This window comes from Ranitomeya variabilis, chromosome 2 (genome assembly GCF_051348905.1).
Source record: "Ranitomeya variabilis isolate aRanVar5 chromosome 2, aRanVar5.hap1, whole genome shotgun sequence".
In the NCBI taxonomy this organism is placed as follows: Eukaryota; Metazoa; Chordata; class Amphibia; order Anura; family Dendrobatidae; genus Ranitomeya; species Ranitomeya variabilis.
Window position 1 is genome coordinate 1,021,440,943 of NC_135233.1, and position 72,089 is coordinate 1,021,513,031.

The 72,089-nt window shown below is 45.7% G+C and overlaps 1 protein-coding gene across 4 annotated transcripts; it reads right to left on the reverse strand.

The window, feature by feature from the left end:
• Positions 1-21,370: 21,370 nt before the first annotated feature.
• On the reverse strand, positions 21,371-49,519 carry FBXO25 (F-box protein 25). Of its 4 annotated transcripts, none has more exons than XM_077291328.1 (11): positions 49,389-49,519; positions 47,207-47,335; positions 43,085-43,185; positions 41,677-41,726; positions 39,985-40,077; positions 37,837-37,930; positions 33,129-33,313; positions 32,860-33,042; positions 31,153-31,296; positions 26,770-26,796; positions 21,371-24,115 (listed from the first exon to the last, which is right to left on the reverse strand). In XM_077291328.1, the coding sequence occupies exons 2-11, from the start codon at positions 47,326-47,328 to the stop codon at positions 24,026-24,028; spliced, it is 1,089 nt and encodes a 362-aa protein (XP_077147443.1). In that variant the 5' UTR covers positions 47,329-47,335; positions 49,389-49,519; the 3' UTR covers positions 21,371-24,025. The 4 variants fall into 4 exon arrangements, with proteins under 4 accessions (XP_077147443.1, XP_077147444.1, XP_077147445.1 ...); XM_077291329.1 differs by having other exon boundaries at positions 22,482-24,115; positions 47,207-47,338; positions 49,389-49,487; XM_077291330.1 differs by lacking the exon at positions 26,770-26,796 and having other exon boundaries at positions 22,482-24,115.
• Positions 49,520-72,089: the final 22,570 nt, after the last annotated feature.

Below are 72,089 nucleotides of genomic sequence, written 5' to 3' on the forward strand. Positions count from 1 at the left end.
GCTTTGTATTGTATTTTTTATTTGGGGGTTTGCGTGCTAAGAATCTGCTGTGTATCACATTGTTAGGAAAGAGTCAGATGGCCGTATAACTCGGACGGGGTTACAACGCAATACTCGGACTGGCTGTCGGCGCTCCCGACCCGAGTGTGACAGCTCTACTGATATGAGTGTAGTTCTATGTAGCTTTCACGTTTGGGTCGGGAGAACCAACGGGCAGTCCGAGCATTGCGATGCGATCCCCATCCAAGCCATACAACTGTTTGACTCTTCCCTTAATGGCAGGGCAAGAAATTTGATTCAGACGCCGCAGAGAAAATTTGCACTGTAAGGCCATGTTCTCCCATATGTAACCACTACATTTTTGGGAAGCGGGAAATGTGGTACGGTTAACAATTCAGCCAAAGTGGATGTGATTTCACTCATGTCCACTGTCCGTTTAATGGCATTGCAGGTCTGTGTGTTCTTTGATGCACTTTTTGCACATAGTCTTCAAATTGGGATCCTGAAAAAAGCTAGTAAAATCAGAATTGCAGCTTTAAGGGTGGAATTGCAGCGTTTCTGCACTTAAAAAAATGAATTATAAACGCTGACAAATCAGTACCAAAAATAAAGTAAAAAAAACCAACAATTAAAAAAGTATAAAAAATGCAATAATTAGAGCAAATTTTATTTTTTCAACAGGTTTCTGCACCAAAATACGCAATAGCAATGATTCAAAATGTTGGAAGAAAGCCTAAATTGGCCATCACTTTGAACCTTAAATGTGCCGATTTATGCTGTGGATTTTGCCTTTTGTAATTTAGGTGAAATGTGCAAAAACGCACCAAAATTCACAGTATTTTTTGCAACTGAAAATTTCTTGCTGATGGAGATCAGCATCAGAAAGGTCCTGTAGGAACGTATCTTCAGAGCACTAATTAGTCCAATAGGAAATAAAAGCACCACCGGGAGGTATCTGTGTGCAGGCAATAATATCCACCAATATTAGGTAATAAAGAAAATAGGGGCACTAGTAACTGAAGATCAAATGGGATCAAGAATTTTAATACCAAGAAAATTGTTGGATTAGGGAAAGACAAACTTTTTATCCCCAATCACAGTGAATATTTTGAGAAGCTTCTGCTCTCTGGCAGCAGTAAAAAAAGACATTTAGTTCTGACGCATTCACCCATATTTCTGTATTTCTGCTGTTTATTGACGTGTTTATAAAGGATACGGAATTTATTGAGAGATTTATGTGTCTACTGCTGGCAGTACAATGTGCCGCGCATTCTCTAATAATTCTCTCTAAAGCATCCAGCCAAAAAAACACAATTTAATACATGCGAGTGTCAGCGAGACATTTTTCCAGGATGAAAGTCACTTAATTTACTTAATACGCAGGTTGCTTTGTTCTGTTCCGCATGTCCCCAGGACAATACACATCTGTTGCTGATAATATCTTGTTTCTTTTTACCAGGCAATCAAAGGCTTCAAGTCGCTGGCATATTACAAGTTCATGCCAAAATAGTGCAGCAGGGACTCATAGCAAAACTTGGAATGATGCCTCATTTTCCCCATGCACAATATAGGAAACATTCAGAAGGACTGGGAGAACACAAACTTCATGCATATGTCGCCCTATTAAGGCTTCCATCCATGGCTTTCATCCCACCCATTTTCTCTTGTGGGAGTGTATCTCCCAGTAATATAGGCTGGATGTGATTCCTATGTTTATCCAAAGCAAAGTGCTGAGATTTTCCTTAGCTACGATATCATTTAGTTTCTAAACGGCTTCTCTCCTTCAATTTCTTCTCCTATGACTTGATCTCTGTCATAAATGGGAAACTCAGGGAATAAACCCAAAAGTGGACCCTCTGGGTCGCGGCTCCAGAGCCCCCGAGGACGAGCGAACCAGATGGATCCACCCCCCATACAGGGAGTGTTAGGAGCAGACCCAAGGGGGATGGAACCACAACTGCCGGAGCCAAAGGGACGACTGGAGCAAAAAACGAAGATAGGCGGTAACGGGAAACAAGGAGGAATCGGGAACTGAGGGTGGCTGGAAGCTGGGAGCTGGAAAGGAAGAAACAAATAGTAAACGGCGGGTATGCTAATGGGCTACAGAGTCACAGGGAAGACAAAAAGGACAGGGCAAGGATGAGGCAAGGGAGTGGAAGGGACAAGATAAGCAGGCTAGGGAAAAAGGAAAAGGCACAGGGCTAGCGAGGGAAAGTAGCACAGGCACGGGACCTGAGGACGTAGAGGAAAACCTGGGATAAGCAGGCGCCGCTACGAAGAAGATACACAGGCGTCTTACCTGGGTAAACGCCGAACAGAAATACCCGGTGGGCGCCGCCATATTGGGGCGGAGCCACCGGGTCACGACCTCCCAGAGCCCCTGGCGGCAGAAGAGGCGCTACAGCCGAAGCGCAGTGAGCCCGAGAAGCCGGGTGGAATGCAGCGAGGAACCACGTCGGGAGCGCGCCGGCCGGACAGGTAAGTATCGGAGGGCGTGACAATCTCTTTGCTCTCCTTGTGATACTTTCTTTCTCTCTCTGGGTTGTGGAGATGTATGTACAACCCTTTCTTCCACCTTGCTGCTATCTCTAAGGGTGCATTAAAATGGTCTGAGATCGGACCGCAATTCACTGACTGGCCGCGGGTCTACCAACCCGAGCATGAGAGATTCATATATTTCTATGAAGCGATCACACTTCAATCAGGAGACCCGCTACCGGATGTCTGAATGTGTCCTAACACAGAGAAGGGAGGGGGAGAGAAGAACATCAAAACCGGAGCTCTGAAGGATTTGTAACATTTTTGAAGAGCACTTAGCTAAAGAACTTACTAGTTACTGACCCTCTGCAGCAGCAAACAATTTTAATGAAGACAGTTTAGAAAGTTGCATATTAGTCATGAGCGAACGTGTTCGGATTAGCTGTTATCCGAGCATGCTTGTGTGTTAACCGAGGGTCTGCAGCGTGCTCGAATAATATGTTCAAATCCCCATACCTGAATGTCTCGCGACAATATTGACACCCACAACGCATGCAGGGATTGCTTAACAAACAGTTAATCCCTGCATGTGTTTCATCAGCCAAACAGCCATGAGACATGCAGCTGCGGGGACTTAAACATATTATTCGAGCACGCTGAAGACCCTCGGTTAGCACACGAGCATGATAACACCTTATCCAAGCACACTCCCTGCCTAGCTTTAGCAAGCAAAATATCTCTGAAAAAGCAAAAATCTAAACAGCCTTTAAAGTAAATCTCAGACACAGATGAAGTTTAAATAGGGTGTCGTATAAAATCCGTATGACCCTGTCCACCAATGACTGTGGGACTAGACCTCTTTATTACCTTAATAACCGCCAAGACGTCTTTTTACTGACCTGAGATATAAGAATTAACAATTAACATTGGCACCGTCCATAACTATTTAACCCCTTAGATGCTGCTGTCAAAAGTGACTACATCATATAAATGGTTAACAGAATGTGGGGGCTTCTCCCTCTTTATCCACATCAGCACCCTGAGATCATGACTGTGTGGTCCTGATGTTTGCCATGGCAATTCTTGACCAAATAGCGGCCTTAGAGTCTGCCGGCTACAATGGCCCGTTCAGAAGTTAGCGACATTTAGGTGGTAAAAATACACTTTTTCATTCCTATGATGCCACTTTACATTAAAGGGACACTGTCACCTGAATTTGGAGGGAACAATCTTTAGCCATAGGGGCGGGGTTTTCGGGTGTGTGATTCACCCTTTCCTTACCCGCTGGCTGCATGCTGGCTGCAATATGGGATTGAAGTTCATTCTCTGTCCTCCATAGTACACGCCTGCGTAAGGCAAGATTTACCCCTATGGCTAAAGATTGTTCCCTCCAAATTCAGGTGACAATGTCCCTTTAATTCCTGAATATCATTTGAAAGGTTAATAAACTAGTTGACAGCAGTTTTCATTATGTCAAAGGGTGCAGTTTTTTAAATTTTGGGGGTATTCCAATAATAGGACCCTCAAAGTCACTTTAAACCTGGATAGGTCCCTAAAAAACTAAATGTAAGATTCCTTGAAAAAATAAAAAATTACTGCTACATTTTTAAACCAAAGAAAAGCTGGTTTACAGCCATGTACCCCAGTAACAGCTATGTAACAGATCTACAGTGGGTACGGAAAGTATTCAGACTCCTTTAAATTTTTCACTATTTCATTGAGCCATTTGGTAAATTTAAAAAAAGTTCTTTTTTTTCTCATTAATGTACACTCTGCACCCCATCTGGACTGAAAAAAAAGAAATATAGTAATTTTTGCAAATTTATTAAAAAAGAAAAACTGAAATCTCACATGGTCATAAGTATTCAGACCCTTTGCTCAGTATTGAGTTGAACCCCCTTTTGAGCTAGTACAGCCATGAGTCTTCTTGGGAATGATGCAACAAGTTTTTCACCCCTGGATTTGGGGAGCCTCTGCCATTCTTCCTTGCAGATCGGCTCCAGTTCCATCAGGTTGGGTGGTGAATGTTGGTGGACGCCATTTTCAGGTCTCCAGAGATGCTCAATTGGGCCTAGGTCAGGGCTCTGGCTGGGCCAGTCAAGAATGGTCACAGAGTTGTTCTGAAGCCACTCCTTTGTTATTTTAGCTGTGTGCTTAGGGTCATTGTCTTGTTGGAAGGTGTATCTTCGGCCAAGTCTGCGGGCCAGAGCACTCTGCAAGAATTTTTCACCCAGGATATCTCTGTACTTCAATGGCAACCAGTCATCCTGTCCCTGCAGCTCAAAAACACCCCCATAGCATGATGCTGCCACCACCATGTTTCACTGTTGGGATTGTGTTGGGAAGGTGATGAGCACTGCCTGGTTTTCTCCACACATACCGCTTAGAATTATCACCAAAAAGGTCTGTCTTCATCTCATCAGACCAGAGAATCTTATTTCTCATAGTCTGGGAGTCCTTCATGTGTTTTTTAGCAAACTCTGTGCAGGCTTTCATATGTCATGCACTGAGAAGAGGCTTCCGTCAGGCCACGCTGCCATTAAGGGCCGACTTGTGGAGAGCTGCAGTGATAGTTGACTTTGTGGAATTTTCTTCCATCTCCCTACTGCATCTCTGGAGCTCAGCCACAGTGATCTTGGGGTTCTTCTTTACCTCTCTCACCAAGGCTCTTCTCCCACGATTACTCAGTTTGGCTGGACGGCCAGGTCTAGGAAGACTTCTGGTGGTCCCAAACTTCTTCCATATAAGGATTATGGAGGCCACTGTGCTCTTAGGAACCTTGAGTACTGCAGAAATTCTGTTGTAGCCTTGGCCAGATCTGTGCCTTGTCTGTCTCTTGGCCAGTTCCTTTGACCTCATGATTCTCATTTGGTCTGACATGCACTGTGAGCTGTGAGGCCTTATATACACAGGTGTCTGCCTTTCCAAATCAAGTCCTATCAGTTTCATTAAATACAGCTGGATTCCAATGAAGGAGTAGAACCATCTCAAGGAAAATCACAAGGAAATGGACAGCATGTGACTTAAATATGAGTGTCTGAGCAAAGGGTCTGGATACTTATGGCCATGTGATATTTCAGTTTTTCGTTTTAATAAATTTACAAAAATTACTACATTTTTGTTTTTTTTTCAGTCAAGATGGGGTGCAGAGTGTACATTAATGTGAAAAAAATGAATTTTTTTGAATTTACCAAATGGCTGCAATGAAACGGAGTGAAAAATTTTGAGGTCTGAATACTTTCCGTACCCACTGTATACCTAACAGATTTACTAATTGATAAAAAGTAGGCTAAGAAAAAGACTACAGCATTAGTATAGAACGTGCTGCTGAGTCTAATGTTGGGCTGTGATGTGACATTTTTCTTACCGATTTTATAAACAAAAAAAGTATCATGGGATGTAAATGGCTCTAATCCACTGCAATTTGTGAGAGGGGATTGCCCCCTGCTGGTCTCATTTGGCAGTACACCACAAATATGTAATGTGCTGTAATGATGATTTTGTTGTTTTTATATTATGCAAGAGATTAAAATAATTTCTATGAAAAGTAAAAAAAAAAAAAAAAAAAAATCTGCTATATTTTATGCAATAGAGGAAGAAAGGCGATTAAGACAGCAGTTAATCTGAGATTGCAAATTACTTTCATATATTCGTTTATATTAAACACATTTTTCCTTTAAAAGCTTATTCCCATCTTCATATGTACTATTGCCATTTAATGCTTATTAAAATTTTTAACTGTTTGAGACATCACTTTTCTTTTGCTTACCGCTTGTTACCTAGGAAACTGACCACCGCTGCGGTCCAACTTGTAAGCACTGTGCTGAAGTTGGCCCTGGATTAAGAGGCTGCAACCTCAAAACAGTACTTACAAGCACAATAGAAAAGAGTATATGCTCTCGTCAAGCAGAGGTGGTCAGTTTCCAAGGTAACGAGCTGTAAACAAAAGTGCTAATGGTTCAAGAACGATTGAACATTTTAATATGCAGTAAACTAAAATTGCTTGTTTATACAGGTAGGTGCTATCTGACAATACTCATTTTACAAAGATGGGAGTAACCTTTACAGCTACAGCTCACTACGAGGGTCTTTCATTAAAGATTTCCCCTGACCCACTTCCTGTGGACTGAGAGCAATGAAACTTGGCCCAGTTATTAGTCCTCTACATAGGTGCCAGCCATGGGGACACACTTCTCCCATCTCTCCCTTCTCGCTTGTAGAAGTCGACTGGTTGCTCCAAAAGCCACGTTGTGACTTCGGAAATCAGAGTCTCATCATCTGGAAAATACTTGCCCTTCAAAAATAGCTTCATTGTTGGAAAGAGGTGGAAGTCCGATGGTGCGAGGTTGGGTGAATAAGGGGATGCGGTAGAATTTCAAAGCCACAGGAGCATGCTTCCATTTGGGCAACATGTGAGTTGTGAACTGGTGCATTGTCTTGCAGAAGGCGGATACCTTTGGTGAGCATGCCACGTGTCTCGGTTTTCATGGCCTCCTGCAATTTCTGCAGCAGTGAAGCATAGTAAGCCCCAGTGATCATGGTGCCCTTTGCTAGGAAATCCATCAATACTACTCTGTGCTGGTCCAAAAATACTGGGAGCATGACCTTGCCTGCCGAGGGTTGGGCACATGCCTCCTTTGGAGGTGGTGATTCACGATGCTTCCATTGCATAGACTGGACTTTAGTCTTAGGATCATAGTGATGGACCCGGCTTTCATCCTGTGTGATCAGTCAGTTGAAAAAGTCCTCCTGGTTTCCATGGCACATCGTCAAAGCCTGAGAGCATTCGACTCGTTCCTGCTTCTGGAAAAGTGGGAGCAGCCGGGGGACCCAGTGAGTTGATACCTGTGAAGATGGTCTTGGTTGATTTTTTCCATGGACTCCACACTAATCTTGACATTTTGGGCTAGGTGGCGAATGGTTACACGGCAATTTTCCAAAATCGCGACCTCCACTTGCTGGATGGTGTGTTCATCAATAGCAGAGTGGGGTCGCCCTGGAATTGGAGCTGTTTGCACCAACGTCCGACTACATTTGAATTGACAATGCCAGTTCTTGACTTCATCATATGATGAGGAATCATCACCATAAATCTCTTTCCTCTCATCGAACGTCTTCTTTGGTTTGTGGTCTTTCAAGTAAAGGAACTTGATGACTACTCTGTATTCCACTTGGTCCATTGCCAAACCTCACACCACTTCAGCACCTGTAAGATCAAGACCGTTATCAGTTCTGTGTTGAAAATTGGCAAATAACCTATAGAGACTTATATCATTACACATGCGCAGTTTCAGCGTCCTGTGATAAATAGAAGTGGGTCAGGGGAAATCTTTAACTCCCCTCGTATGTACTGAGAGGTGACTGAAAGCCAGAGGCTGCCGGGAGGAATAAAATTCATTTCCTCCTGGCAGAGGGACTCTCAGTGTGGCCGCAAGGCTTTAGAATGCTATCAACCTGCTGATTAGCCCCATAGCTACAGATTAATAATGTTGGTTTTGTCAGGTTCCCTTTAAATCACAAACTGACAGGAGGACATTCTCTAAGATTTTCTAATAATGAGCAAGATTCCGGGATCAATTAAAGGGAATCTGTCAGCAGGTTTTTACTATGACAGCAGACTGATGTAGGGAAAGAGGCAGATTCCAGTGATGTGTCACTTAGGGTACCGTCTCACAGTGGCACTTTTGTCGCTACGACGGTACGATCCGTGACGTTCCAGCGATATCCATACGATATCGCTGTGTCTGACACGCAGCAGCGATCAGGGACCCTGCTGAGAATCGTACGTCGTAGCAGATCGTTTGGAACTTTATTTCGTCGCTGGATCTCCCACTGTCATCGCTGGATCGGTGTTTGTGACACCGATCCAGCGATGCGTTCGCTTGTAACCAGGGTAAACATCGGGTTACTAAGCGCAGGGCCGCGCTTAGTAACCCGATGTTTACCCTGGTTACCATCATAAATGTGAAAAAAACAAACCGTACATACTCACATTCCGGTGTCCGTCAGGTCCCTAGCCGTCTGCTTCCCGCACTGACTGCCGGCCGGAAAGTAAAAGCAGAGCACAGCGGTGACGTCACCGCTGTGCTCTGCTTTTACTTTCCGGCCGGCACTCAGTCAGTGCGGGAAGCAGACGGCAAGGGACCTGACGGACACCGGAATGTGAGTATGTACGGTTTGTTTTTTTCACATTTACGATGGTAACCAGGGTAAACATCGGGTTACTAAGCGCGGCCCTGCGTTTAGTAACCCGATGTTTACCCTGGTTACCCGGGGACTTCGGCATCGTTGGTCGCTGGAGAGATGTCTGTGTGACAGCTCCCCAGCGACCACACAACGACTTACCAACGATCACGGCCAGGTCGTATCGCTGGTCGTGATCGTTGGTAAATCGTTTTGTCTAACGGTACCCTTAGAATTGTAGTTATCTCTGCTGCAGATCTAGCAGAGCTCAGCATGGTAAGTCCTGTATAACCCACCCCCACCACTAATTGCCACTATATAGTGTACACAATGCTGACAGCTGGTAATCAGTGATGGGGGTGTGATTGCACAAGGCCAGTTGTCCTGTAGTGATAATCTCCTGCTATAACAATGCACTCTGAGTGATCTATTTTAGATCTGTCTGTGCACATAGGCTGCCATTATTCTCTGCAGTGTGAGTATTCTTTATAAAGGATGATGCACTGCTGAGAATGATGATCTTTAAAGGGGGAACCGTCAAGAACCTCCTTAGACATGGGGTAAAGAGAAAAATTGACAAGAGATGTGTTTGAAGGTTGGTGCGAATGGTGGCCTGAAGGCCAACCTGGAACAGTCTGGGGTCATTCTTTCAACAAGTACTTTATGACACACACTAAACCAAGCAGAGCTTTATGGGTGAAGGCCAAGGAAGGAACCATTGCTGAAGAAAATACATAAAAAGGAATGACTGATCTTTACCAAAGAATACCTTAACAAACCACAATCCTTCTGGGAAAATGTGCTGTGGACAGATAAAGCTTTTTGGCAATGCAAAGCAACAGTTTGTTTACAAATAAAACAAAGAAGAGTATAAGGAAAAGAACACCCTACCAACAGTTAAGCATGGTGGAGGATCCATAATGCTGTAGGGTTGCTTTGCTGCATCTGATACTGGAGGTCTTGACCGTATTAGAGGAATTATGAAATCAGAATTATAAAGAGATTTTAAAGCGAAATGTCCTACTCAGTGTAAGAAAACTTGGTTTGAGTCAAAGATCATGGGTCCTCCAGCAAGACAATGACCCAAAGCACAAATCCAAAAGTGCACAGGAATGGTTGAAAAACAAAAAAAATGGAATGCTTTAAAATGGCCAGCAATGACTCCTGACATCAATCCCATTGAAAATCTTTTGGGTGAGCTGAAATCCGCCATTGGGAAAAAGAACCCTGCAAGATTCAAGAGCTTGAACAAACTGCACAGGACGAGTGGGAGAAAATATCAGCTGAGGAGTGCAAGAAGCTTATAGATGGTTACAAGAAACATTTGGAGGCTGTCATCAATGCTAAGGGGTAAGCAACCAAGAATTAATGAGGGGGCCTTTATTGCTGCACATGATGTTTATCCTGTTTCTTCTTTGAAACTGCAACATGTAAGATGAAAAACAATGTTTTATTTTTGTATTACATTGGACCACTAATTAACAAATCCTGAAGATACAGGTGGATTTCCATTTATTTCTGAAGATATTGTACAGTCTATAAAAAAATGCCAATAATGGTGAGCAGCACTGTATACTACATTTCTAACTGGGATAGAGTCTTGGAGATGGAAATACCCCTTTAATTCTGCATAATAGATTATTTCACCCGATGAACAAATGTTTGGCTTGTTCGTTTGGTGGCCTGTTTACATGGCAAAATAGATAAACCAGGAGTTTTTAACAAGTGCCCCTTTGCATCTCACTGGAATCAGGGTCTATCCCCCTGCATTATGCTGCTCTCAGATTACATAGCAAAAACCTCCCGACAGATTCCCTTCAATAGGAAAACATCCATGGGTCAATCAGAATAACCCCTTCCTGACCTCGGACGTACTCAGTAAGTCTTGGTTGGATGGTACTTACCAACCTTAGGCCATGTTCACACTTTGCGGTTTTTGCTGCAGATCCGCAGCGGATTTGCAGCTGCGGATCCGCAGCCGTTTTCCATGCAGGGTACAGTACAATGTTACCCTATGGAAAACAAAAACCGCTGTGCCCACTTTGCGTTTTTCCGCTTGAAAATCAGCGCGGATTTTCTGTGGAAAAAAAGAAGTAGCATATCAATTCTTTCTGCGGATTCCGCAGTGGTTTTCCACCTGCACTAATAGGAAACTGCAGTTGGAAACCCGCAGTGGAATCCGCAGTAGAAACCGCACAAAAAGCCGCAGTGAAAACCACCGCGGTTTGGCACTGCGGTTTTTCCAAATCCGCAGCTGAAAAATCCGCAGCAAAAAAAGGATAGTGTGAACAAGCCCTTAAAGTACTGAGTGCATCCAGGTGATTTTGCGCGGGCGATTGCCGCCAGGTGGCAGCTGATTGTGACAGCTGACACCCGGCACTCAGAGCAGGAGCGGTGCCAGCACCGCTCCCTGCACAATAACCCCCAAAATACAGCGATTGCAGCATTTAGAAGGCAGGAAGAGGGAAGGAGATCTCTCTGCCATTCGATCAGAGTCATGGTCATTTGCTGTCATCATGACAACATCTGGGTCACCAGGGTACGGCAAGCCCATCAGCCAATGTGCAGAGCATGGTCTCAGGGGCTTGTGTCAGGGCAGCACTGACATGCTGCGGAAAGTGAAAATCCCATAATGGGAAAAAGTTTAAAAAAAAAAAAATAGAATTTTTTTTAAATTCAGAAAATAAAAAATAAATATATTGTACTGATAAATTTATATTTTTACGTAAAAGAAAAAAAAAACAAATAATAAAAGAACAGTCCGTGACAATCCGGCTCATAAAACTGTGCTACTAGTTAACCACTGTAAAGAAAATAAACAGGTTTTTTCATCATATCACCGAAGGAAAAGTGGAATAAAACGCAATCAAAAAGACGAATGAAAATAAAGTTGAATCCAGAAGTTTCCATACACTATTTAAAAAGACACATCTGCATGTTTTTATCAATATCTGACATAAAATCAGAATAAACCTTTCCCGTTTTAGATCAATTAGGATTACCATAATTATTAATATTTGCCAAATACCAGAATAATGTGAGAGAGAGAGAATGTTTTAAGGCATTTTTATTACTTGCTGCAAAGTCAAAATTTTACATACATTTCATTAGTATTTGGCACCACTGTCCTTAAAGGGAACCTGTGACCCCCAAAATCGAAGGTGAGCTAAAGGTACCTTCACACGAAGCGACGCTGCAGCGATAGCAACAACGATGCCGATCGCTGCAGCGTCGCTGTTTGATCGCTGGAGAGCTGTCACACAGACCGCTCTCCAGCGACCAACGATGCCGAGGTCCCCGGGTAACCAGGGTAAACATCGGGTTGCTAAGCGCAGGGCCGCGCTTAGTAACCCGATGTTTACCCTGGTTACCAGCGTAAAAGTAAAAAAAACAAACAGTACATGCTCACCTGCGCGTCCCCCAGCGTCTGCTTCCTGACACTGACTGAGCTCCGGCCCTAACAGCACAGCGGTGACGTCACCGCTGTGCTTTCACTTTCACTTTAGGGCCGGCGCTCAGTAAGTGTCAGGAAGCAGACGCTGGGGGACGTGCAGGTGAGCATGTACTGTTTGTTTTTTTTACTTTTACGCTGGTAACCAGGGTAAACATCGGGTTACTAAGCGCGGCCCTGCGCTTAGCAACCCGATGTTTACCCTGGTTACCAGTGTAAAACATCGCTGGTATCGTTGCTTTTGCTTTCAAACACAACGATACACAGCGATCGGACGACCAAATAAAGTTCTGGACTTTATTCAGCGACCAGCGACATCACAGCAGGATCCTGATCGCTGCTGCGTGTCAAACGAAACGATATCGCTAGCCAGGACGCTGCAACGTCACGGATCGCTAGCGATGTCGTTTCGTGTGAAGGTACCTTAAGCTCACCGTCATCAGGGGCTTATCTACAGCATTCTGTAATGCTGTAGATAAGCCCCCAATGTTACCTGAAAGATGAGAAAAGAGGTTAGATTATACTCACCCAGGGGCGGTCCCGCTCCGATGGGCGTCTCAGGTCTGGTACAGCGCCTCCCATCTTCAATCCATGACGTCCTCTTCTGGTCTTCACGCCGTGGCTCCGGCGCAGGCGTACTTTGTCTGACCTGTTAAGGTCAGAGCAAAGTACTGCAGTGCGCAGGCGCTGGGCCTCTCTGACCTTTTCCGGCGCCTGCGCATTGCAGTACTTTGTTCTGCCCTCAACAGAGCAGACAAAGTACGCCTGCGCCAGAGCCGCGGTGTGAAAACCAGGAGAGGACGTCATGGAATGAAGATAGGAGGCTCCGGACCGGACCTGAGACACCCAATCGGACCCGGACCGCAGCGGGACCGCCCCTGGGTGAGTATAATCTATCGTCTTTTTCTCATCTTTCAGGTAACATCGGGGCTTATCTACAGCATTCCAGAATGCTGTAGATAAGCCCCTGATGACTGTGAGCTTACCTCACCATCGATTTTGGGGGTGACAGGTTCCCTTTAAACTGAATGACTTTGGTTAAACATTTGGGATCTCCTTCCACAAGCTTCTCACAATAGTTGGTTGGAATTTGGGCCCATTGTTACAGCCAAAACTTGTCTAACTGATCCAGGATTGAGATTAGGGCTTTGTGATGGCCGCTCCAAAACATTGACTTTGTTATCCTTAAGCCTCTTTGTTACCATTTTACCAGCATGCTTCGGGTCATTGTCCTTTTGGTAGACCCATTTCCGACTAGGCTTTATCTTCCTGGCCGGTCTTGAGATGTTGCTTCAGTATTGCCACATACCGTATTTTCCAGCGTATAAGACGACTGGGCGTATAAGTCAACTGACTGAACAATATATATATATATATATATATGTATATAAATAATTTGTAACCAAAAAAATTCAAATACAAAAATAGATCAATGGTTACATTAGTCTGTGCTAAAAACTAAGGAAAATGTGAAATATGTGAAATAGGAAATAGCATACTGGCTTATGAACTTTATGAACAAACACATGAGATTTTTAGCACAAGATTTGCAAATATTGTGAGCCCATTCACCAAAACGTCAAGGTAATCTCAGATCGAATGGGTAACTACACTGACTGGTGTGAACACTTACTTGTGGTATCTGAGCTGACTGCCTAATGTGAACAGGTTTTAATTACATCTCAACACAGTTGGTTCTGAGCCTCCTATATAAGTAGGCTTTATCCTGTTACTAGCCATAGGTAAGTGTTCACATTAGGCAGTCAGCTCAGATACCACAAGTAAGTGTTCACACCAGTCAGTGTAGTTACCCATTCGATCTGAGATTACCTTGACGTTTTGGTGAATGGGCTCACAATATTTGCAAATCTTGTGCTAAAAATCTCATGTGTTTGTTCATAAAGTTCATAAGCCAGTATGCTATTTCCTATTTCACATATTTCACATTTTCCTTAGTTTTTAGCACAGACTAATGTAACCATTGATCTATTTTTGGGCGTATAAGTCGACACCCCAACTTTTCCAGTTAAAATATAAAATCTTCTTTGGGAAAATGGCCGCTGAGGGCGGCGCATGCTCAGTTTCAGATCTTGTCTCCCGAGTGACCATTTTCCCGGAGGCCACCGCATCGCAAAAATGGAGCTGCCGGGGCCTCTGGGCTTTGAGGAAATGCCGACGGAGCCCCGACGCTGCACAAAGATCCACCGCCACCCCCCCAGCACAGAGCCCCCACGCTACACAAAGAGGAGCCGCCACCGCCCCCCAGCACAGAGACCCGCAGAGAGCACCGCTGCCACGAGGCAATAGGGGGGATACTCCACTTACATCTTCCCTGTGAGACGCCCCCTCTCTTTGTCATCGGGACCACTCCCCCCACCATATGCACATTTGTCCGCACCCGCCCTATAAGACAACACCCGGCGTATAAGATAACCCCCGACTTTTAAGAAGATTTTCAGGGGTTAAATGGTCATCTTATACACCGGAAAATATGGTAATCTTCTTTTCTCATGATGCCATCTATTTTGTGAAGTATAACAGTCCCTCCTGCAGAAAAACAACCCAACAACATGATGCTGCCACCCCCGTGTTTCACAGTTGGGATGGTGTTCTTAAGCTTCTAAGCTTCTCCCTTTTTCCTCCAAACGTAACGATGGTCATTGTGCCTGAAAAGTTCAATATTAGTTTTATCAGACCACAGGTCTCCAAAAATTAAGGTCTTTGTTCCTGTGTGCATTTGCAAACATCAATCTGGCTTTTTTATGTTTCTTTTGGAGTAATGGCTTCTTTCAGCCCATCTTGATACAGTTCTTGTTTCATCTTCACAAGATCTGTCCTTGTGTTGATATGCACATGTTGGACCAAAGCACGTTCATCTCTGGGACACAGAACCCATCTCCTGTGCAATTTCTCCTGTTACCCTTGTGAAAATTAAAAAAAATTGGGTCTTAAGTGAAATTTCGGTGAAAAAAAATTAGAAATGTTAATTTTTTCCTTCCACATTCCAAAAGTTCCTGTGAAACATCTGAAGGGTTAATCAACATCTTGAATGTGGTTTTGAGCGCCTTGAGGGGCACACTTTTATAATGGTGTCACTTTTGGGTGTTTTCTGTCATATAGACCCCTTATTGTCACTTTAAATGTGAGGTGGTTTAAATGGTTTTGCAAATTTTGTTAAAGGGAATCTGTCACCCCAAAAATCGTGTATGAGCTAAGGCCACCGCCATCAGGGGCTTATCTACAGCATTCTGTAATGCTGTAGATAAGCCCCCGATGTAACCTGAAATTTGAGAAATAAAGGTTAGATTATACTCATCCAAGGGCGGTCCTGCTATGGTCTGGGTCCGATGGGCGTCGCGGTCTGGTCCAGCGCCTCCTAACTGCATACGAGGACATCCTCTTCTTTGCTTCCTGCCGCGGCTGCGGCACAGGCGTACTTTACCTGCCCTGTTGAGGGCAAAGTACTGCAGTGCGCAGGCGCCGGGAAAGGTCAGAGAGGCCCAGCACCTGCGCACTGCAGTACTTTGCTCTGCCCTCAACAGGACCGACAAAGTACGCCTGCGCCGGAGCCGCGGCAGGAAGACAAGAAGAGGACGTCATCGTATGAAGTTAGGAGGCGCCGGACTGCGACACCCATCGGACCGGACCGCAGCGGGACCGCCCCTGGGTGAGTATAATCTAACCTCTTTTTCTCATCTTTCAGGTTACATCGGGGGCTTATCTACAGCATTACAGAATGCTGTAGATAAGCCCCTGATGCTGGTGGCCTTAGCGCATATACGATTTTTGGGGTGACAGGTTCCCTTTAAAAAAAAAAAGAGAAATCGCTGGTTAACTTTTAACTCTTATAACCACCTAAGAAAATAAAGTTTCAAAAATCGTTCTGATGTAAAGTAGACCTGTGGGAAATGTTATTTATTAATTATTTTGTGAGACATAAATCTCTCATTTAAGGGTATTCAAATTGCAAAATGTTCACAATTTTCACCAAGTTTCCATTTTTTTTCCCACAAATAAATGCAATTCATATAGAAGTTTTTCCAATATCATAAAGTACAATATGTCACGAAAAACAAATCTCAGTGGGATCCGTTGAAGTTTTCCACAGTTATTGCCTCATAAAGTGACACTGGTCAGAATTGTAAAATTTGGCCTGGTCAGGAAGGTGTAACAGGCTTGGGGGTAAGGCGGTTAAATTAAAAATAAGGGCATTTCCTCCATCTGGAGAATGAACTTTTCTACCTTCAGAGGAAACCGGTCTGCTGTAATATGTGGAATATTCTACCTCGGGAGCTGGCCACAGTTAAAGCTGTTGTTTGTTTAAAAAGGCTGATGGACGGCACTTGTGATTACGAGTAAAAAGACTTGCTATCTAGAGTATAGATCATGCATTATTCATACAATATGGATGTACCATGTTCCCTTTCAGGGGTGGACACTGACAGCTTGGGACCCTGTCCAAGAAATGTTTCTGGGCCTCCCTCCTGTTATGGCAACAAAGCTGCTATATTATATAATATATAGCGCTACACATAACAGCAGAAGCTATATAATAGACGGAACCATAAAAAACTAGATGATGCGCAATAAGGCACAGTGTTATACATAATAAAAATGGAAACTGTGTAACTAAGGACGGCACTATACATAATAAGTGAGTACACTCTATACTAAGAGATTTTGCTATACATAATAAATGAGTACACTCTATACTGAGAGACTCTGCTATACATAAGTGAATACACTATATACTAAGGGACTGTGCTATACATAATAAATGAGTACACTATACTGAGAGACTCTGCTATACATAATAAACGAGTACACTATACTGAGACTCTGCTATACATAAGTGAATACACTATATACTAAGGGACTGTGCTATACATAAGGCTACATTCCAGTATCTGTGTGCAGTGTTGGTTTGCTGCCCACTTTTATGGACGCATTGAGCATGTCCTATACCGATCTTCAAAATCGAATCAGAACAGAACATTCTGAGTCTCTCGGATCTCATTCTCAGATCCATGATTTTCACGTATGTAATGGACCTATAGTCAGTGTGCCGTTTGATTAAAAAAAAGAAAAATCGGGCAGCACACGGACATTTCACACAAATGTGAGAATGTGGAATGAGAGATTTTACAGATAACGTTATCACTCCAAGTCACACAGTTCAGATACAGAATAATATTTACATCCCGGCAATTACCGCTGACGTCTCATCTGGATGGAGTCCTTCATGTCGACATCTCTCAGCCACACTTTGTCTTGTCACAATGATTGTCGCAGCCCTAAAAACAAGGTCACATACATTGTAGACATACACGTGGTTAAAATTGTTGGTACCCCTCGTTTAATGTTAGAAAAACTCACAATGGTCACAGAAATAACTTGAATCTGGCAAAAGTAATAATAAATTTAAAAAAATCTACAAAAATGAACAAATGAAAGTTAGACATTGCTTTTCAACCATGCTTCCACAGAATTTAAACAAAATAAAAAACTCATGAAATAGTCCTGGACAGAAATGATGGTAGCCTTAACTTAATATTTTGTTGCACAACCTTTTGAGGCAATCACTGCAATCAAACGATTCCTGTAACTGTCAATGAGACTTCTGCACCTCTCGACAGGTATTCTGGCCCACTCTTCAAGAGCAAACTGCTTCAGTTGTCTTGTGTTTGAAGGGTTGCCTTTTCCAGATGGCATGTTTCAGCTCTTTCCAAAGATGCTCAATAGGATTTAGGTCAGGGCTCATAGAAGGTCACTTCAGAATAGTCCAATGTTTTCCTCTTACCCATTCTTGGGTGTTTTTAGCTGTGTGTTTTGGGTCATTATCCTGTTGCAAGACCCATGACCTGTGACTGAGACCAAGCTTTCTGACACTGGGCAGCACATTTCTCTCTAGAATCCCTTGATATTCTTGAGATTTCATTGTACCCTGCACAGATTCTAGGCACCCTGTGCCAGATGCAGCAAAGCAGCCCCAGGACATAACAGAGCCTCCTCCATGTTTCACAGTAGGAACAGTGTTTTTGTCTTGATATGCTTCATTTTTCCCTCTGTGAACATAGAGCTGATGTGCTTTGCCAAAAAGTTCAATTTTTGTCTCATCTGTCCATAGGACATTCTCCCAGAAGCTTTGTGACTTGTCAACATGTAGTTTGGCAAATTCCAGTCTGGCATCTTTATGATTTTTTTTTATCAACAATGGTGTCCTCCTTGATCGTCTCCCATGAAGTCCACTTTGGCTCATACAACGACGGATGGTGCGATCTGAAACTGATGTTCCTTGAGCTTGAAGTTCACCTTTAATTTGTTCAGAAGTTTTTCTGGGCTCTTTTGTTACCATTCATATTATCCATCTCTTTGATTTGTCATCAATTTTCCTCCTGCGGCCACGTCCAGGGAGGTTGGCTACAGTCCCATGGATCTTACATTTCTCAATAATATGTGCAACTGTAGTCACAGGAACATCAAGCTGCTTGGAGATAACTATTACCTTTAACATGTTTGTCTATAATTTTCTTTCTAATCTCCGGAGACAACTCTTTCCTTCGCTTCCTCTGGTCCGTGTTGAGTGTGATACACACCATATCACCAAACAGCACATTGAGTATCTGTAGCCCTATATACAGGCCACTCACTGATTCCAAGATTGTAGACACCAGTGATGCTAGTTAGTGGACACACCACGATTTAACATGTCCCTTTTGTCACATTATTTTCAGGGGTACCATCATTTCTGTCCAGGCCTATTTCATGAGTTTTTTTTTTATTCTGTGGAGGCATGGTTGAAAAGCAATGTCTGACTTTCATTTGTTCATTTTCATAGATTTTTTATTTATTATTACTTTTTGTCAGATTGAAGTTATTACTGTGGCTATGGTGGGTTTTTCTGTCATTAAACGAGGGGTACCAACAATTTTGACGTGTGTACATGTCTCCACCGCACTGCACCCCTGAATACAGATATGTACCCCACCATTAATATACTATTAGCCACGCACCAATCAAAATATAAAGTGAGAAGCAGCACTGTGTCCCCCATTAACTATAATCTCCATCATCCATTACCATAAATTATTCAGTCTGTGACTCTCCCCAATTACCTGTAAGGCTATGTGCACACGGAATATATGCAAGGTTTTACAGTTCAAGCAAAGGGAATGAGATCCCTGAAGTCTCATGCACACGTTGCTTATTTTTTTTCATTGCAGATTTACAGATTAAAATCTGCATAATGTCAATTCTTGCAGCAAATGTGGGGGAAAATATGTAACAAAAGCATGTAAAAAAAAAAAGATTTTACGCAGCGTTCTTCCTGCCAACACATTACACATTAGGATAAGCAGCAGAATTTTCTCCTGCAAATCCTGAATGTGTGCACAGAGCCTTAGTCCCTGTCCTGTGTCCCTCCATTAATTGTAAGTTCTTGATAGCGTCATAATGAATTTAGGGGTGGGAGAAGTCGCTATCAGGTACTGAGCTTCCTTTGCCACCTCCCAATTCATTAAAAGTCCTGACAGCGTCTTCTCCTACCTTCATTGCATTATAGAAAGGGCCCTATGCACCTTACTCCCTCCTCTCACCATTACATTTTAAGTCCCTGATAGTGTGATAATGAATTGTGAGATGGAGGAGGACACTATCAGGGGATTAGCACCCTCCTCTACCACCCAATTCATTTTACATCCATATCCAACGTCTTCCTCCCCCTCATCATAAGTCCATTATAAGTTCCTGTGTTACTCCCATCCAAATTCCCCACCCCCTTCATTGCCATCTCCCCCACATCCATCATTGTTATCCCCCACAACACCTCAGTGTTCCCTCCACCACTCCATCATTGTTCTCTCCCACCACCTTTGTGTTCTCTCCCTAGTGTATTAGTGTATTGCTTTAAAAAATAAATATATATATATATATATATAACCACTCGTTCATCCGCAGCATCGTGTCGCCGGCACCTTTCTCTCTCAGTCAGGAAGAAGGCAGCGCTAGACAGGAAGCAGAGGATGCCTCAGGCTCCGAGAAATAATAATAATAATGTTTTTTATATCATTATTATTATAATTATATAAAATTATAATTTATATATTCCGCATCGCTTTACAGTTTGCACACATTAGAAACAGGCCATATTGAGCTCAGTATTACCAGCCCTATGCGGGCCACACTCCAGGCTCCGATGCAGTTGTCTGCTCCTGTTCCCCTTCTTTCCCATACCTTGGATGATCTTTAATAGTGATGAGCGATTATACTCGTTGCTCGGGTGACCTCTGAGTATTTGTTAGTGTTCGGAGATTTAGTTTTCATCGTGGCAGCTGAATGATTTACAGCTATTAGCCAGGCTGAGTACATGTGGGAGTTGCCTGGTTGCTAGGGAATCTCCACATGTAATCAAGCTGTCTAGTAGCCGCAAATCATGCAGCTGCCAAGATGAAAACTAAATCTCCGAGCACTAACAAATACTCGGAGACCACCCGAGCAACGAGTACCCTTGCTCATCACTAATCTTCAACTATATGACATCGTGCAGCATCTCACACTCATATTATTATAGCGCCATTTATTCCATGGCTCTTTACATGTGGGGGGTATACATAAAAAAACAAGTACAATAATCTTAAACAATAAAAGTCAGGACTAGTACAGTAGGAGAGAGGACCCTGCCCACGAGGGCTCACAGTCTACAAGGGATGGGTGAGGATACAGTAGGTGAGGACAGAGCTGGTCATGCAGTGGTTTGGTTGATCGGTGGTTACTGCAGGTTGTAGGCTTGTCAGAAGAGGTGGGTCTTCAGGCTCTTTTTGAAGATTTCGATGGTAGGCGAGAGTCTGATGTGTTGTGGTAGAAGGTTCCAGAGTAGGGGGGATGCGCGAGAGAAATCTTGTATGAGATTGTGGGAAGAGGAGATAAGAGGGGAGTAGAGAAGGAGATCTTGTGAGGATCAGAGGTTGCGTGTAGGTAAGTACCGGGAGACGAGGTCACAGATGTATGGAGGAGACAGGTTGTGGATGGCTTTGTATGCCATGGTTAGGCTTTTGTACTGGAGTCTCTGGGTAATGGGGAGCCAGTGAAGGGACAGGTGGATTAGTCGGGCAGCAGAGTTTAGAATAGATTGGAGGGGTGTGAGTGTTCGAGGGGAGGCCATATGTGATGACATACTGTCACTGAGTACTGTTAGTTGCATCAAAGCAAATTGTATTACTGTGACCACAATAAAAATATAAATAAACATCTATGACACAATTAGGAAGCTTTATTACACTTTTTATTACTTTTCGGCATCATTACACGTACGGTTTACATACCTAAATCACAGATTAAACTACGAGACACTACCAATATTACCCTGTATCACGTTATATATTTAGATCTGGTACCTTCCTGAACATATATTTCTATAACCGCCAAGTAAACACAGCTCACGCTTATACCAAATACTTCACCAATTTAATATAACATAATAATCTCACTATAGTAAAAAATCTCAGTGGGCCTTCCCACAAAGAATGAAAAAAACAAAAACAAAAAAAAACCCCAACGTCTTATGGTTTTAACTTGTCATCAACATTTTATCGGTGACTACAGCGACACCGTCTGCTTTTTTCTTAAATGTTACAAAACTAATTTAGGGGAATTTAAAAAACAAAAACAAAAACAAAACACCACTATCCTTCACTGACGGTTCATCAATTCCATCAGTTTTTTTTGGTGAAAATCCCCTTAAAAAAGTGGTATTCCTGTCTCCACGATCCTATCCCAATATGAAGTAGGCGTAATAATATTAGCAAATACCTCCAATTAGAAATGTAGTATAGTTCTTCTAATTCGCTTATACCATGGTTACGACCACTCATATAGTGACATTTGTTAGTGGTCGTAACCATGGATACCTAAGCTACTGCAATGCCCTGCACATGGGGGTAAAGCAACATTGCGAATAAGAAGAACTATACTACATTTCTAATTGGAAGTATTTGCTATTATTATTACTACATATTGGGGTAGGATCTTGGAGAAAGGAATACCTCTTCACTTACAATAATGCCTGAGCCTCCCACATTAGTGCACCAGAAGGTAGTAACATGTGTCCTATTGATTGGTCTAATATCATGTAATCCCAGATTTTAACATTTCCAAACATTTACATCATAAATCGTCTGTTGTATAGAAGTGCAAATCGCTGCAAGAAGACAATTGTGGTTCACAGAGTTTAGCTACGGATGTAAATCACTACTTTGCTCTGTCCGTAAAGGTTCAGCTCTCAAATCTGATTGTTAAGCAGCAAACACAGAATACTGTGCAGTTACGACACTACTCATATTCTACGTGAATGTCCACCATAAGGCCATGTGCACACGCGGATTCCTGCCCGAATCCAAAATTAGTAAAGCGCCGCAAAGGCCCCATATAAGAAGGACATAGCGCCTGACACTGCTGTGCACAGACCCCCTCATCGGGGAGGAATAGGGGGCTCTTCTTTTTTAAGCAGCTTGTTCATGTATTTATAGAAAGAGATGCCTGTAGCGGACAGCATGAATCAGTAATGGCCCCACAGCTTACTAAACACTAAGGTGTTTAAACTAATATAAATGAAATAAATCAAATTAAAAATCAATTTGAAAAAAACAAACAAAAACACACAACATCAATAAGAAATAAAGTCATTCTGAAAGTGCAAAAATAATGCAATTATTAGGTCTCGGATGTTTTTACATACTTGGTCTTAGTCCTTATCACTAATTAACAAGCAATTTGCCCTAAAATTAAAGAAAAACAAAGTATTTTCAGGGGTCTTTTTTTCTTTTATCTGCCACAGAGGTGGTGGTTTTATATAGCTAGGTTTATGGAAACCCCCCAATGCTTGCTCATGTAGACCCACCCTAGATATGTCGAGTGCTTTACCATTAAGCAGCTTCCACAGTGGGGATTTGCGCTGTGAATTTTAAGGAAATGCTGGCGAGTAGTGATGACCGGACAACACCTTATCTGAGCATGCTCGTGTGCTAACCAAGTGTCTTCGGCATGCTCGGATACTATGTCATGTCTCGTGGCCATTCGACAGTCGCAACACATGCAGGGATCGCCTGTTTGTTGGACAGTCCCTGCATGGGTTGCAGCAGTCGAATAGCCGCGAGACATGCAGCCGCGGGGATCCGGACATAGTATCCGAGCACGCTAAAGACACTTGGTCAGCACATGAGTATGATGACGCCTTATCCGAGCACGCTCGCTCATCACTACTGCCGAGTAAAGAAGGTTCACAGTGCCCTGATCCAGCAGCCCCATCAGTAATCTGTGACATCCAGACCAAAGTCCTGCCAGCGTCCTCCTACCGGCGCGCATCGCTGACACTAATTATTGGCAGGCCGGGCACGGTCAATGCTTGGTGTCAGAAGAGGCTCCGGAGATGACAGCAGGTAAGAGGTGCGCAGCAGGTGAGAGGTGAGCAGGGCTCTGGTCCAGCAGCAATGATCTACAGATCTGACCACATGACCGGTGTCTTACAAATCTTTTTGCTCTATTGCCCGGTTATATACATGTGTACGCAGAATGGCACGAACAACCTGACAACTATGATTGCCGCTGTAAGATCAGGCAAGTTGGCTGTCAATCCGCTCTGCAGTATTGGCCCAAAACACCTTGACAGATCGGGACCCCTCAAGGTCTAGGAATTTTGTACTTTTTGAGGGAAATGCTCATTCAATTCATTAGTGAGGACCAATCCACCGGTACAGAGAATAAAACAAATAACGACGTTACCATATAAAACATTTGGCCTTTCCCATTTGTACCATGTTACATTTACATTTTTTTTCCTAAATGCTTTAAAACAACTTAACATTTGCCTGATTAAAAACATAGAAAGTTCCCGTCATGACATCAACATGGCTGGTGCCCTCAGAACCTGAAGAGGTCGATAAAGTGCTGCGGGGAGACGGGAGTGAGGCAGCTCTGCGGGTCGTTGGCCGTGCAAGGGTGTCCCGAGTCCTGGCAAGACAAACACAGGAGTTACAGATCGGCAGAGGTCTCCCAAAACGCAAAGTATTATGGTTAATTTGGAATAGTGCAATCACATAAGCGAGACATAATGGCGTGTCTCCACAAAGGAAGCAGCGCACAGTGCCCCACTGTTTCCGACAGTCCCACAGACAACGAAGGGAGCAGAAGTCGAGAATACAGATCTCGGCTCTATTAAAGATGGGGCTGCAGCGCCTGGTTCTCAGATTCCGGACCCCTAATCTCAGGACCTGTGGGTTCCAGTGGTCAGATCCCACTGCCCCTGCCCCCGGTATTATACTCGCCCTTTGGCGGCTTCACCTTTATTTGGTGACGCTCCTGTCCCAAGGAACCATCTTGTAAGCTGGCTGGAAGTCAGAAGCTACGTCACATTATCGCAATGTAAGTCTATGAGAGCCAGAAGGAGGCCAGAACGAGGCTCTAATAGACGCACATTGAGTGGCAATCCCTTAATTTCTCTTTTGCAATCTTGTTTCAGTGCATGGGAAAATATAGCAACTTTGCAAATCATATTCTTGTGCACAAGGTTCCCATGCAGATGTATGTGTCTCCATGGCAACAGACTACAAACACACCCTGTAAGTGGCTGGATCCTGCAGCCATGTGCTACTCTGTACCATCTGCCCCTCCTCTTATTACCAACAGGCTGTGCGAGAGGGGCAGTCACAGGGGGAAGACATCCAGTGCAGTGATGAGGCTGCAGCCCCCCATACATATTTGATGAAAGCCAGATTTATTTATTTATTTTTTTAGGGGCCACCTTACATTTGAAGTGACTTTGAGGGGTCTATATGACAGAAAATACCCAAAAGTGACAACATTCTAAAAACTGCACGCCTCAAGGTGCTCAAAACCACATTCAAGAACTTTATTAACCTTTAGGTGCTTCATGAGAACTTTTTTTCACAAAAAATTTACTTTAGACCCCAACTTTATTTTCACCAGGGGAACAGAAGAAAATGGACAACAAACATTGCTGTGTAAATTCTCCTGAGTATGCTGATACCCCATAAGTGGGGGAAATCTACTGTTTGGGTGCATGGCAGGGCTCACAAGGGAGGGAGAGCAGTTTGACATTTTGAATGCAAAATTAGCTGTAATCGAGAGCGGACGCCATGTTACGTTTGGAGAGCCCCTGTGTGCCTAAACAGTGGAACCTCCCCTCAAGTGACCCCATTTTGGAAACCACACCCCCAGGGGTATAGTGAGCATTTTGAACCCACAGGTATGACACAAAATTTGATAACATTAGATTGCCATATTGAATATGTTGTCATTAGTGTTGAGTGCAAGTGCTTGCTGCTTGAGTTTGCATCGCTTGCTCGGGTATGCACCAAATATCGCGGGTGCTCGAGTACCTGCCCCGCATGTTTTGTGGCTTTTAGACACAAAAAAAAAAAAAAAAAAAAAAAGCACACAAGCTGGGATCCGTGATACTCAGTGCATACCCAAGCACCTGATGCAAACTTGAGTAGCGAGCACTTTTGCTCAACACATCATCTTTTTTTACTTTTGAAATAACCCCAACTGCAAAGATTGAAAAAAAATACATTTTTTTATTTTATAATTTTTATCTAACTAAGGGGGTGACAAAAGGGGATTTGAGTTACTATTTTTTTTATCACTGTGATAGACCTTTTCACAGTTATCAAAAGGAACCAATAGGAAAATAGGCAGATCTTGTTGGGCACACTGTGCAAGAATCCGCCATTTTTTTTCCAGGAAGGTGACGCGGAGGGCCGGAGGACAGAGCAGGAGGGCCTGGGGGATGGCAGAGGCATCGGTGTGGTCCAGGGGACCACATTTCTCTCTTCTCTGATATGATCTAACTCAGTGTTTCCCACCTCCAGTCCTCACGGACCCCCAACAGGTCATGTTTTCAGGATTTCCATAGCGCTGCACAAGTGAGAGAACTCCTGATACTTCCATCACCTGTGCAATACTAAGGAAATCCTGAAAACATGACCTGTTGGGGTCCGTGAGGACCGGAGTTTGGGAAACACTGATCTAACCTATCAGAAGAGAGTGAAATTAATTTTAAATCTGACTTTTGTGATCGTCGTTATTCAGTGAATAATGGTGATTAAGTGATAGGGGACCGAAAAAACCGGCCCTGGTCATGTTCTCCAGGGTCTCAGCTCCCCCTGGAAATTATCAGACACTGGTGGAGGGGGGGGGGGGGCGCTATACCCTTATTTCTCAGTGCTGTTAAAAAGTGGCGCTGAGTAATAAATACCCGTAACTGCCCCTGTTAAGAGGCTTATCCACAGTCCCTAAAACAAATAATTTTCAGATATCATGTTAAAAAAAATGCCATGAAATAACATCAGCTGTGTGGGGTAATGGTTAGTGCATGCATAATCCATTATTAACGAATATATTGACCTCATGAGGGGTACAGGTCAGAGGGGACGGGGTCCACACAGAAATGTCCACATATACATGCACAACAACATGGGTATACACACTGTAGAGGATGGACATAGGGCTAATTACACAGGCATTATGGAAGCCATGAAATGACCGGACTAGGATCAGAGATAAGTGATGAGACGCCGGAGGACACAGTCCAGAACATGTCATCTCACAGGGATCATTATATGTAGAAGGCATGCTCACAATACCTTAAATAATAGAGCGAGCTGATAGTCCTTCACAAGAGGAATGAAGAAGAGAAGCAGACTAATGAGCACCGGCAGATCTATTACAGGCCATCAGATTTGGAGTATTACAAAACATTTACTATATAAAACAGAGTATTAGGACATGTAATGAAGGGAATATATACATAGGGGGCATGACCACTCTACTACAGCAGTGTGCCAGGCAGTGTGCCAGGCTCCGGCCGGGGTCACACCACCGGCTCCGGCCGGGGTCACACCACCGGCTCCGGCCGGGGTCACACCACCGGCTCCGGCCGGGGTCACACCACCGGCTCCGGCCGGGGTCACACCACCAGACTGCCTCTCATCTGAGAGAATCAGGCTGATTATGGCGATCAGAGTTCATTGGATGTGGAGAAGACAGGAAAAAAACTAAAATATTTCTCCACCTTCTCCATTCTGTCAGTCCATGGGAATCGGACAGCACTCAGAAGTTATCCGAGTGCGGTCCATTTTTTTTTTTGACGGACCCATTGACTTGCATGGCTGAGTGCGTTTTTTTTTTTTTTTACTTATACATATTTATTTATTTTTTCCCTTGGACTGAGTCTATCGGACATGTGATCGGCCTCATACAACAACATTGGTCAAAGTATGATCTGATGTTTTGCAGGATCACACAGAGCCTGAAAATATGGTCGTCTGCATGAGCCCTCAGATTCAGCCATGAAGTATGAGGGGGATGACCTAGCGAAGGCATTAAGCAATTAAACCAGCCCCCTCCATGAGGTCACCAACAACGGGAGCCAGCCCATGTCACACACATGAAACTAGGTAGGCACTTGACCAATGACAAGCAAGGAAGTAAATCCATAGTGCAAGAGTTAAAGGGAACCTGTCACTACATTTGACCTATGTAAACTATTAACCCCTTTCTGACCTCGGACAGGATAGTACGTAGTATGTCCGAGGTCAGAACCCCCACTTTGATGCGGGCTCCGGCGGTGAGCCCGCATCAAAGCCGGGACATGTCAGCTGTTTTGAACAAATGACATGTGCCCGCAACAGCGGCGGGTGAAATTGAGATTCACCCGCCGCTATTAACTAGTTAAATGCCGCTGTCAAACGCAGACAGCGGCATTTAACCGGCGCTTCCGGCCGGGCGGCCGGACACGAGCGCATCGCTCACCCCCGTCACATGTTCGGAGGTCGGCGATGCTTCTGCATTGTAACCATAGAGGTCGTTGAGACCTCTATGGTTACTGATGCCGGCCTGCTGTGAGCGCACACCTGCAATTCTGCTGCATAGCAGCGATCTAATGATCGCTGCTATGTAGCAGAGGCGATCGAGTTGTGCCAGCTTCTAGCCTCCCATGCTATTGAAGCATGGCAAAAGTTTAAAAAAAAAAGTGAAAAAAATAAAAAAAAATATAAAAGTTTAAATCACCCCCCTTTTGCCCCAATCAAAATAAATCAATAAAAAAAAAAAAAAAAAGAAAAAAAAAAAATCAAGCCAACACATTTGGTATCGCTGCGTTCAGAATCGCCCGATCTATCAATAAAAAAAACTATTAACCTGATCGCTAAACGGCGTAGTGAGAAAAAAATTAGAAACGCCAGAATTACGTTTTTTTGGTTGACGCAACATTGCATTAAAATGCAATAACGGGCGATCAAAAGAACGTATCTGCACCGAAATGGTATCATTAAAAACGCCAGCTCGGCATGCAAAAAAATAAGCCCTCACCTGACCCCAGATAATGAAAAATGGAGACGCTACGAGTATTGGAAAATGGCGCAATTTTTTTTTTTTTTAAACGAAGTTTGGAATTTTTTTTCACCACTTAGATAAAAGATAACATAGTCATGTTAGGTGTCTGTGTAGTAGTGACCTGAAGAATCAATGGCAGGACAGTTTTAGCATTTAGTGAACCTAGCAAAAAAGCGAAACAAAAAACAAGTGTGAGATTGCACTTTTTTTGCAATTTCACCGCACTTGGAATTTTTTTCCCGTTTTCTAGTACACGACATTGTAAAATCAATGATGTCGTTCAAAAGTACAACTCGTCCCGCAAAAAATAAGCCCTCACATGGCCAAATTGACGGAAAAATAAAAAAGTTATGGCTCTGGGAAGGAGGGGAGCGAAAAACGAACACGGAAAAACAGAAAATCCCAAGGTCATGAAGGGGTTAATATGGGCAAACAGGCTATTGACTGCTGAAAACAGTCCTACCTGTATGTCTCATATCAGATGTAGCGTGGCTGAGAAATCATCATTTATCACTTTATATAATAATTCCCCTTGATGCATAATAATCTCTGGAGGCAGAGTTATCTCCAGGCACCATCCGCCACAGAGCCGGGAAGAGGTCACTTCTATAAAGTGATAAATAGATGATTTCTCAGCAAAAGCACAGCGATGAGACTCACAGGCAGCACTTTTATCAGAAGCCTATAACCTGCATGTCTATACTAATAGTTTACACGTCAAATGTAGTGACAGGTTCCCTTTAATTTACACCTCTTTAAAGAAACGGTCAGCACAAAATGACTGTTCAGACCAAGGTCAGACACTTCGGTGCATCCTTGATGTGGTGCAGCAGTTCAGAGCACCATCACACTAAGTTAGTGGGATCTGCCGGATGAGAATGGTTATCTGAACTATGACGGATCTGGCAGAGCACCATGCTTTGTGTAAGGCTATCAAGTCACAAGGAAAGGTGCTCTCTAATGTAGTCATAATGTAAATTAGGTCTCAATGTGCTGCACAAACAGAAGGACCGATTATAAGGCAGAGTTCACATGAGCATAAGCAAAAATCGTCAGTTTTAAGTCCAGAAAAAAAAAATAGCAATTTTTCCATCAGCATGCAATTTGCCTGACCATTCCTTATGTTCCCGTGCCATCCAGGTGACCATTCATTATGTTCCCGTGCCATCCAGGTGACCATTCCTTACGTTCCCGTGCCATCCGAGTGACCATTCCTCATGTTCCCGTGCCATCCGGGTGACCATTCCTTATGTTCCCGTGCCATCCAGGTGACCATTCCTCATGTTCCCATGCCATCCGGGTGACCATTCCTCATGTTCCCGTGCCATCCGAGTGACCATTCCTCATGTTCCTGTGCCATCTGGGTGACCATTCCTCATGTTCCCGTACCATCCAGGTGACCATTCCTTATGTTCCCGTGCCATCCGGGTGACCATGCCTTATGTACCCATGCCATCTGGGTGACCATGCCTTATGTACCCATGCCATCCGGGTGACCATTCCTTATGTACCCATGCCATCTTGGTATCCATTTTGCTCATCTGTGTGGCATCAGTTTTTTACATAACTTAATAAAGGTCAAATACAGTTTCCTATGTTAATAATCATAGCGGATCCATGAAGAGCCGCTTGCCATGTGGATGGTAACCTGTATGTGATTCATTTTTCACACCTTCATTGACTTATAATGGGCGAGTCTGATCCAGACTATGGCGCACAGTGGTGCCTGCTTCATGTGAACCACCTCACTGCCTTGCACTGGAGATTGTGTGTCCGCATGTTAGGCTACTTTCACACTTGCGTTTTTTTTTAATCCGTCACAATCCGACGCTTTTTGAGAATACAGAATCCTGTAAAAAAAAAAATTTGCAGGCCATAGACTTGTATTAGCGATGGATTGTGACGGATGGCCATCAGACGTGCACTGGATCCGTTGGAAAATCGGTCAGCGACGTATCCTGTGCTGTCAGTCGTTGGCTATAATGGAAGCCTATGGACGCAGGATCCGTCGCTGACCGTCACACACTGGAATCCAGTGACGGATCCTGTTTTTCCCCTCTGAGCATGTCCGGAAGGATTTTCAAATCCGGAAAAAGTCAGAGTCTCTCTCTCTCGTCATATGCTGCACCACGACGGTCAGCAGAAAACGCAAATGTGAAAGTAGCCTTACCAGCTTTGCATATGGACAGCACACGGATATTTACTACGCACCTGAAATGTGGTATCAGTCCTCTACAGAGTGATGTATGTCCATGGAGGATGTACCAGGGCACTAACAGTCTTACTTGGCACTACCCTCTACTACTCACTGCCATTTTTTTTTGGAGAGGGGGTGGGATCTCATGCAATGTAATTTTATACACACATTCCATGTTTTTCCTCTGATGTCCCAAACATATTAAACAAATATTCTACCCCATGTTATGTGCCCATCAATCATTGGGGTACAAGATGGGAGTAGGGTGGGGTGTCCGATGGGCCCTGATCATCTATCTCTATGGGGATTACATTCCATATTTCAAGTTTACAGACGAACAAAAATATCTTTACCCTTTTCCATGTCCAAAGCCCCCAGCAATGAGCTGCTATTCCACCTCTGTGGGGGCTGAATATCGCCTATAAAGAACATTTACCTTCCAAAACAGGATGCTGCAGTGCCGGCAGAAGTGCAGCGTGTCCCCGTACTGTTCCCTTTTTGGGTAGTACTTCTCCAGTGTGAAGAACATTAGTTTCCAGTCAATATGACCATTTTCTGTAAAGATCAAATCTTTACAAAACTACAAGAGAAAGGATAACAGAAATGCAAAAAAATATATTAATAAAGCCATAGACAAGATGGTCGCTGCAACAAAAAAAAAAAAAACTACAAAACGTACAGAAATGTCATTATGTTTTGGGTGGAACGATGGATACGTAAGAAGTCACACGATTGCGAGAAAGTAACCTTGGGTGGCGGTGTGAACATAAACGGGCATAGAAAGGCCAGGTATTCTGTAGACTGATAACTAACGAGATGAGGTCATGTGTTACACAACCTTGTTAGCTTAGGAACCAAAGGTTGGCGGAGAACGTCCGTAATCTCCTAATATAGCAAATAAGTGACTGGCTGCGTAAGAGCCACCATGAAGGTTGACAATTTTTACTCTTAGAAAGGTCCCGCGACTATAAACCGATCACAGAACGTCCTTGCTGGTTACCTAGTGGTCAGGGGACGCTGGGCTGCAAGTGTCCCAATTCCCTGCACTGCCTCCGAAGGTGAAAAAAAAAGCATTAGCTGAAAATGGCACAATATTTTTTTTTTTTAACAAACTTTGGAATTTTTATTCAACACTAATAATAATAAAACTATACATTTGGTGTCTGAACTCGTAATGTGTATTCAAGTAATGTGCCAAGTTTTTCAATAAACATTGATGGTTGGGCACCCTCTAGTTGTGCGCACGATTATCTATTTCACCATGTGAACTTGTAATGATGTGGAGAATCATAATGGCAGGTCAGCTTTAGCATTTAGTCAACATGGCTAAGAAAAAAAAAAAAAAACACAAACCAACAACAGTGGGATTGCACTTTTTTTTTTTTGCAATTTCACCACACAATTGTTTTTCCCCGTTTTCCAGTGCAAGACTTGTTAAAACCAATGGTGTCGTTTAAAAGTAGAACTCGTCCCGTCCTCACATGGCCATTTTGACTGCACAAAAAAAAAAAAAAAAAGAAGTTATAGCTCAAGGAAAAAAAAAAGGGAGCAAAAAAAAATGAAAATGCAAAAACAAAAATACCTCTGGACGTTTAGGAGATAACTTATTAACAGCCGCGGGTGGATCTCTGATCCACCCACGGCTGTTGGAGGCACATGACAGCTGATCAAATCAGCTGCTATGTGACGGTAAAGATGTGGGCTCTGGTGCTGAGTCCGCAGCTTTCCCTGAACATGACGGCTCATTAGAAATGCAGGGATATGACCTTGGACATACCTATTCGTCTACGGTCGTGAAGGGGTAACTCAAGTTATTTTTTATTTCAATTTTAAGCTGGACGAGCAACATCCAACAGGCAAATTTAGCTGCTGTTATTTTTTTATACAAAATTTATATTAGCCGCAAAATCACACGTCTCAGGAACTTGGGCATAATTTAGGCTGCACCTTTCTATTCCCTTGTAGGTACACCCTTGGTGTCATTTTTTTCTCCATGACAGATAGTTTTCTGTATTAAAATTATAATATATTTGTCGGAACATAGTACAATTGCCACAGAGCGGAAGTCAGATAAGGCTCGTGGTGGTTTTGTATCACTTGTAATATGAATTAGAACTGTTCTGGTGTTTATTAGAATCATTACCATTTTCTCTGAAAAGTGATATTTGCAAAGCTCTTTCCAGAGATGGTGGTCTTCGCTGAGAATATGCCACGATTGTGTCATCTGACCCAGGTTGATTATGTCCCAGGCATCAGAGAACCTGAAGAGGATGTTGCTCTTCATCTGTTGTGGCAGATCACACAGGGTCGGACCATTGCCAAGTTGCTAAAATAAAAAGATTGAATGATGAACGGTCACTTGGAATAAAACACTACATGAATGCAGCAAAGCGAGAGAGGACGTGGTGATACCGGACTGATCTGAAGGGTCATCAGCTGTTCTTGCCATGAAAGGATAGTCTCCAGCCGAGAAATCCAGATGTTCATATTTCCGATCAGAACACATCTGCCACCTTCCCTGATCAGGATACACAGGGTGGAGCTCAGGTCATTAAGAAGATCCCGAATTAATTGTGGATTGTACTGATCCTCAAGAACTGAAACAAAGTGTGAGAGATCCCTGATAAAACATGAAATCCAGTGTGAAGTAAAAATCTTAGCATGATACGATACGCGATGAAACCAGATTATCAGCTTAAAGAATTCATGTTACAGCAGCTGGCTATGGAGGTCCATGGGGTGACAAGGGGGAGTAGGAGTCATCAACTGCAGGCGGCCACACAGATGCTGCTGCTTCTTCAAGTGTTCTCTATCACTTCAGTGCTGGACTCACAGCAATCATGCTCAGTAGCTGCTATTATGTTGTATGTGAGCAATAGATAGAGAAAAGTAGATCCTGCTTTTCTATATGTGTACAATGTATCAGGTTTACCATGGATGATATTATACAGCAGTAGTAAGCAGTGTTGCTGTGAACCCAGCACTGAGATAAGATGAGAAGCATTAACTAGAAGTAGCAGCATCTGTGTATTAGTAGTTACGAGTCTCATAATAACTTCTTTTACAGAAAAATGTCACTTAAGTTTCTTATGTTTGCCTGTACTAATACCTTATGCAAAGCTGCGTAGGCTATGTGCACACATTCAGGATTTCTTGCAGAAATTTCCTGAGCAAAACCGGACATTTTCTGCAAGAAATCCGCATGCGTTTTTTTCGCTTTTTTCACGCGTTTTTTTCCAGAGCTTCCCAATGCATTAAATAGCGGGGGGAAAAAAAAACGCAAAAAATCAGCAAAATTAATGAACATGCTGCGTTTTTTTACCGCGATGCGTTTTGTCATGGAAAAAAAACGCATCGTGTGCACAAAAATTGCGGAATGCATTCTAAATGATGGGATGCATAATGTATGCTTTTTAATGTGTTTTTATAGCGGAAAAAAAACGCAACGTGTGCACACAGCCTTGAAGTTAAGTCATTTATAAAAAAAAAACAAAAAAAAAACAACCCACAAAAATGGCTGCTTGTTGCCACCACTGGAGCAAGTTTACTACACACTTATTTCTGTTTTAATTTATTTTTATTATTATGATAAGACGGATTGTCCAGTCTCATAATAAAAGTCTGCAATCACTCTGACCGCAGACTTATCATATGACAACTTTATTGTATGACTACTATGCATTACTCTCCCCTGCAGCAGTGACATCTATATAGAATTCATACAGCTAGCTCTCTTGGAGTTCTGCATCAGGTAAAAACATTTGTAGATCCAATGTCCGTCTCTTCGACATCGAATTGTTTCTGTAACAAAATGCCTTTATAAAGCAGGTAGTGCTGATGACACCGCGCAGTCGGCGCAAAGCAAGATGGGCGACAATGTTACCTAAAAACGCACAGGATTTTGTTATCCTAGTTTACCCAGCACATAAGAGATTGGCCGCTAATGGCCCCGATCTATGGCCCAAGGGTGCTGGATAAAGAATAATACACACATTTCTGCACTTATCTCCCGGCCCGGCTTCTTAGCGCTCAGCCTTGTGTCGGTGACTTGTGCCGCTAATCAGCGGTCATTGCATTCAGTTTTATCCAATAAGAACACCGGTCTTCAGTTCAGACATGAGACTGGCTGGGAACACAGGGCTGAGAGCGGGGAAAGTCCACGGGAGAAGGACAGATTGGTTATATTACTTTATCCTAAGGCCATTAATCATCTTAAAAACCAAAATATATTACTAATCTGTACACTAGTTACTGTGTTATTAGAAATAACCTTAAATTCTTGCTATGTGTTCGGAGCTCTGAACAACAACAAAAAAAAAAAAACCAAAAAACATACAACGGCCCCTTTAGTCTGACCCTGCACTCCTTAATACGTCTGATAGGTAATCCTTAGGGTATTTGCCCGCCATGTCGCTACATAAACACTAAAAAAAGTGATCAAATGGACTGCAATGTAAAAAAGACTTGCTGTGCATAAGTTTCGTCTTAGGAATCCGCATGAAGCTATTAAAAGAAGCTCCAAAGATGTGGAACAATTAAAAGAAGTGACCGGTCCATTCTGCAGGCAGCTTCTGCTTGGAGAAGACTCACTTAAAAAAAAAACAAAAAAAAAACACGCCAGCGGCAAAGATGTCATAATAAAATGACAAGATGTTTCAGGGAAAGAAAATAAATAAAAAAATAACACGTTTACTACTGTATTTTTCGGACTACAAGACGCACTTTTTCCCCCCCCAAAAAGGGGGGAAAATGGGGGGTGCGTCTAATAGTCGCAATGCAGGCTTACCGTGGCGGCAGAGGTGCAGCGGCAGAGGTCGGGGTCCCTTTTCCCGGTGAGGTGATGCAGCAGCCCGGTAAGGCAGCAGAGCCGGGTGAATCCTGTTGTTATCGGTGGGCGCGGCCATCTTCCTGAGGCCGCGCGTGCGCAGATAGAGCGCTCTGCTGCCCGGGGCTTCAGGAAAATGGCCGCGGGATGCCGCGCGTGCGCAGATGGGGATTGCGGCGGCCATTTTCCTGAAGCCGAGATGCGAACTCGGCTTCAGGAAAATGGCCGCCGCGATACCCATCTGCACACGTGCGGCATCCCGCGGCCATTTTCCTGAAGCCCCGGGCAGCAGAGAGCTCCATCTGCGCACGCGCGGCCTCAGGAAGATGGCCGCGCCCACTGATAACAACAGGATTCACCCGGCTCTGCTGCCTTACCGGGCTGCTGCATCACCTCACCGGGACTTTGGACTCTGTATACCGTACTCCATCCTTTTGCTTCCCAGGATGGGTGCAGCAAGGTTCAGGAAGGATCTCGTGGGCACATGGACTGGAGATGATGGAGGTAGTGGTGTACATTGTGAAGCGAGTATTCCACAGGAGCTCAGATGTCTGAGTCCTTGCCGCTTCCCGGCGCTCCTCAGCACCGCATGGCACTGGCCGGCTCTCCGCCTCCAGCAGGGCTCGCAGCAGTACAGAGGCGCTTTTCCCGCAGTGTCCGGTCATGGCGGCTGTGTCTCGGTAGCAGAGCTCCTCACGTATTACCGGCTTCTGAAATAATTATTGCGCTGAGGAGCGCCGGGAAGCGGCAAGGACTCCGACATCTGAGCTCCTGTGGAATACTCGCTTCACAATGTACACCACTACCTCCATCATCTCCAGTCCATGTGCCCACGAGATCCTTCCATCACCTCACCGGGGAAAGGGACCCCTCTCACGCCATACCTCTCACTGTGCCTCCTCATCCCAGCACCTCTGTCGGTAACCACTGCTGCCACCCTCCCATGGACACCAGGCCGTGGCGTCGCCCACCTAAGCAGGAAGGGACTCTGCTCAGGTGCACGCCGTACCGCATCACCCCACCTCTGCTGACACCATGCCTCCTGTGACCCTGCTCTGCCACCACCAGCCCTCAGGTAAGATACTGTAAATTCAGACAATAAGACGGACCCCCATCTTATAAAAAATCTTTTTTTCTGCAATTTTCACCCCAAATTTGGGGTGCGCCTTATGGTCCGGTGCGTCTTATAGTCCGAAAAATACGGTAAATTGTTTCTGCTTGAAAAACCTCAGTGATTACGCACACGTCTAGAAGACGTCATGTGTAGATACTGTGACAGGGTCACTGGCACAGTGTATGATAGGTGTCACTGCGCATAATGGTGTCAGTGTCAGTGATGTGAAACCAGGAGATGGTTCCTCCAGGACACTGTGTTGAGAGGGTTAAACTACAGTTGCTTATATGGTTTTATGTGGGCACCCATAGAGTAGGTGGGAGGGTGCTCACCATATCTCCTCCTGCAGAACCGACACGTGTACTGACAGGACCTGGGATGATGTCACGGTCAGGTGATCATCACATGGTCTGGCTTAAAAAGCTGGTTTACAGTTAGTAGGTGTTGTGCCTTGGGAGAGGAGGAACCCCCACCGGGTTCCAGGAGGAGCTGTGGACTTTATATGTTACCTGCGGGTGATTCCTGCAGTGAAAGGACCCTTTAAACTTTATATTTTATTTTGTCATTAGGCCGGAAAGGCCACGTTTGCTTTATTCAAACGCTGTTATGGTTTATGTTGTAGTCTTTTTATAAACCAGCAAGCGATTTACGTTGAAAGGAGTTCCTGAGCAGCCATGTGAAGCAAGCCCTCACAATACCCTTAAAGGGAACCTGTTACCTGAAAAAAACACTAGCAACCTGGAGATATGGGGTTAATAGCGTTCTGACCTTGCCTGGCACCTGCACTTAGACCCCGCTGCCAGGAGTAAATTAACTTTATTCCACCTGACAGCATTTGGTGTTCAGTCACCGTCCTGTATACAGAGAGCGTCTGTAACCGCGTCCCCCTCACCGATTATCAGCCAGGCCTAAGCTGAGCTGCTGCCAGTCCCAACAGATCTCTCTATACACAGAATGGTGACTGAACGCTATTGGGGTGAATAAAGCTCCTTTCCTTCCGGCAGCAGGGGACTAAGTCCCAGAACCAATGAGGTTCCGGTCACTATTAACCCCAGATCTGCAGGTTAATGGTGGATTTTAACATGACCGGTTCCCATTAAGTAGCATATAGATGAAAGTCAACTGACAGCAAACAGACTACAATGGATGAGACCTCACATGGGAAGACTTGATAAGTTTACCTTTTCTTACAATGGTTTCCAGGATGTTAAAGTAATTCTTCTGAGCCGCACCGCTCAGGGACGTGAGCTGAGATTTAGCAATTAGATGAAGCAACTAGAATATAAACACAGAGAAATCAGGTGCGAGGAGACAATGCTGTTATCTGTAGGCAAAAACCCAGAGGACGTCTGATCACAGAGGGAGATGTAATATTTCCTGCCCTTCCCTAAGGGTACCGTCACACAGTGCCATTTTCATCGCTACGACGGCACGATTCGTGACGTTGCAGCGTCGTATAAGTATCGCTCCAGCGTCGTATACTGCGGTCACACGTTGCAATACACGGCGCTGGAGCGATAATTTCATGACGTATTTGCGATGTAGAAGCCGTTGGTTACTGTGCGCACATCGTATACAACCTGTGTCACACGATGCAATCATGCCGCCACAGCGGGACACTAGACGACCAAAGAAAGTTTCAAACGATCTGCTACGACGTACGATTCTCAGCGGGGATCCAGATCGCAGTAGCGTGTCAGACACAGCGATATCGTAAATGCATCGCTGGAACGTCACAAATCGTGCCGTCGTAGCGATCAAAATTGCACTGTGTGACGGTACCCTAACTAATAGAGTGTAATCACCATGTAGGACTATGCATTATTCATAAAGGGGGTCTGTCAGCACAGAAGGACGGTTCACACCAGGTGCCGGCCATTGGTGATCCCTTAGCGTGGCCAAACATTTAACCCCTTCACCCCCCAAACCCCCACCCCAAGCCCGTTTCCACCTTCATGACCAGGCCAATTTGTACAATTCTGACCAGTGTCACTTTACAAGGTCATGGATCTCACAGATTTGGAGATTATTTTTTCATGACATTGTGCTTCATGTTAGTGGTAACACTTCTTCTATATGACTTATGTTCATGAAAAAAACAACGGAAATACGGCAAAATATTTAGCAATTTTCAAAGATTAAAACAAAAAAAAAAAAAAAAAATGCAAAAACAGGATCTTGAGAGAGGTAATACGATATGATACACTTTATTGATCCCGGGGGAAATTACGGTATTAGGCTGTGTGCACACGTTCTGGATTTGTTGTGCTTTTTTTCATGTTTTTTTGCTATAAAAACGTGGAAAAAAAAACGCATCCATTAAGCATCCAATTAATAGAATGCAATCCGCAATTTTTGTGCACACGTTGTGTTTTTTTCCATGAAAAAAACGCATCATGGTAAAAAAAAAACGCAGCATGTTCATTAATTTTGCAGATTTCCCGCTATTTAAAGCATTGGGAAGCTCCGGAAAAAGAAATGCGAAAAATCCACACAAAAAAAACAAGCGAAAAACACGCAAAAAACTCATGCGGATTTCCTGCGGAAAAAGTCCAGTTTTGTTCAGGAAATTTCTGCAAAGAATCCTGATGTGTGCGCATAGCCTACCAGTATACCAACATTACATAACAAATAAATGTGGGTAGGTCAGGTATATAAGTCACTTAATTGACATTAGTACACCTGCAATCAGTCTTTATTGTCTTCCACCCTTAGGAAATTATTATACGTCCCCATAGCAGTGGGTACAAACGATTTCCTGAATTTCTCCTTCTTACACCTTAGTAGGATTAGACGGCTGCTGAATGTGCTCTTCTGCTTCAAGAACAGCTCGTATAGTGGTGTGTATTACTGATCATTATAGCCCTACACTTCTTCTGAATCCTATCCGCCAATACCTCCTCTAAAGAGTCCAGATGGGCGACATTTACACCCCCACAGACAGGCTGACATACGTCTAGAGTAAATGACCACCACAACGCTCTAGGGGGTAAAGGTTAATTTGGACTATGATGAATATCTGTAGGCCGAATCCTCCTAATAATCACGCACGCTCATACTGACCGACTGCTGCAAGGGAGAAGCTGGTAAGTGACGACTTTGGCAGCAGCTCATTCACCAAAGAGAACAGAAGGATAAAGACTGCCGAAATCCAATATGGCTGACCCTTCTCTTCCCACGGTGCAGGTATCTGGAGACAGTCGGGCCGCCCGACAAGTGATCATTGTACTCTGCCGACACCATTCTGAGGTGCAGACGCTTTAAAGCGTCACGTAAGACAGGTCACCAATAACATCTCCCACTTAGATAAAAATAAAACGACAACTTACTGTAGCCACATAACTGAACCTTCGGATGTCCTGGATTGCACTTGAAAAGTCTAAACGATTAAAGGCTTCGCCCAAGGTACAGTACCCGTGTCTCTGCCGAAAAACAAGAGGTTTTACAGCACCAGCTGCAATGGTAGGCTCACATCAGCAGATACAAAAAAATATATAAAAATAATTAAAAATTGTTCAGTTTCATCCAGAAAACTCGGACGAATTTCTCATATGTCATCCGTGTGCAATCCATTTTTTAATAAAAGCAGTTATTAATCATTTACAGTTTCCTTCATTACAGAATTGCAATGTCTCCGTAAAAAAATGGATGCTTTACTCTGACTCCGTTTGGCATCCGATATATATTGTTTTTGCACACCCATACACAAGTCTCATCAGATTTATGGAAGAAATTGACACCAGACATCCCACCGATCAGCTGTCATCATGCCGACCTCGGCAGTGGCAGCGGACACTACATAATGAACAGAGCCGAGCAGCAGCCCTGTTCAGTTTCTATTGGGCCACCACCTGAGCTGAAAACGGCTAATCAATTGGAGCACCACCGATCTGATATAAATGACCTATCCTGAAAATTGGTCAGAAATATAATTAGGCCAGAAAATCCATTTAAGTTTAGCAGAAAATTATATTATAATATAGAATATAAAAAATATTATTTAAAAAAATAAAGGGAAAACTTAAACAACAGAATATAACTCCAAGTAAATCAAACTTCTGTGAAATCAAACTGTCCACTTAGGAAGCAACACTGATTGACAATCAATTTCACATGCTGTTGTGCAAATGGAATAGACACCAGATGGAAATTATTGGCAATTATCAAGACACACTCAATAAAGGAGTGGTTCTGCAGGTGGAGGCCACATCTCAGTACCAATGCTTTCTGTCTGATGTTTTGGTCACTTTTGAATGTTGGTTGTGCTTTCACACTTGTGGTAGCATGAGACGGACTCGACAACCCACACAAGTGGCTCAGGTACTGCAGCTCATCCAGGATAGCACATCAATGCGAGCTGTAGCAAGAAGGTCTGCTGTGTCTGTCAGTGTAGTGTCCAGAGGCACTACCAGGAGACAGGCCAGTACACCAGCAGATGTGGAGGGGGCCGTCTGAGGGCAACAACCCAGCAGCAGGACCGCTACCTCCACCTTTGTGCAAGGAGGAACAGGAGGAGAACTGCCAGAGCCCAGGAGTTGGCATCCTGTCCAGGAGTTAGTGGATGCTTTAGTCCAGGTCTGGGAGGAGATCCCTCAGGAGACCATCCGCCGCTTCATGAGGAGCATGCCTAGGTGTTGTAGGGAGGTCATACAGACACGTGGAGGACACACACACACACTACTTGTCTTGAGGCATTTCCACTGAAGTTGGATCAGCCTGTAGCTTCATTTTCTGCTTTGATTTAGAGCATCATTCCAACTCCAGACCACCGTGGGATATTAGTTGTGATTTACGTTGATAATTTTTAGGTTTTATTGTTCTCAACACATTCCACTATGTAATGAATAAAGATTTACAACTGGAATATTTCATTCAGTGATATCTAGAATGTGGGATTTTAGTGTTCCCTTTATTTTTTTGAGCAGTGTATATATTTGTCACACTATAAGTGTATACCTCATGAATAAAGGGCACATTAGACAGGACAAGTACTAAAACAAATTGCACCCACAGGTACTTACTTCTCTTGTACTTTCTTTGTGCACATATATCCATTTCTCTTGGTAAAAGTCTAAGAGGGAAAAAATACAACACTGTAATGTTAAAGCCATTCTCCCAATTTGCAATTCACCCTGTGAGCACAGCTGAACCTGTAAGGGAGCTATTACACCACTCGAATACTGCCACCTTAAATGACTGCTGCTCGGTGAACATATAATGACTGCTGCTCGTTTAATATCTTGCTTAGTCAGGCAGACAGCTCTTCAGATGTGCAATAAACAATCAGTAATAGATCAATGCGTGAGCATTGGCTGCCATAGTTCTCAGCAGCAAGAGTGCCGTATGCGCTGCCGAGAACGATGATCATTTGTACAAACCAAAAAATCATTTCACCAGACGAACAATGAATGTTTTGCTTGTTTGTCGGGCGATCAGCAGCCAGTTTACATTCCATGATTATCGTGACATGAGCGTTCCTAGGATTGTTCATTCTTGAGAATTGTGCAATATAAAATGGACCTTAACTTGTTGCACGTTTACTTTAAGGATTACATCACTTTCCCCCAGGGTATAGGGAGTGCACAGAATGCCGCCCATTACAGATAACAGGCTGCATCATCCCACAATAGACTGTATTAGATAATGGGCCACTGGGGACCTGAAAACCTGCAGCAGCGATCTGTGGGCACGTCATATGAACTGGATAGAAGGAGAAAGCTGGACAACAATGTCACTGAGTCCAGTGTGCTGGAGGAAAGTACCTGTGGTCCAGACTAATCAGAGTGGAAACCTCAGCACCACAGACAATGGAAGACACTATAGGTCTCGCTGCAAGTGTAATTGTAACAGAGAGCTTCAATACCACAACTCTGGTGGAGACAATGCAGCGATGGATTACAACATGCCCCTATATCTATTGAGAACCAGCGGTCAGCCCACAGCCATGTAAGGAATATAGGAATATTACTAACACGACCGTATTTAATGTGGCCGGTACTTTTATACCAGTGGCCCTAGATTGGTAACATATATTAGGACTGTCGTACCTCATTGGACATTATTCGCATAGGCCTTAGATTTATAAGAAACATGTCCATGTCTGGGCTGCTGAGAGTTTCAAAGTGAAGGAGAATGAGACTATCAGCAAAGAATGACTGTTCAAACCAAACACAGGAGCTCGGTGCACCATGGCGTGATCAAATATTTACATGCACCTTCCCACCTCTTCTTTGATTGACAGCTCTGGCTTTACAGGCGACGATAGATGGTAAACAAGCAGGTGGGAAGGTGTATATAATGATTGGCCGCCATGGAGCACCGTGCGCCTGGACAGTGTTTATACAGTCATTTTTGCTGAAAGAGTCCCTTTAAGAAGGAAAGTCGATAAGAGGAAATTGCCAACCATAAATGACCACATGCTGTTCTTACACTGCGACTTTGTGGTGTTGTTGAATTGCTCCTTTTCACTTTTCGTCGGGGGTAGAGAGCAGCTTTCAGTCTCAAAGGTTTCGCCATCATTAATATTTAACCTGAGATAGAAAACACACCAAAGATAAGTCTGGTTTATTCTGGGTATATTATACAAACTGCTAGAAATAATTCCAAGATTCTAGAAGCCGCAAACTTGCCGGTGTAATTAGGCTCGATCCACATAAAAGTACATATTGTGCAGTCAGTAGACTCTTTTATTTTATTTATTTTTTTAGCCCACTGTATACAAAGGGCAATGCTTGTTAGGGCAAGGTGTGTGAGAGCCAGTGAAGCCCTGAGAAGGGTAAGATAAGGGTGGATATCTGACCCCTGGGACCCGAACCGATGGGCATTCCTGATGGGGCACGATTATCTCCATTATAAAATGTAGTGGCAGATAAAGACACCCGACCACCGCTCAGTTCACTCTTTATGGGACTGCCAGAAAACACAGAGCACAGTCCCAAGGAGAATGAATGTGTAGCGATATCGACAGTGAAGGAGGAGCAGCGAGGACTGATGCGGACGGTGGAGGAGCAGCGAGGACTGATGCGGACGGTGGAGGAGCAGCGAGGACTGATGCGGACGGTGGAGGAGCAGCGAGGACTGATGCGGACGGTGGAGGAGCAGCGAGGACTGATGCGGACGGTGGAGGAGCAGCGAGGACTGATGCGGACGGTGGAGGAGCAGCGAGGACTGATGCGGACGGTGGAGGAGCAGCGAGGACTGATGCGGACGGTGGAGGAGCAGCGAGGACTGATGCGGACGGTGGAGGAGCAGCGAGGACTGATGCGGACGGTGGAGGAGCAGCGAGGACTGATGCGGACGGTGGAGGAGCAGCGAGGACTGATGCGGACGGTGGAGGAGCAGCGAGGACTGATGCGGACGGTGGAGGAGCAGCGAGGACTGATGCGGACGGTGGAGGAGCAGCGAGGACTGATGCGGACGGTGGAGGAGCAGCGAGGACTGATGCGGACGGTGGAGGAGCAGCGAGGACTGATGCGGACGGTGGAGGAGCAGCGAGGACTGATGCGGACGGTGGAGGAGCAGCGAGGACTGATGCGGACGGTGGAGGAGCAGCGAGGACTGATGCGGACGGTGGAGGAGCAGCGAGGACTGATGCGGACGGTGGAGGAGCAGCGAGGACTGATGCGGACGGTGGAGGAGCAGCGAGGACTGATGCGGACGGTGGAGGAGCAGCGAGGACTGATGCGGACGGTGGAGGAGCAGCGAGGACTGATGCGGACGGTGGAGGAGCAGCGAGGACTGATGCGGACGGTGGAGGAGCAGCGAGGACTGATGCGGACGGTGGAGGAGCAGCGAGGACTGATGCGGACGGTGGAGGAGCAGCGAGGACTGATGCGGACGGTGGAGGAGCAGCGAGGACTGATGCGGACGGTGGAGGAGCAGCGAGGACTGATGCGGACGGTGGAGGAGCAGCGAGGACTGATGCGGACGGTGGAGGAGCAGCGAGGACTGATGCGGACGGTGGAGGAGCAGCGAGGACTGATGCGGACGGTGGAGGAGCAGCGAGGACTGATGCGGACGGTGGAGGAGCAGCGAGGACTGATGCGGACGGTGGAGGAGCAGCGAGGACTGATGCGGACGGTGGAGGAGCAGCGAGGACTGATGCGGACGGTGGAGGAGCAGCGAGGACTGATGCGGACGGTGGAGGAGCAGCGAGGACTGATGCGGACGGTGGAGGAGCAGCGAGGACTGATGCGGACGGTGGAGGAGCAGCGAGGACTGATGCGGACGGTGGAGGAGCAGCGAGGACTGATGCGGACGGTGGAGGAGCAGCGAGGACTGATGCGGACGGTGGAGGAGCAGCGAGGACTGATGCGGACGGTGGAGGAGCAGCGAGGACTGATGCGGACGGTGGAGGAGCAGCGAGGACTGATGCGGACGGTGGAGGAGCAGCGAGGACTGATGCGGACGGTGGAGGAGCAGCGAGGACTGATGCGGACGGTGGAGGAGCAGCGAGGACTGATGCGGACGGTGGAGGAGCAGCGAGGACTGATGCGGACGGTGGAGGAGCAGCGAGGACTGATGCGGACGGTGGAGGAGCAGCGAGGACTGATGCGGACGGTGGAGGAGCAGCGAGGACTGATGCGGACGGTGGAGGAGCAGCGAGGACTGATGCGGACGGTGGAGGAGCAGCGAGGACTGATGCGGACGGTGGAGGAGCAGCGAGGACTGATGCGGACGGTGGAGGAGCAGCGAGGACTGATGCGGACGGTGGAGGAGCAGCGAGGACTGATGCGGACGGTGGAGGAGCAGCGAGGACTGATGCGGACGGTGGAGGAGCAGCGAGGACTGATGCGGACGGTGGAGGAGCAGCGAGGACTGATGCGGACGGTGGAGGAGCAGCGAGGACTGATGCGGACGGTGGAGGAGCAGCGAGGACTGATGCGGACGGTGGAGGAGCAGCGAGGACTGATGCGGACGGTGGAGGAGCAGCGAGGACTGATGCGGACGGTGGAGGAGCAGCGAGGACTGATGCGGACGGTGGAGGAGCAGCGAGGACTGATGCGGACGGTGGAGGAGCAGCGAGGACTGATGCGGACGGTGGAGGAGCAGCGAGGACTGATGCGGACGGTGGAGGAGCAGCGAGGACTGATGCGGACGGTGGAGGAGCAGCGAGGACTGATGCGGACGGTGGAGGAGCAGCGAGGACTGATGCGGACGGTGGAGGAGCAGCGAGGACTGATGTGGATGGTGGAGGAGGAGGAGGAGCAGCGAGGACTGATGTGGATGGTGGAGGAGCAGCGAGGACTGATGTGGATGGTGGAGGAGCAGCGAGGACTGATGTGGATGGTGGAGGAGGAGGAGGAGCAGCGAGGACTGATGTGGATGGTGGAGGAGGAGGAGGAGCAGCGAGGACTGATGTGGATGGTGGAGGAGGAGGAGGAGCAGCGAGGACTGATGTGGATGGTGGAGGAGGAGGAGGAGCAGCGAGGACTGATGTGGATGGTGGAGGAGGAGGAGGAGCAGCGAGGACTGATGTGGATGGTGGAGGAGGAGGAGGAGCAGCGAGGACTGATGTGGATGGTGGAGGAGGAGGAGGAGCAGCGAGGACTGATGTGGATGGTGGAGGAGGAGGAGGAGCAGCGAGGACTGATGTGGATGGTGGAGGAGGAGGAGGAGCAGCGAGGACTGATGTGGATGGTGGAGGAGGAGGAGGAGCAGCGAGGACTGATGTGGATGGTGGAGGAGGAGGAGGAGCAGCGAGGACTGATGTGGATGGTGGAGGAGGAGGAGGAGCAGCGAGGACTGATGTGGATGGTGGAGGAGGAGGAGGAGCAGCGAGGACTGATGTGGATGGTGGAGGAGGAGGAGGAGCAGCGAGGACTGATGTGGATGGTGGAGGAGGAGGAGGAGCAGCGAGGACTGATGTGGATGGTGGAGGAGGAGGAGGAGCAGCGAGGACTGATGTGGATGGTGGAGGAGGAGGAGGAGCAGCGAGGACTGATGTGGATGGTGGAGGAGGAGGAGGAGCAGCGAGGACTGATGTGGATGGTGGAGGAGGAGGAGGAGCAGCGAGGACTGATGTGGATGGTGGAGGAGGAGGAGGAGCAGCGAGGACTGATGTGGATGGTGGAGGAGGAGGAGGAGCAGCGAGGACTGATGTGGATGGTGGAGGAGGAGGAGGAGCAGCGAGGACTGATGTGGATGGTGGAGGAGGAGGAGGAGCAGCGAGGACTGATGTGGATGGTGGAGGAGGAGGAGGAGCAGCGAGGACTGATGTGGATGGTGGAGGAGGAGGAGGAGCAGCGAGGACTGATGTGGATGGTGGAGGAGGAGGAGGAGCAGCGAGGACTGATGTGGATGGTGGAGGAGGAGGAGGAGCAGCGAGGACTGATGTGGATGGTGGAGGAGGAGGAGGAGCAGCGAGGACTGATGTGGATGGTGGAGGAGGAGGAGGAGCAGCGAGGACTGATGTGGATGGTGAAGGAGGAGGAGCAGCGAGGACTGATGTGGATGGTGAAGGAGGAGGAGCAGCGAGGACTGATGTGGATGGTATAAAAGTTGTGCAGACTGATGTGGATGGTGGAGGAACAGTGTGGCTGCTGAACTCACAGGTGAAGATTGAAGTTGTTCCTTTCAAAGTCATCACAGGGGAATTCACATCGTTTCCATCCATCCTCTGTTTTCATCCAGCTCCAACCTGGAGAACGCCAATCTTGACCCAGAAACGGCATGATTATCCTGCTAGGAATTGTAGTCCTGTTAGGTCACGTATTAGTCATTTGATGCATGTATTAGGCTTTATTCACACAAGTCAGGATTCATTCATTAATAGTCGCCACGCAGCCTGATTCCCAATGCGCCTTTACCCCGATTCATCAAGGTAAGAGGTTATTAGAGTTGACATAAAAAGCCAGAACCTCTACAGATTCCGTAAATAGGGAGCTGATGTCCCGTGTGGATGGGGTAATGGTCACACATACACAGCGATATTTCTTCAGAGTGTGAACATTTTCGGATGTTTGCCCCTCTACTTTATACAACAGGTGAAGACCCCAGAGGCCCCTAAGATAAAGCTACTGACACAAACTGGTGACAGCCAGAGTCGCCGTCTCATTCCTGCTCTAACACTACAATGCCCAGTGCCTGCACCTCGGAGGAGCTTCTTAGGGAGGACTTTCCCCATTGTGGGACAATCTCCAGGATCGGACGTATCTCAGGTCATTGCGTCCAAGTGAGTGGGGGTCTCGTGGCTCCTGAGTCACAGAAAACGTCTACGGGACCATGAACTGATCTGTGCTCGGCCGCTCACCTGGACCTGTAACACCAACCCGTGTGCAGACATTGCTATGGGCTGGAAGTGACACAGGGAATGTCACCACAGGAGACAAGGGCGGCAGCTAAAGATTCTATATAGGGGAGGGGGGGGACCCAAAGAGGGAGCAGGGGTCCGACAACTGGACTACAGGGCCTGAGCATGGGAGGGAGAGCTGCTGGGGACCCTCAATAGAGGGGAGGGAGAGCTGCTGGGGACCCTCAATAGAGGGGAGGGAGAGCTGCTGGGGACCCTCAATAGAGGGGAGGGAGAGCTGCTGGGGACCCTCAATAGAGGGGAGGGAGAGCTGCTGGGGACCCTCAATAGAGGGGAGGGACAGCTGCTGGGGACCCTCAATAGAGGGGAGGGACAGCTGCTGGGGACCCTCAATAGAGGGGAGGGACAGCTGCTGGGGACCCTCAATAGAGGGGAGGGACAGCTGCTGGGGACCCTCAATAGAGGGGAGGGACAGCTGCTGGGGACCCTCAATAGAGGGGAGGGACAGCTGCTGGGGACCCTCAATAGAGGGGAGGGACAGCTGCTGGGGACCCTAAATAGAGGGGAGGGACAGCTGCTGGGGACCCTCAATAGAGGGGAGGGACAGCTGCTGGGGACCCTAAATAGAGGGGAGGGACAGCTGCTGGGGACCCTAAATAGAGGGGAGGGACAGCTGCTGGGGACCCTAAATAGAGGGGAGGGACAGCTGCTGGGGACCCTAAATAGAGGGGAGGGACAGCTGCTGGGGACCCTAAATAGAGGGGAGGGACAGCTGCTGGGGACCCTAAATAGAGGGGAGGGACAGCTGCTGGGGACCCTAAATAGAGGGGAGGGACAGCTGCTGGGGACCCTAAATAGAGGGGAGGGAGAGCTGCTGGGGACCCTCAATAGAGGGGAGGGAGAGCTGCTGGGGACCCTAAATAGAGGGGAGGGAGAGCTGCTGGGGACCCTCAATAGAGGGGAAGGAGCTGCTGTGAAAGCTGAACAGGGAAGGGTGAGAAGGGGAAGTGGGCGCTGCACAGGGGGCCTGGATAAGCAGGGAGGTCGCAGGGGAGTCTGCACAGGCAAGAGGGGCCTGGATGGGCAGACGGGTGGGGGTGCTGTACAGGCCTGGATGGGCAAGGGGGTATCTGCAGGGGCAGTGCCGAACAGCCAACCAGACGAGTGAAGGGAAAGGGCTCCGCACAGGCACAGTCCGGGGGTGAGGGGGGAGGACTGCACAGGGGGCTGGGAGCTCCAGAGTGGTGGCACTGCAGGACCCCCTGCACGCCCCTCGGTAGGGGCACTGTTCCGGCCCCCGGAGGGCTCTGTAGTTACCGCAGATGAGCAGCACAGTATGGAGTGTGGACGGTAACATCACAGGTAACCTATAAATGCCGCAGAGCGCGGCACACAATGCAGTCACAGTACTACACCACAGCTACTTCTACCGCTGGAGAACTACTGCTCCCAGCATGCTCAGCCCTCCCCCGCACCCGTTACCTGAGCAGCCGCCGTCCGCTCTACATGGAAGATCCAGCACTTGTTGACGGAAGTCTCCTCTGAGCTATCTTCTTACGGCAATGGCGCCGTCAGCCCCGCCCACTAGGGTGCTTATTGGTTGAAAATCTAAGACCGCCCCCAGACTCTGCTGTTATTGGTTACGGAATGATGGTCACGTGACGTTTACCACATGGTTGTGTTTTCTTTTTGCTGTGGTCTGTGCTGCTGCGCCGCAGCTTGATCGGAGAAGAGGAGAGGGCAGTGTGATCAGAGAGGGGAGGGCAGTGTGATCGGAGGAGAGGGCAGTGTGATGGGAGGAGAGGGCAGTGTGATCGGAGGAGAGGGCAGTGTGGTCGGAGGAGAGGGCAGTGTGATCAGAGAGGAGAGGGCAGTGTGATCAGAGAGGGGAGGGCAGTGTGATCGCAGGAGAGGGCAGTGTGATCAGAGAGGGGAGGGCAGTGTGATCGGAGAGGAGAGGGCAGTGTGATAGGAGAGGAGAGGGCAGTGTGATCAGAGAGGAGAGGGCAATGTGATCGAAGGAGAGGGCAGTGTGATCGGAGGAGAGGGCAGTGTGATCGGAAGAGAGGGCAGTGTGATCGGAGGAGAGGGCAGTGTGATCGGAGGAGAGGGCAGTGTGATCGGAGGAGAGGGCAGTGTGATCGGAGGAGAGGGCAGTGTGATCGGAGGAGAGGGCAGTGTGATCGGAGGAGAGGGCAGTGTGATCGGAGGAGAGGGCAGTGTGATCAGAGAGGAGAGGGCAGTGTGATCGGAGAGGAGAGGGCAGTGTGATCAGAAGAGAGGGCAGTGTGATCAGAGAGGAAAGGGCAGTGTGATCGGAGAGGAGAGGGCAGTGTGATCGGAGAGGAGAGGGCAGTGTGATCGGAGAGGAGAGGGCAGTGTGATCGGAGAGGAGAGGGCAGTGTGATCGGAGAGGAGAGGGCAGTGTGATCAGAAGAGAGGGCAGTGTGATCAGAGAGGAGAGGGCAGTGTGATCGGAGAGGAGAGGGCAGTGTGATCAGAGAGGAGAGGGCAGTGTGATCGGAGAGGAGAGGGCAGTGTGATCAGAGAGGAGAGGGCAGTGTGATCGGAGAGGAGAGGGCAGTGTGAACAGAGAGGAGAGGGCAGTGTGATCAGAGAGGAGAGGGCAGTGTGATCGGAGAGGAGAGGGCAGTGTGATCAGAGAGGAGAGGGCAGTGTGATCAGAGAGGAGAGGGCAGTGTGATCGGAGAGGAGAGGGCAGTGTGATCAGAGGAGAGAGAAGAGGTCACTGATCAGAGAGAAAAGGACACTGATCGGAGGAGAGGGCAGTGTGATCAGAAGAGGGAGGAGAGGGCAGTGTGCATAGTGCAGTGTGTGTGGGGGGGCGCTGTTTGGAGGTTTTTTTGGCTTTATGGGGGTTGTTTTTTGTCACTATTTTACTAATACCCTAGAAACCTGATTTTCCAGGTCGGTGCAATCACAGCGCCACTAAGGGTATGTTTCCACGGTCAGGATGGCCGGCGGTATCGCCGGAGCGGCGAAGCTGCTCGGCGCTAAGCCCCGCCCCCTTTCTGGGACGCGATGATGCCGGATGTGTTAACTGTACACATCCGGGATCATCGCACCCTCGCATAGCGCCCTGTGATATTACTTGCGGCGACGCAGCGTCGCCGCAGGTAGCACGGACATGCTGCGATCTGAAAAGACGCGCAGCATGTCCGGAGTCGCAGGGAAGTCGGATGCGTGTTTCCACGCATAGTGGACACGGGATTTCATAAAATCCCCTCCACTATGCTGGAACATCTGGACGCTGCGTGTTTGATGCTGCAGCTCTGCGCAGCGTGAAACAAGCAGCGTTTACTGACCGTGGACACATACCCTAACGCTTCTGCAGTTTTTCTTTTAGTCGTTTAAAAGAACTCTGAACTTTATTTAAAAAAATAGTTTTGTGTTTCGGTTGTTTAAGACTTATAATATTTTCATTTTGCAGGGCTGGAGCTGTGCGACGGATTGGGGCTATTTTTGTGCTCTGAGAAGTAGTTTTTGATACTATTTTTAACCCCTTAATGACAGAACAGCCTCCCCATACAGGGGACAATCCCGCAGCTGTCGGCTGTACACTATAGCTGACAACCTGCTGCATCAGCCACGATCAGTGTTGGCACCGTCCATATCTGTTTAACCCCTTAGATGCTGTCAATAATGACTACATTATATAAATGGTTAACAGACTGTGGGATCTCCCTCTTTATTCCCATCGGCACCCTGAGATCATGACTGCGTGGTCCTGATGTTTGTCATGGCAGTTCACGGACAAATAGCGGCCTTAGACTCTGCTAACTATAGAGACCTGTTCAGAAGTTATCGACATTTCAGTGGTAAAAATACACATTTTCATTCCTGTCATGTCACGTTGCATTAATTCCTGAAAATCACCTGAAAGGGTAACAAACTATCTGACAGCAGTCTTCAATATGTCAGGGGTGCTGTTTTTTTTTAAATGGTGTAACTTTTGGGGGTTTCCCAATATATAGGACCCTCAAAGTCACTTCAAACCTGGATAGGTCCCTAAAAAAATACATTTTGTAAATTTCCTTGAAAAAAATGAAAAATTCTTGCTACATTTTTAAACCTCCTAAAATGCTAACAAAATAAAATAACATTTTACAAATGGTGCTGATGTAAAGCCGATGTGAGGGAAATGTTTTTTATTATTGTATTTCTATGGTATGACTATCTGGATTAAATGGATGATTATTCAAAGTTTGAAAGTTGCTATTTTTTATTTTTGTCAAATTTTTGATATTTTTTTTTTTTAGAAATAAACACAAAACATAGCGACATAAATTTACCATTATCATAAAGTATAATGTGCCACGGAAAAAATTATCTCAAAATCACTGGGATTTGTTGAAGCGTTCCAGAGATTTCCAAAATTTGGCTCCGTCACTAAGGGGTTAAGATCAATAAAATGTATTGATCACTTTTTATTGCATGTCTAAGTAATGTCTGGGCAATTCTTCCTGTATCATTTTTTTTTGTTTACGGTGTTTTTTGCATTGGGTAAATAGTTTCAGACCCATAATTATTGTGCGTTCATACAGTCGGCGTTCTGCTCTGCCATGACAGTCTAGAACATCATTGGGTAATGGATCAGCTGCCTGCGATTGTGCCGGATTCCCCATGGAGAAGGCAGGGATGGTTTGTTACTGTCTCTGCCTTAGGCCTTGTTCACACGATCCTTTTTTCGCTGCAGATTTTTCAGGTCCTGATTTGTGAAACCCGCAGTGCAAAACCTGCGGTGGTTTTCACTGCGGTTTTCAGTCCTTTTTCTTCTGCGGATTCCACTGCGGGTTTCCAGCTGCTTTTTCCTATTGGTGCCGGTGGAAACCCGCTGCGGAATCCGCAGAAAGAATTGACATGGTACTTCTTTTTTTCCGCAGAAAATCAGCGCTGATTTTCGTGCGGAAAAAAGGATCGTCGGAACAGCGGGTTTTTTTTTCCATAGGGTAACATTGTACTGTACCCTGCATGGAAAAAGGATGCGGATCCGCAGCAAAAACCGCATCGTGTGAACATAGCCTTACCAATGGCTGTATACGTGGCACTGAAGGCTTTTTTTGGATGCAGCATATAGTAAGCAAAATTCAAACAATTGGAGTCAAAACTACTGTCTTAGGCCGGTTTCACACGTCAGTGGCTCCGGTACGTGAGGTGACAGTTTCCTCACGTACCGGAGACACTGACACACGTAGACCCATAAAAATCAATGCATCTGTTCAGATGTCATTGATTTTGTGCGGACCATGTGCGGACCGTGTCTCCGTGTGCCAAACACGGAGACATGTCAGTGTTCGTGGGAGCGCACGGATTACACGGACCCAATAGAGTCAATGGGTCCGTGTAAAACACGGACCTCACACGGACATTCTCCGTCTGGGGTCCGTGTGGCGTGCCGGAGACAGCGCTACAGTAAGCGCTGTCCCCCCCCACATGGTGCTGAAGCCGCCATTCATATGTTCCCTGTAGCAGCGTTTGCTACAGAGAAAATATGAATGATAGTGTTTAAAATAAAGATCCATGTGTCCGCCGCCCCCCCACCCCCTGTGCGCCCCCCCCCCGCTGGTCAGAAAATACTCACCCGGATCCCCCGTCGGCAGTCGCTCCTTCCTGGTCTGGCCGCGGCTTCTCTACTGTATGCGGCCGATTACACTCATGAATATGTGGCTCCACCTCCAATAGGGGCGGAGCCGCCTATTCATGAGTGTAAATGAGCGGCCCCACGTGACCGCATACAGTAAGCCGCGGCCAGACCAGGAAGGAGCGACTGCCGACGGGGGATCCGGGTGAGTATTTTCTGACCAGCGGGGGGGGGCGCACAGGGGGTGGGGGGGCGGCGGACACATGGATCTTTATTTTAAACACTATTCTTCATATTTTCCCTGCAGCAAACGTTGCTGCAGGGATGATATGAATCGCAGCTTCAGCACCATGCAGAGTGGGTACCACACGCTCCGTGTGGTACCCACTCGCCATACGGGCGGCACACGTGTGCCGCAGGTATGGCCTCCGTGAGTTCCCAGGCACACGGACATGGATAACTCCGGTACCGATTTATTCCGGTACCGGAATTATCTGGACGTGTGGGACAGCCCTTAGAATAACTCAGATAATTACCGTATTAAATAACAAAATCACATAGTATGGTCACAATATACAACAGTACAATAAGTACATATTATAATCTCAAAGTAACAACACAAATTAAGGACACAGGTAAAAAAAATTATTGTCTTACCCTTGACCTTAATATCTCTTGGTACATGTATCAGAGCTAGAATAACTGTTATTGCTTTGTGATAGTTCCATCTCCCATTTTCCTTTATTTTTCCTTGTCTCCCCATATTTTTCCGTTTCTTTTCCTCATGTTGTTTAACTCCATTTTGTATAATAGTTAAAACATTTTCAATAAAAACTATTTGAACAAGAAATAGAAAACCCGCTTAATAAAAAAAATGCTTTCGTGACCCCTTCATGAATATCATGTTCTAAAGAAGAGCCACGTCCAGCAGAACCAAGGTGAAGAATGATAATGGACTTAATCTGGTCACTTCACGAACATTCTTGATGGTGCCCATCAGGAGGTGGCCAGTTGCTGTGATTTTTGTTCTCATGCCGAATTAGAATGAGAAAAAAATTGCAGATCTGCGCTGCCCCATGGTATAACATTGGGCCTAGTGCTATCTGATAAGACACTTGATAGTTCTAGGCCATATTATATGGTTATGTGAGCAAACTCTTAATGTAATAAACTAATTTTCTTTTAATTTGGAACAGCTGTGATCATGTTGGTTTATTATCCAAAACAGGACCCCCCTCTATTACAGACAGCTGTAGAAGGTCACTTACACGCCTGCAGTAAACATATTTCCTTTGTATAATATGATTGTGGGAGAGCTCGAGTGCCGCGCTCACCACAGTCATCTGTGTCTCCAGAACCTATGGAATGAATGGTACCCAAATTTACACACATTCAGCCCTATCTACCTTATATACGCTTTCAGGACAGTCACAAACTAACCATTAGGCCCAAGCATGACCATGGCACTTTTATGTGCAAGCAGACAGCAAATTCTCAAGCCTCCTGAAGGCCGTAGGCCCTGAATTTTTCTCTTCCCATCCTACCCCAGGTATATGGGGATAGATATCTATTCCTGTGGGGAGGGAGAGTTTATTATGGTGTGAAGGAAGAACTTCTGATCACCCGAAAAAAAAAAGAAAAGTGACTGAGACACAATTGTCACCTCAGGCCTCTGCCTATCCTTTCAGAGAACAAATCTATGCCTTGTATAAATGGTCAGATAGTTAGGAGAATCACCCAACATGTTCCGTGGACACCTGGGAAAGTGAAGGTGTAGCGCCCCCACTGCCGCAGGGCCGAGGGGTACCCGGTACCGGGCCTCTGAGTCTCTGCTCTGGGGTTGTCACGGTGGCTAGATCCGGTCCGTGACCCTGCTGAGGGGCGTACAGTGATAGATATGATGGATGTGGATGGTGGTGGTGGTGCGGTGAGGTAAATAACGAGGACACCAGGTTGCAGTCTCTTTACCTCTTTACTGAAGATCTCTGGGTCCTCAGTCCGGAATACGGTTCACCAGGCTGCGCAAGTCCGGCCGGTCCGATGGCACCTCCAGAGTTCCCTTTGCAGGTGGAAATCTGTGCCTTCCTGCTTGCGCTATGTGTTGTGGTCCTCCCCTGCTGTGCTTACGGGATAGTCCCCACAACTGTTGTGTCTGTTTCTCGTGTTCCCTCACAACAACTCGATTAGATGATGTTCTGCTAATCCTCCGTCCCTCCCGGTGTTATGGTTGGGACGCACCCGTATGACGGGTAGGCTCGGAGCTCTTCCGGGACCCTAGAGTCGCCCCTCTCCACAGGTTGCCCCCCAAGTCTGCATAGGTGATTTAGGTGAGACAGCCCGCCTGTGACTGACTGTCCTGCCGTTGGCTTGAAGTATTGCTTGGAGCTAGATATATGAATACTTCCTCGGCGTTCCGGCCGCCGGTTGTGCGCCTCAGTAGGATGTTGCCTCGATCTTACAGCACGACTCCTACTGGTAATCTCCTTCTTGCTTTGATCTCGTTTCTCACTCAGCACAATATATCTCGCTTCTGATCCTTTCTTAGGGCACCGCCGCTATGCTGAGCAGGCACGGTCCCGTGACGTTCTTTCTTGTTGCCAGGCCTCTGTCAGGGTCCCAAACCTGACAGGGACCCTACCGAATCTTCCCCACAACACCCTCTGCCACAAGGTGTTGCCTGGTTCCAACCCAGTCAGCTTTCTGACTAACTTCCTGCCTGACCCCCAGTTTACCCACTATGGTGGGGAGTGGCCTAATGAATAGAACCCTTAGCTCCCCCTGGAGGCCCGACTGTGAAATGTATTGGTGTATGTGATACCTGGTCAGATGAACTCCTTCAGTGCCATCAGACGTACCATAGCCCCCCTTAGCGGCGGAGCCACAGTACTGCAACGACCAGGACTCTGGGGCGCTGCAAAGGCATTTCTCTCATCGATCAACAAACCACAGAGCAATCCATATGCATTTGTAAATGAGCTGTATAACATTAGTCAGTTACAACCCCACATGGAGAGACTTGTTGTAGAAAATTAAAGCAATAGCTGGACAGATTGATGCTTCTGCCATCTGCAGAAGACTCATTCTGCCATCTAACCCAACTGAGCAAGAAAACTCCCCTCAAAATGCATTGGAATTTACAAAGCAAAATTGGAGGGAATTTTGCTCCTCAGTCCTGGCTAAGGGTGACAAATATTCTTCAAAAGGCAAAGTAAACAGTTGACGTTTACTTTAAGAGATTTAGGCAGGCAGTTGAGGATATAGCAGTGAGCCTGAAGGACCAGGGTGGGAAAAATGTTGATTGCCTTCTTGGTGTCTAGATTGAATAAGGAGACTCATCAATTTTTGCTAATGCTAATTGGCATGAGAAGTCAGTCCCAACACTCAGTTTTGCTAGTTTAATTCAAAGGAATGTTCAAGAGGTGGAAGAAAAGGCATTCCAGAAAGTAATAGTAATTAAAATGCTTATAAACAAACAATGGGAAAGATCAGCCAAAAAAGGGTGTTACCTGGAAGGGTGGACCTCAGTAAGGTGAGGTGCTACAATTGTGATGAACTGGGCCACTTCTAGAAGCAAGTGTAAGACCCCAAAGAAAAAACTGCATGAAAGCATCAATTGACATGAAGGGCTTCCAGTTCTATCAGTCATCTCTGAAACTAGGGGTGTGATGACTCTGTTTACTTTACCCTGTCTGATATGCCCTTCAACACAATAGAGTGTCTGGTGGACACTGTAGCAGCCCCCAGTGTCCTAAAGAAATCTGAAGTCTCTACCCTGAAAGCCACAGGATTACTTGAAGTTGTAGGCCTAGATGGTGAACCAATTACACTCAAGAAAACAACAGAAACCCCATAATGATATGACCCATCATCACTTCACTATCTTTCATCCTGTGACACTAGTCACTACTCATGGACTAACCATGAGGCAGAGTGGTCAAGAGGTCCAAGGTCAAAAGCCAGGAAGGTACGTCAAAGACAGAGGGATAAGACAAATAGATAGTCGGGCAAAGTCCAGGGTCTGGTAACTAAAGTCAGAATAGGTCAAAGGCAAAGGGATTATACAAATGGGTAGTCAAATGCAAATCTTAGGTCCGGCAACGAAAGATCAGCATAACAAAATACCGAGCACAGCGTCAACACACCACTGAGTTTGAAGCTACAACTGTCAATGATCTGATATTATCAGCCAGCTAAATAGCCTGGCAATTATCTGGGACGAAAAACACCTGCAGGAATCTCAAACTCAAAACTGACAACCCGACACACCCCTGCTATCCATAGGGTGGCTGAGCTGTCACTCACAGCCAGGGCCATGACAAGGTACATTATTTTGGTGCCATAGGCAAATGAAGCTGATCGCACCCCCACCATTTCCCTGATGAACCCTCAGCACCCAAGTAAAGGAATGAGTTAGAGACTAAGGTAAAATGATCCCTAAAGTAAATCCCTAAATCTTTTTCACCAAAAAATACAGACAAAAGTAAAAAAAAGTGATGTACTTTAGAGGTGAGGCTCAACAGAGAGTGTGTTTTCAACGTTAGATATGAAGCAGTCATTTCTAAACCCTTAAGGAGCATTCCAGCCATAATGAATATTATGGAGATCTATAGCAAACTATCCAATTTCAAAATAAACGAAACAAAATCTGAATTACTAAACTTAGGACTACCAGTCAAAGTTGTAAATAACCTCAAATCTGCATTTCCCTTTCCCTGGCAGACGAAAAGTCTAACATACTTAGGCATACAGTTGTGTGCATCTGACAAAGATCTCTTTGCTCTTAACTTTAACCAATTATTAGTGACCATAACCTCAAGACTCCGTTCCTGGAAAGACACATTCCTGTCCTGGATAGGAAGAAAAAACATCTTAAAAAGCTTAATAATACCAAAATTTCTTTATATCTTTAATATGCTCCCAATCCAAATTCCCCTTTCTTATCTGTCCATAGTACACTCCTTATTCTTCAGCTATATTTGGCAAAAAAGTAAACCTCACATTAATTCTAAGACCCTTACCCTGCCGAAAGATTTGGGAGGAATGGGTGCCCCAGATATTGTAAAATATTACCAAGCAACACATATAACAAGAATGGTCTATTGGATTAGAAAATCGGATGATAAACAATGGCTAAACATAGAAGAAGAAATGTCCCCTCTCCCTCTACGTTCCATTCTACTTGGACAAAACAAAGATTCGTCCTCATACAAAATAACAAATGTACACACAATAGCCACACTTAAAATTTGGGAGAAACTAGGCATGTCCTTAGCCCACCCCTATCTCCACTGACTAAAATCTCAGATCTCTTAGACTCACTTCCCAGTACCGCTACACATTTACCAATAGAACAGTTGTTTAAAGATGGAGTATTACTATCCTTACAAGACTTAAACAAAATGCCGGGACTCTCGGGTCTAACGTTCTTGCAATATGGCAAACTCTCCTATCTCTTTCACCAAAAATATCGGTTAATTGACACTAATAGATCTCTAACCCCTTTTGAAATCTTATGTGCAGGAGCGAAAACCCCTACCCGAACCCTTTCAATAATATATCAATCATTAATTGGCATAGATACACCATTGAAATGTGCTTATCTAGCTAGATGGGAAAAAGACATAGGCACCTCCTTCTCTGAAACACAAACAAAATATATATATAGAAACTCGCATTGTGGCCAATGTTAACATGCGTTTAACTTCTGCATGTGTACCAACTCAAGTTAAGCTCAATTTTTGTGTTTTTTTTCTTTATGTAAATAATAATAAAAAATCAATAAAAGTTAACATATTTAGTATTTCCGCGTCCGTAACGACCCGACCTATAAAACTGTCCCATTAGTTACATAGTTACATAGTTATTAAGGTTGAAGGAAGACTTTAAGTCCATCTAGTTCAACCCATAGCCTAGCATGCCCTAACATGTTGATCCAGGGGAAGGCAAAAAAAACCCATGTGGTAAGAGTAAGCTCCATCATGGGGAAAAAAATTCCTTCCCAACCCCACATACGGCAATCAGACTAGTTCCCTGGATCAACGCCTCATCAAGGAATCTACAAAAAAGGTTGCACTCTATCGTGCCAAAGCATGTCTAATATGGAATACTTGAAATTTGAATAGCAAAATGGCTTTTGAACATTAGAAAATTATTTAAGAGACGCTTAGCACAGAATTTGATATAATCAAATAGTGTGTGCCCATCAACCGACGTCAAGGTGGTCTCATAAACTGATGGGTCCCTGACCTCCCTGTCCAAATGTGAACACTTACCAAAGGCCAATGTCTGTATGCCTGGGTGAATGTGAAAACCTCTGTTCAGCACAGCCTACATATTGTATGTAAATTGTATATTTATGTATGGAGGTAGCTGCTCCTGGTATGCACCTATTCACACTAGTTAGGATGTGCGAGTCTTTTTTCTGTCATTTCAATGCTAGCTTATTGACTGAGCACTCCTCCCATCACCATGTGTTTTTTAATTGCATCTCATTACACTTGGTCCCGGCCAACTCATATGTAGGCTGTGCTGAACAGAGGTTTTCACATTCACCCAGGCATACAGACATTGGCCTTTGGTAAGTGTTCACATTTGGACAGGGAGGTCAGGGACCCATCAGTTTATGAGACCACCTTGACGTCGGTTGATGGGCACACACTATTTGATTATATCAAATTCTGTGCTAAGCGTCTCTTAAATAATTTTCTAATGTTCAAAAGCCATTTTGCTATTCAAATTTCAAGTATTCCATATTAGACATGCTTTGGCACGATAGAGTGCAACCTTTTTTGTATATTTATGTATGGAGGTAGCTGCTCCTGGTATGCACCTATTCACACTAGTTAGGATGTGCGAGTCTTTTTTCTGTCACATCATCAAGGAATCTAATATGTATACCCTGTAATATTATACTTTTCCAGAAAGGTATCCAGTCCCCTCTTAAATTGAAGCAATGAATCACTCATTACAACATCATACGGCAGAGAGTTCCGTAGTCTCACTGCTCTTACAGTAAAGAATCCGCGTCTGTTATTATGCTTAAACCTTCTTTCCTCCAGACGTAGAGGATGCCCCCTTGTCCCTGTCACCAGTCTATGATTAAAAAGATCATCAGAAAGGTCTTTGTACTGTCCCCTCATATATTTATACATTAACATAAGATCACCCCTTAGTCTTCGTTTTTCCAAACTAAATAGCCCCAAGTGTAATAACCTATCTTGGTATTGCAGACCCCCCAGTCCTCTAATAACCTTGGTCGCTCTTCTCTGCACCCGCTCTATTTCAGCTATGTCTTTCTTATACACCGGAGACCAGAACTGTGCACAGTATTCTAAGTGTGGTCGCACTAGTGACTTGTATAGAGGCAAAATTATGTTCTCCTCATGAGCATCTATGCCTCTTTTAATGCATCCCATAATTTTATTTGCCTTTGTAGCAGCTGCCTGACACTGGCCACTGAATATGAGTTTGTCATCCACCCATACACCCAGGTCTTTTTCATTGACGGTTTTGCCCAGAGTTTTAGAATTAAGCACATAGTTATACATCTTATTACTTCTACCCAAGTGCATGACCTTACATTTATCCCCATTAAAGCTTATTTGCCATTTATCAGCCCAAGCTTCTAGTTTACATAAATCAGCCTGTAATATAAAATTGTCCTCCCCTGTATTGATTACCCTGCAGAGTTTAGTGTCATCTGCAAATATTGAAATTGTACTCTGAATGCCCCCTACAAGGTCATTAATAAATATGTTAAAAAGAAGAGGGCCCAATACTGACCCCTGTGGTACCCCACTACTAACCGTGACCCAGTCCGAGTGTGCTCCATTAATAACCACCCTTTGTTTCCTATCCCTGAGCCAACTCTCAACCCACTTGCACATATTTTCCCCTATCCCCATTATTCTCATTTTATGTATCAACCTTTTGTGTTGCACCGTATCAAAAGCTTTTGAAAAGTCCATATACACTACATCTACTGGGTTCCCTTGGTCCAGTCCGGAACTTACCTCTTCATAGAAGCTGATCAAATTAGTCTGACATGATCGGTCCCTAGTAAACCCGTGCTGATACTGGGTCATGAGGTTATTCCTCTTCAGATACTCCAGTATAGCATCCCTTAGAATGCCCTCCAGGATTTTACCCACAGTAGAGGTTAAACTTACTGGCCTATAATTTCCGAGTTCAGTTTTTGTCCCCTTTTTGAATATTGGCACCACATTTGCTATACGCCAGTCCTGTGGTACAGACCCTGTTATTATGGACTCTTTAAAGATTAAAAATAATGGTCTATCAATGACTGTACTTAATTCCTGCAGTACTCGGGGGTGTATCCCATCCGGGCCCGGAGATTTGTCAATTTTTGTGATTTTTAGACGCTGCCGTACTTCCTGCTGGGTTAAGCAGGTAACATTAAATTGGGAATTATTGTCACTAGTCATATTGGCTGCCATGGGATTTTCTTTTGTAAATACTGATGAAAAAAAGTCATTTAGCAGATTGGCTTTTTCCTCATCCTCATCCACCATTTCACCCAGACTATTTTTAAGGGGGCCAACACTATCATTTTTTAGTTTCTTACTATTTATGTAGTTAAAGAATATTTTGGGGTTATTTTTGCTCTCTCTAGCAATGAGTCTCTCTGTCTCAATCTTTGCTGCCTTGATTTGCTTTTTACATAATTTATTTAATTTTTTGTATTTATTTAATGCCTCCTCACTACCTACTTCCTTTAATTCTCTAAATGCTTTCTTTTTGTCCCTTATTGCGCCCCTTACAGCTCTATTTAGCCATATTGGTTTCCTCCTATTTCTAGTATGTTTATTCCCATACGGTATATACTGTGCACAGGTCCTATCCAGGATGCTAATAAATGTCTCCCATTTTCTTTGTGTACTTTTATGTCTCAGGATATCGTCCCAGTTAATTGCACCAAGATCCTCTCTCATCCGTTGGAAATTTGCCCTCCTGAAGTTTAGTGTCCTTGTCACCCCTCTACTACACATCTTATTAAAGGAGACATGAAAACTTATTATTTTGTGATCACTATTCCCCAAGTGACCCCCAACCCTTATATTTGATATGCGGTCTGGCCTGTTGGTTAATATTAGGTGTAGCAGTGCCCCCCTTCTTGTTGGGTCATGAACCAGTTGTGAAAGGTAATTGTCTCTCATAGTTGTCAAAAACCGATTACCTTTACTGGAACTGCAGGTTTCTGTTCCCCAATCTATTTCAGGGTAGTTGAAGTCCCCCATAATAATGACTTCTCCTTGAGTCGCAGCTTCATCTATTTGCTTTACAAGGATATTCTCCATTGCTTCCATTATTTTTGGAGATTTATAACAAACCCCTATCAGTAATTTATTATTTTTTCCCCCTCCCCTTATCTCCACCCACAGGGACTCTACATTTTCATTAGATTCACCTATATTATCACGCAGGATGGGTTTTAAGGTCGATTTTACAAACAGACACACCCCACCTCCTCGCTTATCTGTACGGTCATTTCTGAAAAGGCTATAGCCCTGTAAGTTAACAGCCCAGTCATGGCTCTCATCCAGCCATGTTTCAGATATCCCCACCATATCATAATTATGTTCCAACAACATTAGTTCTAATTCGTCCATTTTGTTGGCGAGGCTTCTGGCATTAGTATACATGCACTTGATGTTCCTCTCTGTACCTCTATTCTTTCTTAAATTACTAACTGTTCTAACCCCACCCCCCATGCCTCCGCCACCCCCAACTTCCTTATTTGTGCCCAGGTCTCTATCTGCACTATCTTCCCCACCTATAAAATGAATACCCTCCCCCCATTCCCTAGTTTAAACACTCCTCCAACCTTCTACCCATTTTCTCCCCCAGCACAGCTGCACCTTCCCCATTGAGGTGCAGCCCATCCCTAGCGTAGAGCCTGTAGCCAACTGAGAAGTCGGCCCAGTTCTGCAGGAACCCAAACCCCTCCTTCCTACACCAATTCTTGAGCAACTTATTAACCTCCCTAATCTCCTGTTGCCTCTCTGGCGTGGCACGTGGTACAGGCAGTATTTCAGAAAATACCACGTTGGAGGTCCTTGCTTTCAGCTTGCAGCCTAATTCCCTGAAATCATCTTTAAGGACCTTCCACCTACCTCTAACTTTGTCATTTGTGCCAATGTGCACCATGACCGCTGGGTCCTCACCAGCCCCTCCCAGTAATCTGTCCACCCGATCAGCGATGTGTCGGACTCGAGCGCCAGGTAGGCAGCACACCGTCCGACGATCCCTGTCTTTGTGACAGATTGCCCTATCTGTTCCCCTAATAATTGAGTCCCCCACTACCAGCACCTGTCTGGCCTGCCCTGCTCTCCTATTTCCCTCCTTACTGGAGCAGTCACTCCTCCGGCTTTCAGAGGACATGCCTGGCTGCAGCAGTGCTACCCCTGTACTGGCACCCCCCTCATCTGCCAACTTAGCAAACTTATTGGGGTGTGAAAGATCAGGACTAGCCTCCCTGGCACTCTTCCCTCTACCCTCTAACCCGTTCCGTGAAAAAAAAAATATAAATGAGGTATCGCTGTAATCGTACTGACCCGAAGAATAAAACTGCTTTATCAATTTTACCACACGCAGAACGGTATAAATGCCCCACCCAAAAGAAATTCATGAATTGCTGGTTTTTGTTCATTCTGCCTATCAAAAATCGGAATAAAAAGCGATCAAAAATGTCGTGCCAAAAAATGGTACCAATAAAAACGTCAATTCGTCCCGCAAAAAAGAAGACCTCACATGACTCTGTGTACTAAAATATGGAAAAATTACCCTATTTTTCAGACTATAAGACGCACCGGACCATAAGACGCACCCCAAATTTGGGGTGAAAATTGCAGAAAAAAAGATTTTTTTATAAGATGGGGGTCTGTCTTATTGTCTGAATTTACAGAATCTTACCTGAGGGCTGGCGGGGGGAGAGCAGGGTCATAGGAGGCATGGTGTCGGCAGAGGTGGGGTGATGCGGTACGGCGTGCACCTGAGCAGGGTCCCTTCCTGCTTAGGTGGGCGACGCCACGGCCTGGTGTCCATGGAAGGGTTGCAGCAGTGGTTACCGGCAGAGGTGCTGGGATGCACCACTGCCGCCGCACCTCTGCCGCCGCGGTAAGCCTGCATTATGACTATTAGACGCACCCCCTATTTTCCCCCCTTTTTTTGGGGGGGAAAGTGCGTCTTGTAGTCCGAAAATTACGGTATAGCTCTCAAAATGTGGTAATGCAAAAACTTTTTTGGCCTCCGAGAACATAGGTGCCAGGAAAATGGCCGCCGGGCCGGCGCACGCTCAGATTCAAATCTCGTCAATGAGATCTCGTCTCCCGGCAACAAGATCTGAATCTGAGCATGCGCCAGCTCGGCGGCCATTTTCCTGGCGCCCATGTTCTCGGAGGCCACCGCAACATGCCGGATGAGCGGGGGGCTTCCGGGCTTTGAAGAAATGCCGTCGGAGCCCCCACTGAGCCCAGAGAGCCGCTGCCACAGCCCCGCAGCACAGACTGTGCCCCAGAGCCCAGCCACTGCCCGCAGCACAGCTTGTGCCCCAGAGCCCAGCCTGTTGTGGATTCTGTTTTTGGGCTCCCTCTGGTGGTTACAACTGGTACTGGGTGACTTTGGTGGGTTGCGGTCTCTGGTTTCCACCTGTCCATCTGAGGCTGGGTGTTTCCTATTTAACCTGGCTTTCCTGTCATTCCCTTGTCGGCTATCAATGTACTCAGATGTGCTCAGTTTGGTTCTGACTACCTGCTTCCAGATCTCTCAGGATAAGCTAAGTTATGCTTTTCAGTTGTTTTGTTTTTTGTCCAGCTTGCTAAATATTACTCTATGCTAGTTGGAAGCTCTAGTGGGCTGAGGTGCTCCCCATGTGCCATGAGTTGGCACATGGGTGCTTGTAATCTCAGGATGGTTTTTGATTAGGGTTTTTTGCTGACCGCTCAGACCCCTTTTGTATCCTTCTGCTTTCTAGTTATAGCGGGCCTCGTTTTGCTAACTCTATTTTCATATCTATGTGCGTGCCTTCCTCTCATTTTCACCGTCAATACATGTGGGGGGCAACTATACCTTTGGGGTTTATTTCTCTGGAGGCAAGTTAGGTCTTTATTTTCTCTGCAGTGCTAGTTAGCTCTTAGGCTGGCGCGAGGCGTCTAGAATCAACGTAGGCACGCTCCCTGGCTATTTCTAGTTGTGTTTGTCAGGAGTAGGGCAGCGGTCAGCCCAGGTTCCATCACCCTAGAGCTCGTCCGTTATTTGAGTTATTTTTTGCTTGTCCAGTGCGATCCCCTAGCCATTGGGATCCATAACACCAGCCACTGCCCGTAGCACAGCTTGTGCCCCAGAGCCCAGCCACTGCCCGCAGCACAGCTTGTGCCCCAGAGCCCAGCCTGTGTCCCGAAGCCCAGCCTGTGCCCCAGAGCCCAGCCACTGCCCGCAGCACAGCTTGTGCCCCAGAGCCCAGCCTGTGTCCCAGAGCCCAGCCTGTGCCCCAGAGTGCAGCCACTGCCCGCAGCACAGCTTGTGCCCCAGAGCCCAGCCTGTGCCCCGGAGCCCAGCCACTGTTCTGGAGCGGAGCACAGCCCCTGCCCCAGAGCACAGAGCCTCCACCCCTGCCCAAGCACAGAGCACCAGCCTGGGATGGGATTTCCTGGAGGCCAACGCACCAGCCTGGACCACCGAAAGGCCCATGTGACCACTTCTCCACCTATGGCGATCCCTTCACTGGTAAGCTGAATTCGGACTGTAAGACGTACCCCCATTTGAAACATTTTTTTTTCCTTATTTTTATTCTGAAAATTTGGGGTGCGTCTTATCGTCCGGTGCGTATTATAGTCTGAAAAATATGGTATATCAGGGGCTCTGCAAACGCAACGTGACACCCGCAGACCATTCCATCAAAGTCTGCAATCCAAACCGCCTTTTCTTCCCTTCCGAGCCCCGACGTGTGCCCAAACAGTAGCTTTCTCCCATATATGGGGTATTAGCATACTCAGCACAAATTGGACAACAACTTCTGGTGTCCAGTTCCTCCTGTTACACTTGGGAAAATACAAAACTGGGGCCTAAAAAATCATTTTTGTGGAAAAAAATATTTTTTATTTTCACGGCTCTGCGCTATAAACTGTAGTGAAACAATTGGGGGTTCAAAGTTCTCACAACACATCTAGATAAGTTCCTTGGGGGTCTAGTTTCCAATATGGGGTCACTTGTGAGGGGTTTCTACTGTCTAGGCACATCAGGGGCTCTGCAAACGCGACATGGCGTCCTATCTCAATTCCAGTCAATTTTGCATTGAAAAGTTAAACGGTGCTCTTTCCCTTCCGAGCTCTGCCATGCGCCCAAACAGTGGTTTACCCCCATATATGGGGTATCAGCGTACTCAGGACAAATTGCACAACTTTTGGTGCCCAATTTCTCCTGTAACCCTTGGGAAAATAAAAAATTGGGACGAAAATATAATTTTTGTGAAAAAATATAATCTTTATAATCTTTTTATAATCCCTATTTTTTTTGTTTATATCGCGCTAACATATTCCGCAGCGCTTTAGTTTTGCACACATTATCATCAAAATATGATTTTTTATTTTTACGGCACTACATTATCAACTTCTGTGAAGCACTTGGTGGGTCAAAGTGCTCACCACTAGTGATGAGCGAGCACTAAAATGCTCGAGTGCTCATTACTCGGGTCGAGCAGATTGGTATACTCAGGTACTCGACCCGAGCAACGAGCCCAATGTAAGTCTATGGGAAACCCATGTATTTTTACAGCGATCCCAGCCCTAGGGTCCTTTTAAGGTCTAAAAACATCTGAAAATAATGTTAACACTGCTCAAATGACACAGGGACATCATGGGGATCGGCCCTGGAAGCATTCCTGACTCCTAGTTCACAGCCTTAATCATTTTTTTTCCGAGATTCATGCCATTTTTCCAGGTGCCACAAAAAACACATGAAAACAAAACCAAAACGGATTTTGCTGGGAAATATGTCAAGGTGCATCCTTTGCAGGTTAATGACTTGTCTGTAAGGCCAAATAATGAACCCCAGACCGAAAATTTCCTCCACCACTTGGGCTTAGTTCAGACGCAGCATTTTTCAACTTTAACATTGCTTTCAACCACAATTATTATTATTTATTTATATAGCACCATTAATTCCATGGTGCTGTACATGAGAAAGGGGTTACATACAGGGTAATAGATATCATTTACAGCACACAAATTTATGATGACAGACTGGCAGTCACTGGGAAATGTCATTGTAACATTTAACACCCCTAGCTGGCCATGTGGTGTGTGAAACATAAGCATACCCATCTTGTTTCATTTATGAAGGAGGGACTCTTAAACCCTTTCTGACATTGGACTTACTATCCCGTCGAGGTGGGGTGGGCCCGTATGACCACCGACGGGATAGTAGTCCAGCGCGATCGGCCGCGCTTGTGGAAAAAAAAAAGAATTTTTATGTTCACGGCTCTGCGTTATAAACTGCAGTGAAACACTTGGGGGTTCAAAGCTCTCACAACACATCTAGATGAGTTCCTTAGGGGGTCTACTTTCCAAAATGGTGTCACTTGTGGGGGGTTTCAATGTTTAGGCACATCAGTGGCTCTCCAAACGCAACATGGTGTCCCATCTCAATTCCTGTCAATTTTGCATTGAAAAGTCAAACGGCGCTCCTTTCCTTCCGAGCTCTCCCATGTGCCCAAACAGTGGTTTACCCCCACATATGGGGTATCAGCGTTCTCAGGACAAATTGTACAACGACTTTTGGGGTCCAATTTCTTCTCTTACCCTTGGAAAAATAAAAAATTGGGGGCGAAAAGATCATTTTTGTGAAAAAAATAAAATATGATTTTTTATTTTTACGGCTCTGCATTATAAACTTCTGTGAATCACTTAATGGGTCAAAGTGCTCACCACACATCTAGATAAGTTTCTTAGGGGGTCTACTTTCCAAAATTGTGTCACTTGTGGGGGGTTTCAATGTTTAGGCACATCAGGGGCTCTCTGTTGTGAATCTTGGGCTCCCTCCGGTGGTTGTTAGTGGTAGTGCAGTTGTCTTGGAGTTGTAATCCAGGGCAGGTGTTTCTGCTGATTGCAGCTTTACTAGGTATTTAGGTGTGCAGGATCCATTTCTCCTGGCCAGTTGTTCATTGTTCTTGGAGGGATTGCATCTCTCTCTGGTTCCTCATGCTCTGCTGCCAATTCAGCTAAGATAAGTGCCTGGTTTTTTGTCTCTGTGCACACATGCTGTGTGCTTTGCAATTCAGTGCAATTCATTGTGTTTTTGTCCAGCTTAGACTTTATTTTGATTTTTCAGTCATGCTGGATTCTCAGGAGATGCAGATATACTTGCTATGTCTTTAGTTAGATGTAGAACATTAGTATTTTCTGCTGTGGATATTTTTAGGATTTTAATACTGACCGCTTAGAATTCTGTCCTATCCTTTTCTATTTAGCTAGAAGTGCCTCTTTTGCTAAATTCTGTTTTTCTGCCTGCGTGTGTCTTCCTCTTATACTCACAGTCAATATTTGTGGGGGGCTGCCTATCCTTTGGGGTTCTGCTCTGAGGCAAGATAGAATTCCCATTTCTATCTATAGGGGTATTTAGTCCTCCGGCTGTGTCGAGGTGTCTAGGACGTGTTAGGTACATCCCACGGCTACTTCTAGCTGCGGTGTTAGTTTAGGGTTTGCGGTCAGTACAGATACCACCTACTCCTGAGAAAGTGTCCCATGCGGCTCCACGGTCACCGGATCATAACAGCTCTCCAAACGCAACATGGCGTCCCATCTCAATTCCAGTCAATTTTGCATTGAAAAGTCAAATGGCGCTCCTTCGCTTCCAAGCTCTGCCATGCGCCCAAACAGTGGTTTACCCCCACATATTGGGTATTGGCGTACTCAGGACAAATTGTACAACAACTTTTGGGGTCTATTTTCTCCTGTTACCCTTTGGTAAAATAAAACAAATTGGAGCTGAATTAAATTTTTTGTGAAAAAAAGTTAAATGTTCATTTTTATTTAAACACTCCAAAAATTCCTGTGAAACACCTGAAGGGTTAATAAACTTCTTGAATGTGGTTTTGAGCACCTTGAGGGGTGCAGTTTTTAGAATGATGTCACACTTGGGTATTTTCTATCATATAGACCCCTCAAAATGACTTCAAATGAGATGTGGTCCCTAAAAAAAAATGGTGTTGTAAAAATGAGAAATTGCTGGTCAACTTTTAACCCTTATAACTCCCTAACAAAAAAAAATTATGGTTCCAAAATTGTGCTGATGTAAAGTAGACATGTGGGAAATGTTACTTATTAAGTATTTTGTGTGACATATCTCTGTGATTTAATTGCATAAAAATTCAAAGTTGGAAAATTGCGAAATTTTCAAAATTTTCGCCAAATTTCTGTTTTTTTCACAAATAAATGCAGGTAATATCAAAGAAATTTTACCACTATCATGAAGTACAATATGTCACGAGAAACAATGTCAGAATCACCGGGATCCGTTGAAGCGTTCCAGAGTTATAACCTCATAAAGGGACAGTGGTCAGAATTGTAAAAATTGGCCTGGTCATTAACGTGCAAACCACCCTTGGGGGTAAAAGGGTTAAAGACACAGAGCCTATTTTTACTGGTGCATCAGGCTGCATTAATCTTCTTAAAGGGCCATTATTAAACAGTGGGTCTCCTAAGCTGTTGTAGCCTATGCTGTGAGTGGATGGGCTGCCAAGAATTACGACGCACCACAATACCCGTCATAAGATGTCCAGGGGGGACTTCTGAAAAAGTGTTGCATTAAATTCAAGGCCTGCCCTGCTACCAATTAATATTCACCCCAATAAACCTTTGAACCCACATACTGGATGGGCCCCTGAAAATCCACTTCACAATATGCATTTTGTTCTCCGTACTCCTTTGTTTTACACATTGGCAGCAAGGCCAGCCCTGCTGCATAGTCATATGCACCCCACTACGCCTTGGAGCCCACATACCCCATGAAAATCCACTAGTATTTTTTAATGGTATGAAGGTTCCCTCTTTTCAGAATTATTTACAGGAGAATTTGGCAATTTTATTTGCCATGTTTTTAACACTAAGGTTCAGATACGGCTTTAAAAAAGGCCAATACTTGCAATACAACGCAATTTTATTGCAAACTGGCTGTTTTCACTTGGTGGTGTACAGTTGACAGGCGGATGCGCTTATCTGTTAAAATTCCACCAGCGGCACTAAAAACCCTCTCTGACAGAACGCCAGCAGCAGGGCAGGCCAGGACCTCCAAGGCGTAGAGAGCCAGTTCATTCCACGTGTCCAGCTTGGATACCCAATAATTAAAAGGCACAGAGGAATCCTGGAGGACGTTTGTACGATCTGCAAGCTACTCCCTCAGCATCTTCCCAAACATTGCGCTTTTTGTGACAGCACCCCTTGCCTCTGTGCCAGCACAATGGGAGGGTCTGAGAAAACTGTCCCAGAACTTTGCCATTGTTCCCCTGCCTGAGCTGGATTGTACTTCTGTCTCTCTCGCTTGGACTCCTTGGTTGTACAACATTGGTTGTACAACAAACTCTGATGTCTGCTGCCAGCATTCTCCCATGGGAATTTTCTAAGTAATTCAGCTACAAGGGCCCTCTGGTACTGCAACATTTTAGTAAACCTCTCTGCCTCTGGCAGAAGACATTGAAAGTTCTCCTTGTAGCGTGGGTCTAGAAGTGTCACCAACCAGTAATGAGTGTCACCCAAAATTTGTATAATGCGAGGGTCACGTGAAACGCAGGGCAACATAAAGTCAGCCATGCGTGCCAGACTGCTAACAGGCAAGACTTCCGTGTCCTCACCAACTGGACGACTGACCATGCTGTCCTCCTCCTCCTCATCCTCCTCCTCCCTGTCCTCAGGCCATTCCCACTGAACAGACGGTAAGACAGCTGTTTTGTAGTACCGTCTATAGCGCATGAAAGTGTGGCGCCCCAGGGTCATGTCATCACAGTAGAATTGCTTCCCTCATGGGGGAAGTGATCCTATTTGGAGGCAAGAAAGGATAACTGTCACCAGGTAAACACAAGCATGCAACATGTTCACACTCCAGGCCACCAGGGCGAGCTTTTGATCCTATTTACTAGGTGACTCCCCATATACATGGTAGTCTGTAGGGAAAGTTAGTGAGTTCTTGCCAGGAAGCAGACTGGAGCAGTCTGAGGCAAAAGAAGGTGTACGGAGCTGTGTAGCCGCAGTGCTGCAGTTCCTGGGAAGAGATTATACGAAAGCCGAATATATTGCAGTGAGCGTGTAGGAGAGCGAAGCACAGGAGAGGAACACCAGTGGGAGACCAGCCACGAGCAGGCTGCCTCCTTCTGAGGCGCAGACACCGGTAGCTGGAACACTGAGGACTGTAAGGGACTCCACGACTTACATCTGAGACAAGCAGGACAGCTGAACTGCAAGTTACCTGTCCGCCTTAATACCCAGGAGGTCACCAGTCATATGGGTTATGTACTATCCTATATGGGGAACAGAGACAGAACATCTGTGAGGACCTTATCTGAAGCCATAGGC

Excerpts from the sequence above, each read along its gene's own strand:
- FBXO25 (XM_077291328.1), bottom strand. The coding sequence starts at position 47,328 with ATGCCGTTTCTGGGTCAAGATTGGCGTTCTCCAGGTTGGAGCTGGATG. Across the intron at positions 31,297-32,859 it reads ATCACTTTTCAGAGAAAATG|TTTTGTAAAGATTTGATCTT; the intron begins GTAATGATTCTA and ends TTTCTCTTGTAG. Across the intron at positions 24,116-26,769 it reads AGCTCGCTCTATTATTTAAG|GACTCGGGACACCCTTGCAC; the intron begins GTATTGTGAGCA and ends TTGTCTTGCCAG.